Source organism: Tursiops truncatus (genome assembly GCF_011762595.2).
Source record: "Tursiops truncatus isolate mTurTru1 chromosome Y unlocalized genomic scaffold, mTurTru1.mat.Y SUPER_Y_unloc_1, whole genome shotgun sequence".
NCBI lineage: Eukaryota > Metazoa > Chordata > Mammalia > Artiodactyla > Delphinidae > Tursiops > Tursiops truncatus.
In genome coordinates this window covers 1,651,237-1,723,325 of record NW_022983136.1, presented here as the reverse complement: position 1 = coordinate 1,723,325, position 72,089 = coordinate 1,651,237, and the positions used below count along the sequence as shown (strand labels likewise).

The 72,089-nt window shown below is 43.7% G+C and overlaps 1 protein-coding gene across 1 annotated transcript; it reads right to left on the bottom strand.

Annotated features, from left to right (window-relative positions):
* Positions 1–34,699: 34,699 nt before the first annotated feature.
* LOC117310638 (testis-specific Y-encoded protein 3-like) lies at positions 34,700–69,785 on the bottom strand. Its single transcript, XM_033850343.1, has 8 exons — positions 69,635–69,785; positions 69,020–69,513; positions 68,335–68,412; positions 68,120–68,231; positions 67,877–68,022; positions 67,674–67,762; positions 35,243–35,480; positions 34,700–34,723 (listed from the first exon to the last, which is right to left on the bottom strand). Exons 1-8 carry the CDS (start codon positions 69,783–69,785, stop codon positions 34,700–34,702), a joined length of 1,332 nt encoding a protein of 443 aa, XP_033706234.1.
* Positions 69,786–72,089: the final 2,304 nt, after the last annotated feature.

Genomic DNA, 72,089 nt, shown 5'->3' with positions numbered 1-72,089 from the left:
CCGGGTAAAAGGACCCAAAGCAAGTCTGAACACATAGCAAAAAATCAGTATCAGACAGACCATGCTTATGGAGGGAAAGGCAAACCCCATTCCAAGAGAAGTTTGCAGAGCACAAAACCATTCTCAATGCCGGACGCCTAACATCCCCGCTGCTTTCCCGGTGGGGGCTTCAGGGGGAGGGGAGAAGGCAGGCGGTGTGGACTGACCCCCTGGCTCCCGCCCTGCGGAGGGAGCTGGCCCCGTCCCTCCACCAGGGCTCAGCTCCTAGGCTTACAGCTCCGTTCCTGGGCTCTGCTCGTCCCCGACAAGTCAGAAAGTGCGAAGGCGCTGTGATGTTACCCTCCTGCAAGCTCACGAGTCAGCCTGCCTGGCTTTCAGCCCTGGTCAGAGACACGGACTTCATTACAGCAAAAGGCAGCAGCCCCAGCAGTGTCTTGACGTGACACCCAGCTCCCCGGTTCCCACGGGGCGACGGAACAAGAGCGCCATCACCTGCCCGTGGTGGGGACGCGGCAGAGCACAGGAGCCCTGAGTTAGGAGCCGAGCTGTCAGCAGGGCTGCTGCTGGCCCGCCCTCCTCTCCTCCGGAGAGATGACTCTCCCTGGGATGCAAGCGAAACTCCCAGGCCCTGAGCCGGAGGCTCTGCAGCTTTGTTGCCCTGGAAGGCGAGCAGAGTTCTCCCGGCTGAGAAGGAGAAGGCCGAGGGACCCGGATGGCTCCGGGAGTGCCACGTCCTTAGTCTGTCATATCTACTCTCTCCAGCTCTCTGGGCTGGCTGCTGTCCTCCCATCCACACGGAAATGCCCAGAAAGCTAGGGAGAGTGGTCGCCCACACGGGCCCTGGCACTTGAGGTGGGAAGTGGTGAGCACCACCCACTGTTGCCCGGCTCGGGTGCTGCACTGTCCCTCGGTGCCTGTCCCCAACCCGTCCGTGCGTTTGTCAACAGTCCCTGTATTAAGCCCTCCTTACTTAATTTTATTTTTGGCTGCGTTCGGTCTTCGTTGCGGCGAGCGGCGGCTACTCTTCGTTGTGATGCGCAGGCTTCTCATTGTGGTGGCTTCTCTTCTTGTGGAGCACGGGCTCTAGGCGCGTGGGTTTCAGTAGTTGTGGCACGCGGGCTCAGTAGTTGTGGCTCACGGGCTCTAGAGCGCAGCCTCAGTAGTTGTGGCGCACGGGCTTAGTTGCTCCATGCATGTGGGATCTTCCAGAACCAGGGCTCGAACCCGTGTCCCCTGCACTGCCAGGCGGATTCTTAACCACTGCACCACCAGGGAAGCCCAAGCTCTCCTTAAATTACCCGGTTTGTGCATGCCACGTGCTTTCTCTATACACACAGTCTGAATCAGACATAGATACACAATTTGTACAAATGGATAAGAAAAAGGTGAAGAACCCAAGCAGGTAATAAGCAAAGGCAATGGATTCACAAAAGACAAAACCTTGTTGCCAGTGACCACGAAGAGATGCTTAACCTCCGAGACGCTTAAAGCCCTGCCTCCTACCACAAAGAGGAAGTGAGGAAATGGGACTAATTCACGACCCGCTGAATTGAAAATTGGTAATTCAGGAGTGTGATTCAGCAGTAGCCAGTAGAGCTGAAGGGGATGACCCTTTCGAACCCGCCATTCCACTGCTGGAATCCCAAACTTAATTCTTCTCCAGGTATAACAGCTAGAGAAGCTGTGTGCACCTGCCCCATCAAAAGGGCAGTGATACTCAATGATTAGAAACCACCTAAATGCTTATCAATAGGGAATGTGTTACTAAATTCTATTTATAAATTATAATACCTTAAAGCAGTTAAAGTTAACTAGGTCTAAATCAACAGGGGGTAAATCATAATGTTAAGCAAATATAGGACATGCCTTGGTGATTACATTTATGTGTAGAATTTAAAAGCTCTGGACAATACTATATTGTTTACAGAACATAGTTTTGTAATTGAAGCCTGAGATGAAGGATAGGAAAAATAAGCACCAGCTTCAGATCAGAGGTGACTTTGGGGGTGGAAGTAGAGAAATGAATTGGACATGGAGACCTCCAACCCTACCTGTAAACCTTTCTTTCTTCAAAATATCTGAAGTAAAAATGGCAACAATTCACATCTATCAAATTCGAGTAGTGATTAATTGGGTGGTATAGTTTTCTATGTATATTTTATACATGGGAAATCTTTTATACTTTAAAGACGGTTAAAACACCTAAATGACCAATTTAAACCAGGAAGCAAGGTACAGCGAGTCCACAGGCTGGAACACCAGGCGGCCTTTAGAAACCACCATGTCAGAGAACTTAGGGAAGCAGGGAAATGCTCAAGAGACATTTGATGCGAACCGTAGATTAGAAAATTATTGTATGGGGGACTTTTTGTCAGCAGACTTAAAAAAAAATATGACCCTTCCTCTTTTCATCACACATAGAAATGTGAAGATAAATGCCAGATGTTCCCTTATTATAGGTGACTTGTCTTTTCTCCAATATATCAGTTTTTACAGTGAATATATAGTCGGTTATCAGAAAAATAAACAATCTAATGATTAATTTGTACCAGCAGCCTGTCAAAATAAACAACTGAAGAGCAGCATTCAATTTCAGACCAAACACCTTGAAATTATTTTTGCTATTTACTGTCTTATGCTGCCCTCCGATGGAGAAATAGAAGAATGCTTATGAACGTAGAGCAATTTATAAAATGCAGATGTGTTCTTCACATGTTGATAAAGACACTATATAACTTTATTAAAAATTAATACATGTGCAATATAAAAAACTTTCTATAGTTGTGGCAACCAGGGGTGGGGGGGATACTCTTCGTTGAGGTGCGCAGGCTTCTCATTGCAGTGGCTTCTCTTGTTGCAGAGCACGGGCTATAGGCACGCGGGCTTCAGTAGTTTTGGCTCTCGGGCTCAGTGGTTGTGGCTCACGGGCTCTAGAGCGCAGGGTCAGTAGGTGTGGCGCACAGGCTTAGTTGCTCTGTGGCATGTAGAATCTTCCTGGACCAGGGCTCTAACGCGTGTCCCCTGCATTGGCAGGTGGATTCTTAACTACTTTGCCACCAGCGAAGTCCCTAGAATTTGGTTTTGATACTCGATTTTTGCTTTGTTTACCTATCTTCAAGCCTCTACGTTTACAAATACCTAGCAATTTGACCCTTGTTCAGAGACTGCTTCAAGTTCATTCTTTCTTTTTCTGTCTGTCCTTTCTTTCTTTCTCTCTCTCTTTCTTTCTTTCTTTCTTTCTTTCTTTCTTTCTTTCTTTCTTTCATACTTTTATTAAAAAAAGGTTGCAATGAACACCATATATATAATCTTGGTGAAATTATAAATATTTCTACAATATAAATTCCAAACAGGGTCTTGCTCAGTGGCTCCATGCATTTATAAATTTACTAGATATGGTCAAATTGTCCTTCAGAAAGTTGCATCCCTTTATGCTTTCACAACAATGCATGAGCATTCATTTTCCAATCGCCCATCCTCAAACTGGAGGATATACAACTTTTTCATTGACCTTGCGGCAATTTGCAAGGTTAAGAAATTATATTCCATTATTGTTTGGGCTTTCATTTCTTTCATTACCAGTGAGGTTCAACACTTCCTCCTGTTTTTTGGTGATTGGTGTTTCTTCGTACCCTTTGCTGACTTCATCTTTGTCTTCTGTTGGGTTTATCATCTTCTTTTTTTAACTTTTGATTTTGAGCTCTGCATAAATTAGGTGAATCGGCCCTTTGTCCTGTATCTTCCAAGTATTTCTCAATTGTCATTTTATAATTCCTTGTTTGTTTATTATTTATTTTTGCCATGCAGGGCTTTTACATCATTACATAGAAAAGTTTATAAAGTTTCCCTTTTTAGCTTCTGGACAAAGATGACTTAAAATGAGAAATTCAGATAACCGACAAGACGCTAGGAAGCTAGAGGGTGTGGCTGGAAGATGTTGGTAGGGATTTAGCGCCTGTGATAGGCAAAGGTGAAGACAGGGTGGGTGGGGCTGCACCTGGGAACCAAAGCAGATAAGTCAGGCATAGGCTTGGTCATCCAGGTGAAGCCAACGAGGACACATCTCTATAGCTGTGATTAGAGCACTCTGGGGGCCCCATCAGGTGCTCAAAGCCGCCGTCACAGGAGGGGAGCACAAGTGGGGAGCTGTTGCTGCCCAGTGGGCCTTTCTCCCTTGGGCAAGAGGGCAGGTGATACTGCTTTTATTATGGAGAACATAGCATGTGGATATTGGAAAAAGAGAACTTGGTTAATTAGTGCATGGAATATGAAACAGTGAATAAAAACCATGTTTAATTCCACCACAGTTAATATTTTAGCCCACTTTCTCTCCATCTTTTTTCAGCTCATTTTTTTAAACATCTTTATTGGAGTATAATTGCTTTACAATGGTGTGTTAGTTTCTTTTTTATAACAAAGTGAATCAGTCATACGTATACATACATCCCCATATCACCTCCGTCTTGCATCTCCCTCCCACCCACCCTCCCTATCCCATGCCTCTAGGTGGTTACAAAGCTGACCTCCCTGTGCCATGTGGCTGCTTCCCACTAGCTGTCTATATTTTATATCTGGTAGTGTAAATATGTCCATGCCACTCTCTCACTTCGTCCCAGCTTACCCTTCCCCCTACCTGTGTCCTCAAGTCCATTCTCTCCATCTGTGTCTTTATTCCTGTCCTGCCCCTAGGTTCATCAGAACCATTATTTTTAGATCCCATATATATGTGTTAGCCTACGGTATTTGTTTTTCTCTTTCTGAACTTACTTCACTCTGTATGACAGTCTCTAGGTCCATCCACCTCACTACAAATAACTCAATTTCGTTTTTTTTTATGGCTGAGTAATATTCCATTGTATATATGTGCCACACCTTCTTTATCCATTCATCTGTCGATGGACACTTAGGTTGCTTCAATGTCCTGGCTATTGTAAATACTTCAGCTCATATTTTTAAAGTTGGAATTATGCTTCATATGCATTTTGGTTTTCATTATTCTTTTTTTAAATTTTATTTATTTTATTTTTGGCTGTGTTGGGCCTTTGTTGCTGAGCGCGGCCTTCTCTAGTTGCGGTGAGCGGGGGCTACTCTTTGCTGTGGTGTGTGGCTTCTTATTGCAGTGGCTTCTCTTGTTACGGAGCACGGGCTCTAGGCACGCGGGCTTCAGTAGTTGTGGTGCGTTGGCTCAGTAGTTGTGCTGCATGGGCTTTGTTGCTCCACAGCATGTGGGATCTTCCCAGACCAGGCCTCGAACCCATGTCCTCTGCATTGGCAGGTGGATTCTTAACGGCTGCGCCACCAGGAAAGCCCCAATCCATCTTATCCCTTGATGCATTTTGTGGTAAACTGCAGACATGAGTACATGTCTCCTTAAGTATTTCAGCAAGCATGACATTAACTAGTGAGCCGTATTTGTTTACAGTGCTTGTCTTTGAATGTAAACTTTACACAGAGTAAAATACATCAATCATTTTGTTTTCTCTCGGTCATTTTATTATTTTTTATTGAAGTGTAGTTGATTTACAATGTTGTGTTAATTTCTGCTGTACAGCAAAATCAGTTATACATATATATATATTCTCTTTTTATATTCTTTTTCCTTATGGTTTATCATAGGATACTGAATATAGTTCCCTGTGCTATACAGTAGGGCCTTGTTTATCTATTCCATGTATAATAGTTTACATCTGTTAACCCCAACTTCCCATTCCATCCCTCCCCCAACCTCCTCCCCCTTGGCAACCACAAGTCTGTTCTCTATGTCCATGAGTCTGTTGCTGTTTCATAGATATGTTCATTTGTGTCATATTTTAGATTCCACATATAAGTGATATCATATGGTATTTGTCTTTCTCTTTCTGACTTATTTCACTTAGTATGATAATCTCTAGTTGCATCCATGTTGCTGCAAATGGCATTATTTTGTTCTTTTTTATGGCTGAGTACTAGTCCATTGTATACGTGTACCACATCTTCTTTATCCATTCATCTGTCAGTGGACACTTAGGTTGTTTCCATGTCTTGGCTATTGTGAATAGTGCTGCTATGAACATAGGGGTGCATGTATCTCTTTGGATTAGAGTTTGTCTGGGTATATGCCCAGGAGTGGGGTTGCTGGATCATATGGTAATTCAATTTTTAGTCTTTTTGTTTGTTTGTTTGCTTTTTCTGTACGCTGGTTTCTCACTGTTGTGGCCTCTCCTGTTGCGGAGCACAGGCTCCGGACGCGCAGGCCCAGCAGCCATGGCTCACGGGCCCAGCCGCTCCGTGGCATGTGGGATCTTCCCGGACCGGGGCACAAACCCGTGTCCCCTGCATTGGCAGGCGGACTCTCAACCACTGCACCACCAGGGAAGCCCAATTTTTAGTTTTTTAAGGAACCTCCACATCTGTTCTCCAAAGTGGCTGTACCAATTTATATTCCCACCAACAGTGTAAGAGGGCTCCCTTTTCTCCACATCCTCTCCAGCATTTGTTATTTGTAGAGTTTTTCATGATGGCCATTCTGACCAGTGTGAGATGGTACCTTATTAAAGTTTTGATTTTCATTTCTCTGATAATTAGTGGTTTTGAACATCTTTTCATGTGCCTATTAGCTATTTGTATTTCTTCTTTGAATAAATGTCTTTTTAGATCTTCTGCCCCTGTTTTGATTGGTTCATTTATTTTTTTGTTGTTGAGTTGTATGAGCTGTTTATATATTTTGGAAATTAAGCCCTTCTCAGTTGCATTGTTTGCAAATATTTTCTCCCGTTTTGTAGGTCGTCTTTTCGTTTTGTTAATGGTTTCCTTTGCTGCGCAAAAGCTTGTATGTTTGATTAGGTCCCATTTGTTTATTTTTGCTTTTATTCCTATTGCCTTGGGAGACTGACCTAAGAAAACATTGGTACAATTTATGTCAGAGAATGTTTTGCCTGTGTTCCTTTCTAGGAGTTCTATGGTGTCATGTCTTATGTTTAAGTCTTTAGGGCATTTTGAGTTTATTTTTGTGTACGGTGAGAGGGTGTGTTTTAAATTCATTGATTTACATGCAGCTGTGCAACTTTCCCAGCACCACTTGCTGAAGAGACTTTTTCCCGTTGTATATTCTTGCCTTTTTTGTCAAAAATTAATTGACTATAGGTGTGTGGGTTAATTTCTGTGTGCTCTGTTCTGTTCCATTGATCCATATGTCTGTTTTTGTGCCAATACCATGCTGTTTTGATTACTGTACCTTTGTAGTATTGTCTTAGGTCTGGGAGGGTTATGCCTGTTGCTTTATTCTTTTTCTTCAGGATTGCTTTGGCAATTCTGAGTGTTTTATGGATCCATATAAATTTTATGATTATTTGTTCTAGTTCTGTGAAAAATGTTATGGGTCATTTGATAGGGATTGCATGAAATCTGTAGATTGCTTTGGGTAGTATAGTCATTTTAACAATAGACATTCTTCCAATCCAAGAGAATGGGATATCTTTCCGTTTCTTTGAATCAACTTCAATTTCCTTTAACGTTTTATAGTTCTCAGCATACAAGTCTTTCAGCTCCTTGGTCAGATTTATTCCTAAGTATTTTATTTTTGGGGGTGCATTTCTTTTCAACATTTATTTATTTGACTGCGCCAGGTCTTAGTTGCCACGTGCGGGATCTTCATTGCTGCGTGCAGGATCTTTAGCTGCGGCATGCGGGATCTTTAGCTGTGGCACTTGAACTCTTAGTTGTGGCATGTGGGATCTAGTCTCCTGACCAGGGATGGAACCTGGGCCCCCTGCATTGGGATTGTGGAGTCTTAGCCAGTGGAACACCAGGGAAGTCCTGAGGTTGTGATTTTGAAAGGTATTGTTTTTTTACATTCCCTTTCTGGTATTTCATTGTTGGTGTAAAGAAATGCAACCGATTTCTGTATGTAAATCTTGTATGCTGCTACATTTCTGAATTCACTGATCAGTTCTAGTATTTGTGTGGAGTCTTTAGGGTTTTCTATATAGAGAGTCATGTCATCTGCATATAATGACGATTTTACCTCTTCCAATTTGGATACCTTTTATTTCTTTTTCTTGTCTGATTGCTGTGGCTAGGACTTCCAATACTATGTTGAATAGAAGAGGTGGAAGTGGGTATCCTTGTCGTATTCCAGATGTTAGAGGGAAGGCTTTCAACTTTTCACCATTGAGTATTATATTGGCTCTGGGTTTGTCATAAATAGCTTTTATTATGTTGAGATATATTCCCTCTATACCCACTTTGGTAAGAGTGTTTATCATGAATGGATGTTGAATTTTGTCAAATGTTTTTTCTGCATCTATTAAGATGATCAAGTGGTTTTTGACTTTTGTTTATGTGGTGTATCACATTGATTAATTTGCATATGTTGAACCATCCTTATGAACTTGGGATGAATCCCACTTGGTTGTGGTGTATGATCTTTTTTATGTGTTGTTGGATCCAGTTTGCTATATTTTGTTGAGAATTTTTGCATCTATATTCATCAAAGATATTGGCCTGTAATTTTCTTTTTTGGTGGTGTCTTTGTCTGGTTTTGGTATCAGGGTGACGGTGGCTTCCTAGAATGGCTTTGGGAGTGTTCCCTTCTCTTCAGGTTTTTGGAAGAGTTTGAGAAGGATCAGTATAAGTTCTTCTTTGTATGTTGGGTAGAATTTGCCTATGAAGCCATCTGGTTCTGGACTTTTGCTTGTGGAGGAGTTTTTCTTTAATAAATTTATTTATTTTATTTATTTTATTTTTGTCTGCACTGGGTCTTTGTTGCCGTGCACGGGCTTTCTCTAGTTGTGGTGAGCAGGGGCTACTCTTCATTGCGGAGCTCGGGTTCTAGACACACAGGCTTCAGTAGTTGTGGCACATGGCCCCAGTAGTTGTGGCTCACAGGCTCTAGAGCGCAGGCTCAGTAGTTGTGGCACATGGTCTTAGTTGCTCTGCAGCATGTGGGATCTTCCCGGATCAGGGATCGAACCCACGTCCCCTGCATTGGCAGGTGGATCCTTAACCACTGCACCACCAGGGAAGCCCTGTGGGGGAGATTTTAAACTACAGATTCTATATCATCTCTAGTGATTGGTCTGTTCAAATTATCTATTTCTTTTTGAGTCAGTTTTGGTGGCCTGTATATTTCTAGAAAGTTGTCCATTTCTTCTAGGTTGTCGAATTTATTGGCATATAATTGTTCATAGTATTCTCTTATGGTTTTTGTATTTGTACGGTGTCAGTTATTATGTCTCCTTTTTCATTTCTTATTTTGTTTATTTGGGTCTTCTCTCTCTTCTTCTTGGTGAGCCTGGCCAGAGGTTTGTCGATTTTGTTTACCCTTTCAAAGAACCAGCTCTTGGTTTTATTGATTTTTTTCTATTGTTTTTAGATCTCTATTTATTTCCTCTCTGATGTTTATTATTTCCTTCCTTCCGCTGACTTTAGGTTTTGTTTGTTCTTTTTCTAATTCTTTTTTTTTTTTTTGGTGGTATGCGGGCCTCTCACTGTTGTGGCCTCTTCCGTTGCGGAGTGCAGGCTCCGGACGCGCAGGCTCAGCAGCCATGGCTCATGGGCCCAGCCGCTCCAGAGCATGTGGGATCTTCTCAGACCGGGGCACGAACCCATGTCCCCTGCATCGGCATGCGGACTCTCAACCACTGCACCATCAGGGAAGCCCCGCTGGTAGCATTTTACACAAAGAAAATAAGAAGCCATGTTTTACATGATTTCTTGGACCCTGTTTTTCAAGTATGTTAATCTCATCCTATATCTGCTTGCCTTAGACTGGTAGTCATATAGGCTCAAACACATTGGAGGAACTGAAAAAAAAATCTATTTTTCTTACTCTCCTACCCCACATTTTATGATTTTGATGTCCTCTTTTACATCTCCACGTTCATCCTTTTGCTGTTCATGGTGGTTATCATCACTTTCACAGAAATTTTTAACTTTTTAAAAAATCTGGGTACTGGCTTATTTAGGTGATTTGCTCTCCAATTGTGATTTTCTCTTTCTTATATACTTTCACTTCTTTTGTATTTAGAGAAGACCTTTCAGTACTTCCCTTAGCATTTAGCATTGCTGTATTTTTTTAGTTTTTGCTCGTCTGAGAAATTCTTTATCTCTCCTGCTATTCCAAATGATAATCTTGCTGGATAGAGCATCCTAGGTTGCAGATTTTTCCCTTTCAGGACTTCGAATATATCTTGCCACTCCCTTCTGGCCTGCAATGTTTCTGTAGAGAAATCAGCTGATAGCCTTATGGGAGTTCCTTTGTGATTAACTCTTTGTTTTTCTCCTATTGCCTTTAGAATCCTCTCTTTAACTTCTGCCATTTTTATTATAATAGGTCGTGGTGTAGCTCTGTGTGGGTTTACCCTGTTTGGGACCCATTGTGCTTCCTGTACCTGGATATCTGTTTCCTTCTTTAAGTTTGGGATGTTTTCAGCCATCATTTCTTCAAACACATTTTTGATCCCATTTTCTCTTTCTTCCCCTTCTGGAATCCCTATTAGGTGTAGATTGGCATGCTTTATGTTATCCCACAGGTCTCTTATATTGCTTTCATTTTTTTTCATTTGGCTTTCTGTCTGCTCTCCTGATTGGGTGATTTCCATTATTCTATCTTCCAGGTCACTTATTCATTCTTCTGCAGTATTTACTCTGCTACTCATTGCCTTTAGTTCAGTTTTTGTCTTGGCAAATGAGTTTTCTAATTTTTCTTGGTTGCTCTTTATAGTTTCTAGTCCCTTTTTACAATAGTCTGCATTTCTGTCAATAGTCTTTCTTAATTCCTTCAGTATTTTCATTATCTCCTTTGAGATATTGGTGTCTATTAGACCAAAGAGGTGTGTTTCATAGTTTGTTTCTTTCAGGGGAATTCTCTTGGGCTTTTAATTGGGAGTGGTTCCTCTGCTTCTTCATTTTACTTATATTTCTCTTATTCTGTGAGTTTAGGAGAAACACTTTTATCTCCTGTGGTGTGGAGGGATATTTGTATGTGGCAGTGTCCCTATGTAGCTTGTGTGGGTTTAGTATTTTTGGTGCAAGGGCCATTTTTAGTATGGATGCCTGTTGCCTCTTTCCTCAGTGTGTGCTGGCTTGATAGGGCGTATGCATATGCGGTGGCTGGTGCGCGGTTGTGGGGTTCTTGCTGGCGGTGGTGGCTCATGCACGCCCCCAGAGCACACGATGGGAGCAGAGGTGGCTCATGACGGCTCCTGGAGCTCGTCTAGGTGATGTCCTGACTCCTGAGAGCTTATGCAGGGAAAAAGGCTGTAATGGCAGGTCCCACCCGTCCCATTGTGCGTCACCTACACAGTGGCACCTGGCCTCTAAGGTGGCCCAGGCTTCCTCCGTGTACACCCTCAGATGCCATTGCATCAGGCTTCAGCCCCTTCAGGCTATTTCTGCACAGCCCACCCCAGTCTTCTCCATGGGTCTGATCTCCACAGCCCAAGCTTCCACACCTAGATTGTACCGGCACTGGCGGACGCATATCTCAGGCTGGGGAGTGCAGAGCAGTGACACTGACCGTCTGTGCAGGTTTCTCTCCATTCTGGCTGCTGCAAACCAGTTGCTGCGTTCTCCTCCAAGGCTCCTTAGCTCTCCCCTGTCCTGGCTGATCTCTCCAGGTGAGGTGAGGGGACTTCCCACGGTGCAGGAACCTTTCCTCTTTCACAGCTCGCTCCCAGGGGTGCAGGGGTGCAGGTCCTGTCCTGATTCCATTCTCACTTTCTTTTTTTTTTTCTTTTGTCCTACCCAGTTATGTGGAGATTTTTTGCCTTTTTAGAGGTCTGAGATCTTCTGCCAGCGTTCAGTAGATATTCTGTGAGAACTGATCCACGTGTAGATGTATTTTTGATGTATTCGTGGGAGGAGGTGAGCTTCATGTCCTACTACTCTGTCATCTTGATCACTCCCTCTGCACCAATCTTGATATGTGTGGCTTTCTTACCCATTCTTTTCTTTACCATTTTACCATAAGCATTTTGCTTAGAATCATATTGGGCCGACACACACACATCAGTGTGACTCAATGCACAGCCTAGAATAGCATACACAGCCACACACACACAAACACCTCTCTGTGACTCAATGCACAGTTTATACCAGCACACAAACACACACACACTCCTCACTGTGACTCAATGCAAAGCCCATACCAGCAAAGACACACACACAAAAACACCTTACTGTGACTCAATGCACAGCCTACACCAGCACTAACACAAGGCTCACTGTGACTCAATGCACAGCCTATACCAGCACACACACACACACAAACACAGCTGAGTGTGACTCAATGCACAGCCTATAGCATCACATATACACACACATACACACACGTGGCTCACTGTGACTCAGTGCACAGTGTGTAGTACCATACACACACACAGACCCAGACACACACACACCTTAGTGACTTAATGCAACATCCATACCAGCAAAAATACACACACACACACACACAACACACAGCTCACTGTGACTCAATGCACAGCCTATACCAGCCCACACTCACAAACACAGACACACACACACACACCCACAGCTCACTGTGACTCAGTGCACAGCCTATGCCTTCACACACACACACATACACACGGCTCACTGTAACTCAATGCACAGCCTATACCAGCCCACACTCACAAACACAGACACACACACACACCCACAGCTCACTGTAACTCAATGCACAGCCTATACCAACACAGTCACACACACACCCCTCACAGTGACTCAATGATCAGCCTTCACCAGCACACACACACACACACACACACACACACACACACACACACATCTAAATGTGACTCAATACTCAGCCTATACCAACACACACACACACACACACACATACACGGCTCTCTGTGGCTCATTGCACAGCCTGTACCAGCACACACACATGGCTCAATGTGACTAATGTACAGCCTATACCAGCACACAGACACATGCACACACATACCTCAATGTGACTCAATGAACAGTCCATACAGGCAGATAAACACACACACACCACACACCTCACTGTGATTCAAGCTCAGACTATACCAGTCCCCCGCCACACATGGCTCACTGTGACTCAGTGCTTAGCCTATACCAGCACACACACACACACACACATGCACGGTTCAGTGTGAGTCAATGCACAGCATATACCAGCACACACACACACACACACACACACACACATGCACGCACACACACACAGCTCACTGTAACTCAATGAACTGCCTATACCAGTGCGTGCACCCACACCCACAAACACACACACATACGGCTAACTGTCACTCAATGCACAGCCTACACCAGCACACGCACACAAACACATACACACACACAGGCACACACAGCTCATTGTGACTCAATGGTCAGCCTATACCAGTGCACACAAGTCACACTTGCATGGCTCTCTTTGGCTAAAAGCACAGTCCTTACCAGCACACACACACACACACACCACACAACTCACTGTGACTCAATGCTCAGAGTGTACCAGCAGACACACACACACACACACACATGGCTCAATGTGACTTAGTGCACAGATCATACCAGCACACACACACACAAACACACACGGCTCACTGTGACTCAGTGCACACTCTATACCAGCACACACGGCCACAAACACACAAGGCTCACTGTGACTCAGTGCACAGTCTGTAGCACCACACACACACACGCACCTCAGTGACTCAATGCAAAGCCCATAGCAGCACACACACACACATACACACACCTAACTGATTTAATGCTCCGCATATACCAGTGCATATACACACAGGCATGCACAGCTCATTGTGACTCAATGTGCAGTCCATAGCAGCACATACACAGACAGACAACACACCTCACCTTAAATCAATGCTCAGACTATAGCAGCCCCTAAACACACACACATACACACGGTGCACTGTGTCTCAATGCTCAGCCTATACCAGCACACACACAAACACACACACACACCCCAATGACTCAATGCAAAGCACACAGATACACGCAGCTAAGTGTGACTCTATGCTCAGCCTATACCAACACACACACAGACACACACACACACACACACACACACACACACACACACGGCTGTGACTCACTGCACAGCCTGTACCAGCACAAACACATGGCTCACTATGATTCAGTGCTTAGTCTGTAGCAGCACACACACACACACACACACACACACACACACACACACACCTCTCACTGTGACTCAATGCAAAGTCCATACAAGCAAACACTCACAGAACCTAACTGTGACTCACTGCACAGTCTATACCAGCACACACACACACACACACACACACGGCTCACTGTGCCTCAGTGCACAGCATATAGCAACCCCCCACTCCCACACACACTTGTCAGTGTGACTCAAAGCACTGCCTATACCAGTACACACACACACAGACACACACACACGGCTCACTGTTAGTCAATGCACAGCCTATATCACCACACTCAGACACACACAGACACACACAGAAGGCTCACAGTGAGTCAATGCCAAGTCTGTAGTATCACACACACACCCCTCAGTTACTCAATGCAAAGCCCATACCAGCACACACAGACACACACACGGCTCACTGTGACTCAGTGTATAGCCTATACAGCACACACACACACACACCACAGACACACACACACACATGCCTGGCTCAATCTGACTTAATGCACAGAGCATACCAGCACACACACACACACACACGGCTCACTGTGACTCAAGGCACAGCACATACCATTACAGACACACACACACACAACTCATTGTGACTCAATGCACAGCCTATAGCAGCACACACACAGAAACACAAACACACACAGCTCACTGTGACTCAATGCACAGTCTATATCAGCACTCACACACACACAACTCATTGTGAGTCAATGCACAGCATGTAGCAGCACACACACAGAATCTCACACATACACCTCAGTGACTCAATGCAAAGCCCATACCAGCACTCACAGACACATACACACACCTAATTGTGATTCAGTGCTCAGCCTATACCAGCACACACACACACACACACACACACCATACTGTGACTCAATGCACACTCTACACCACCACCTAGACACACACACACACACACACACACACGCAGCTCATTGTGACTCAGTGTACACTCCATACCAGCACAGACACAGATACACAACACACTTCACTCTAACTCAATGCTCAGACTATACCAGCCCACATGCCCATACACACAGAGGCAGACACATGGCTCAGTGTGACTCAGTGCACAGCCTACACCATACACACACAAACAGCACACACCCACACAGCTCACTTGACTCAATGCTCAGTCTATACCAGCAGACACAAGCAGACACATGCATGGCTCACTCTGACACAATGCACAGCCTATACCAGCAGACACAATCATACACATCTCACTCTGACACAATGCACAGCCTATACCAGCACACACACACATGCACGGCTCAATGTGACTTAATGCACAGACCATACCAGCATGCACACACACACACACACACATACACACACACACACACACAGCTCACTGTGATTCAAGGCACAGTCTATACCATCACACACACAGACACACAACTCATTGTGACTTAATGCACAGCCTATAGCAGCACACACACACACACACACACGGCTCACTGTGACTCAATGCACAGTCTATACCAGCACACGCACACACACACAACTCATAGTGATTCATTTCACAGTCTGTAGAACCACACACACAGACATACACACATACACCTCAGTGACTCAATTCAAAGAGGAAATAAAAATATACCTAGAAACAAATGACAATGGGGACACGACGACCCAAAATCTATGGGATGCAGCATAAGCAGTTCTAAGAGGGAAGTTTATAGCAATACAATCCTACCTTAAGAAACAGGAAACATCTCATATAAACAACCTAACCTTGCACCTAAAGCAATTAGAGAAAGAAGAACAAAAAGACCCCAAAGTTAGCAGAAGGAAAGAAATCATAAAAATCAGATCAGAAATACATGAAAAAGAAATGAATGAAACGATAGCAAAGATCAATAAAACTAAAAGCTTGTTCTTTGAGAAGATACACAAAATTGATAAACCATTAGCCAGACTCATCAAGAAAAAAAGGGAGAAGACTCAAATCAATAGAATTAGAAATGAAAAAGGAGAAGTAACAACTGACACTGCAGAAATACAAAGGATCATGAGAAATTACTATAAGCAACTATATGCCAATAAAATGGACAAACTGGAAGAAATGGACAAATTCTTAGAAAAGCACTAATTTCTGAGACTGAACCAGGAAGAAATAGAAAATATAAACAGACCAATCACAAGCACTGAAATAGACCACTCACAAGCACTGAAATTGAGAGTGTGATTAAAAATCTTCCAACAAACAAAAGCCCAGACCAGATGGCTTCAGATGGCTTCACAGGACCAGATGGCTTCACAGGAGAATTCTACCAAACATTTAGAGAAGAACTAACAGCTATCCTTCTCAAACTCTTCCAAAATACAGCAGGGGGAGGAACACTCCCAAACTCATTCTACGAGGCTACCATCATCCTGATACCAGAACCAAACAAAGATGTCACAAAGAAAGAAAACTACAGACCAATATCACTGATGAACATAGATGAAAAAATCCACACAAAATACTATCAAACAGCATCCAACAGCACATTAAAGGGGGCATACACCATGATCAAGTGGGGTTTATCCCAATATACGCAAATCAATCAATGTGATACACCATATTAACAAACTGAAGGAGAAAACCCATATGATCATCTCAATAGATGCAGAAAAAGCTTTTCACAAAATTCAACACTGATTTATGATAAAAACACTCCAGAAGTAGGCATAGAGGGAACTTACCTCAACATGATAAAGGCCATGTACCGCAAACCCACAGCCAACATCGTTCTCAATGGTGAAAAAATGAAACCATTTCCTCTAAGATCAGGAACAAGACAAGGTTGTCCGATCTCACGACTATTATTTATCATACTTTTGGAGGTTTTAGCCACAGCAATCACAGAAGGAAAAGAAATTAACGGAATCCAAATCAGAAAAGAAGACATTAAGCTGTCACTGTTTGTAGATGACATGATACTATACATAGAGAATCCTACAGATGCTACAAGAAAACTACTGGAGCTAATCAATGAATTTGGTAAAGTAGTACGATACAAAATTAATGCACAGAAATCTCTTGCAGTCCTGTACACTAATTATGAAAAATCTGAAACAGAATTTAAAACACTACCATGGACCACTGCAACAGAAAGAATAAAATACCTTGGAATAAACCTACCTAAGGACATGAAACACCTATATGCAGAAAACTGTAAGACACTGATGGAAGAAATTAAAGATGATACAAATAGATGGAGAGATATACCATGTTCTTGGATTGGAAGAATCAACACTGCGAAAATGACTATACTACCCAGAGCAAGTTACAGATTCAATGCAATCCCTATCACACTAGCAAGGGCATTTTTCACAGAACAAGCATAAAAAATTGCATGGTTTATATGGAAACACCAAAGACTCCAAATAGCCAAAGCAATCTTGAGAAAGAAAAATTGAGCTGGAGGAATCATCAGGCTCCCTGACTTCAGACTGTACTACAAAGCTACAGTAATCAAGACAGTATGGTTCTGGCACAAAAACACAAATACAGATAATGGAACAAGATAGCCCAGAGATAAACCCATGCACATATGGTCACCTTATTTTTGATAAAGGAGGCAAGAATATACCCTGATCCATAAGGGTCAAGCCCTGTGTCTGGGATGTAATAGTTGCTCAACACAGTTCTATTCTAATTCTAATAACTGCTCAAAGGAATTGAGGGCATGTTATGTATGAGGCGCTGAGCTGGGTACACTGCATGTTTTTCATGCAAATCTTCACCCCACCTCTGCAACGTGAGGATGATCTGTGGCCCCATTCTACATTTGGAGAATCTGAAGCTCAAGAGCGGTTAAATAACTTTCACAAAAACACACTGCAGAGATCTGTCCAGCTCTGGGGGCCACTAAAGGAGGCATTTGCTAAAAGCCTCTCTTTTCCCAGATAGAAATACAAAGCTCTCTTCTTTCTTTCTCACAGTCCTGTAGCTGTGTTGTACAGGACATAGTTCCACTTATGTCCTGGTAGCCTTAACATTGTAAATGTCATATTTCAGCAGACCTTCCAAATGTCTCTAAATCATGTATCTATATCTCCTTCTGTTCTGTGCAATTCCATCATTTGAGTTGCTTTCTGTCTATGCTTGTCAACGTCCTGCACTCCATCAGCAAAGCCCCTTGTAATGTCAGAAGGCTCTGAACTGAATTTTACAAATCTTCAAGGGATCAATATAGATGTTATACTGAAATGTTTTTCTTCACTTTTTGGCCTAAAGTTAAGAAAATGCTATTTGTCATGAATGTGTTATTCATGAATGGGGTTATTAATGTCAATATAGGCTCAAGGATAACTTGAGTGGATAAAATAAATATGTTTCAGTTCTTTCTATTTGGCTTGACAATCTTTGCCCCAGGGTTAAGCAAATACATAAAAAAATCTCTGGAAAGTAGAAATGGAAGCCTGCATTTTACCTTTTTGGGGGTTGTGATCAATGTGGATTTTGCTCCTTTTTAAGAAGTTTTCCCTTCCTGAGTGTCTACGTATGGCCAATGAGTAAATCCACACAGTAGTGTTAGGAAGAAGATGCTCCTGGGAGATTGTGGCAGGTACGCCGGTAAAGAGTAAAGATGCAATGGGCTCTGAAAACTACATCCTACATCCTCTTTGGAATGGATAACAAACAGTGGAAGAGGGAAAAGCAGAAACTTTGTGACGTCCGGCAGGACGGAGAAGGCCGGTTTAACTGTATTTGTTCAATAACTCTCATTATATTTTTAATGACCTATGTGTCAACATCAGCCAAACAGAGATCTCTTTGGCAACCGTTGGACTAATTATTATAGCCAGCTATTAGAATATTTTATTTACATACTTTGGTTAAAGTGCAACTTAAATATATAAACATTATACTGTCACGTGTATCATACATGATATTATCATATATATCATATATCATACATCATATATTATCAGATGTATCATATAGCATCTGTAATATATGTATTATATATTATCATACATCATAGGTATCATATGCCATGTATAATATATTAATTATCACATATATCATGAATATATTGTATCATATATATAAATTGTGGAAACCCCTCCAGGTCCTCTATTTTTGCTCTGGTTAGAGACTCACAGCAATAGTTGTGTACTGTGTTGAGACGAACACTCTCTAATCACTTTATTAAAAACCAATTTGGATATTTCAAGGAGTAGGTGACATTCTGATAATTCTTTACCGCTGCCTTAGATCCCATAGAGAACACAGATTGTTTATTTTAAGCAAATAAGGGATGAATAAATAAAACTGTGGGCACGAGAACAGTCCTTCCATCAGATGTCATTTACTCTGTCATCGAACAGAATGTACTGAGTGTCTAATAAATACAAGCACTGGTCTAGGGCGTATATTTTTCTCCTATAAAATGATGGAGAAAGGGCTTCTGTGGTGGCACAGAGGTTAAGAATCCATCTGCCAATGCAGGGGACACGGGTTTGAGCCCTGGTCCGGGAAGATTCCACATGCTGTGGAGCATCTAAGCTCATGTGCCACAACTACTGAGCCTGAGCTCTAGAGCCCACGAACAACAACTACTGAAGCCCGTGTGCCACAACTACTGAACCTGCGCTCTAGAGCCTGCGAGCCACAACTACTGAGCCCACGAGCCACAACTACTGAAGCCTGAGCGCCTAGAGCCTGTGCTCCACAACAAGAGAAGCTACCACAGTGAGAAGCCCGCGCACTGCAACGAAGAGTAGCCCCTGCTCGCCACAACTAGAGAAAGCCCACATGCAGCAGTGAAGACCCAATGCAGCCAAACATAAAAAATAAAATAACTAAAATTGTATTTTAAAAAATGATGGAGAAAAAACTACATGCCTGTTGCCTGGTCAGCCTTTTTGATCACTTTTTGTTATAGTGTCTGTTGGTTTAGTGTACCGTTTGGTTAAATACCACTCCCAAGATTTTCTGCTCTGTGTTGCAAATTGAGACCTCTGATGGCCAGTTTTTATTCATTTCTCCAAATGCACTGCATCAAAGCTTTTAGTTGCATTTACTCAGTTGTCAGTTCAGGATGTTTGGTGATAACTCATGGCATGCTTTTTGCTTACAAGTTGTCACGTTTACCAATGAGATGACTTCATTATGCGGTGTGCTCCGCCCTGGTTCCTGTCGGCTCTGCTTACGGACGCCTACCAGAATGCCTGCGCCGAAGCCGCCAGGGCCCTGGGGTCACTCGGAAGGACTGCCCCATGGCTCCTTCTGGTCAAGCCCAAGAGCCAGGTCCACTCCCTGCTTCCCTCACCGTATGGGGCCTTGTACTTGCTGGATGCTGTATCATTGCTGTGTCCTTCCTTGTTTTCTGATGATTTTTTTTTTTCACAGGCTCCACTGGAGAACTTTTAAAGCATGAGAGCTCTAGCACCCATTTAGAAGGCTCTGCTGGCCCCCAAAGAACCAGACCAAAGAGGCAGCCCTGTCCCCCTATCATGAGGGACAGAAGTTCTTCTGCATTTACTCACTCATCCGCAGATTCTCTTACCCTAGGATGCCCTGGGGAATACAAGATGATGACAGATGTACAGTCTTTTTTTTTTCCATAGAAGTATAATTGATTTACAATGTTATATTAGTGTTACTTGTACAGCATAGTGATTCAGTATTTTTGAAGATTATACTCCATTATAAGTTATTACAAGATAATGGCTGTAATTCCCTGTGCTATAGAAAATATCCTTGTTGTTATTTATTTTATACATAGTAGTTTGTATCTGTTAATCCCATACCCCTAATTTGTCCCTCCCACTTCCTTTTCCCCTTTGGTAACTATAAGTCTGTTTTCTGTAAGTTTGTCTGTGAGTCTGGTTTTGTTTTGCATGTACATTCATTTGCATTATTTTTAGAGTCCACATACAAGTGATATTACACAATATCTGTCTTTCACTGTCTGACTTATTTCACTAAGCATAACTTTTCTGGGTCCGTTCATGTTTCTGCAAATAGCAGAATTTAATTCTTTTTTATGGTTGAGTAGTAGTCCATTGCTGGCTCATATGGCAACTCTAGTTTTAGCTTTTTGAGGACCCTCCATACTGTTCTCCATAGTGGCTGCACCAATTTACATTCCCATCAACAGTGTAGGAGGGTTCCCTTTTCTCTACACCCTCGCTAACATTTGTTATTTGTAGACATTTTCATGATGGCCTTGCTGACTCGAGTGACGTCATACCTCATTGTTGTTTGGATTTGCATTTCTCTAACAACTGACAATGCTGAAAATCTTCTCAGGTGCCTGTTAGACATCTGTATGTCTTTCTTTTTGGAAAAATGTCTCTTTAGGTCTTCTGTCCATTTTTTTATTGCATTGTTTGCTTTCTTGGTATTGAGCTGTATGAGCTGTTTATATATTTTAGATATTAACCCCATGTTAGTCTCATCATTTGCAAATAATCTCTCCCATTCCTTACAGTCTTATATTTAGATGAAACGTGTGAATTTTTACTCATTATAGAATGGGCGTTGTCATGGTGACATGTACTTCAATGAGTTCTTATTAATACAGAAACTATCTAATGATATGGCAAATACTTAAAAGTACTGCTGTTAATTATTCGTGAACATTAATGGATCCCATCCGAAAAGCACAGCAACTCCTTCAACTGCTGAATTGTTTAAATTTTTTTTCAATTGTATATTGTAAATTTGTAGATTTCGGTGTTTTGAGGAAGTAGATTAATTTCCTACTTAAAAACCATATCAAGGGATTCCCTGGTGGCGCAGTGGTTGAGAGTCCGCCTGCCGATGCAGGGGACACGTGTTCGTGCCCGGTCCTGGAAGATCCCACATGCTGCGGAGCGGCTGGGCCCGTGAGCCATGGCCGCTGAGCCTGCAGGTCCGGAGCCTGTACTCTGCAATGGGAGAGGCCACAACAGTGAGAGACCCACATACCGTGAAAAAAAATAAACATATCAAGAAATACAAGTCCATTAAAGGGTTAATATAGATGAAACGTACCCTATATTTTATTTTATAATTCTAGTAACTAATAACTAACTCAAAAGTTTAAATAAATGTATATATTTTCATTATTTTTTATAAAGCACTCACTACTGCCAATTAATATTTTGATAAATCCTTTGCTCTGATTCTTTGTAATATACCCTGTGTTTTCCTTTTTCACATGAGAAACAGATTTGAAAATATATATATATATATTTATTTTCATGAACCCAACAGCAAAATGCTTAGGTTGGGGTGATCTTTGTTTGTGAATCTGTCTGTTTGTTTTCTCTGAATGCTAGTGACAGGGGGTGGTGGATCCCAGAGAAGTGGGAGTCACTCATGAGGTGACCAAAGAAGAAAGTGCCGACCAGGATCGGTGCTCGCTCCCCATCAAACCAACCACCATGGGTGGTCAGGACAGGGAAATGGCAATCGATATTTTACATCTTGAAAAATATCGAGATAAAACTAAGCTATTTATTGGGAATTCCTTGGCAGTCCAGTGATTAGGACTCCATGCTTTCACTGTTGAGGGCTCGGATTCATTCCTTGGTTGGGGAACTAAGATCCTACAAGTCAAAAAAAAAAAAAACCCCAACAACAACAACAAAAAAACCCAAAAAACAAAAACCAGACTAAGCTATTTATGTACTTAAACTGAGTCATCCTGGATAAACAAATTAAGATAGCAAGAAATTTGGGGAACTTTTGTTTTCAGAGTTCTGCCAAGTCTTGACTATCTTAATGATAATAACAATGCTACCTTTGGGAATGTCAGACAGAATGTACTATGGAAATGAATCAGCACACACACTTTAACAGAAATATTAGACATCAATGAGAAATTATACTAGGTATATCTATATCACTTTATTTTCACTTTTCTTTGAAAATTCTGTAAATTGAGCCCTCTCGTGTGGAACACACTGTGTGCAAGATAGTATTTAAAAGCAATTCTTGCCACATCATATGTATCCTAATGCAAGTAGAATGCTGAAAAGCAAAATAATCTATTTCCATTTTGTCATGCAGCCTGATGTAGAACCTGTTAGACACAAGACCTCAAGCTTTGCTAGATGTAAAACTGAAGACCCCTGAAGGGATAAACGAAGTAATCTTTAGGTATGACATTTAAAGTCTTATTAGGTGAGCCATGGCTACTGGGCCTGCGCGTCCAGAGCCTGTGCTCCATGGCGGGAGAGGCCATGACAGTGAGAGGCCCGCGTACCATCAAAAAAAAAAAAAAAAAAAAAAAAAGCCCAAGACCAGATGGCTTCACAGGCGAGTTCTATCAAATAGAAAAGAGCTAACACCTATTCTTCTCAAACTCTTCCTCATTATACGAGGCCACCATCACCCTGAAACCAAAACCAGGCAAAGATGTCACAAAGAAAGAAAACTACAGGCCAATATCACTGATAAACATAGATGCAAAAATCCTCAACAAAATACTAGCAAACAGAATCCAACAGCACATTAAAAGGATCATACACAATGATCAAGTGGGGTTTATCCCAGGAATGCAAGGATTCTTCAATATATACAAATCAATCAATGTGATACACCATATTAACAAATTGAAGCAGAAAAAACACATGATCATCTCAACAGATGCATAGAAAGCTTTCAACAAAATTCAACACCCATTTATGATAAAAACCCTCCAGAAAGTAGGCATAGAGGGAACTTATCTCAACATAATAAAGGCCATATATGACAAACCCACAGACAACATCCTCTTCAATGGTGAAAAACTGAAACCATTCCCACTAGAATCAGGAACAAGACAAGATTGCCCACTCTCATCACTATTATTTGACATAGTTATGGAAATTTTAGCCACAGCAATCAGAGAAGAAAAAGAAATAAAAGGAATCCAAATCAGAAAAGAAGAAGTAAAGCTGTCACTGTTTGCAGATGACATGATACTATACACAGAGAATCCTAAAGATGCTACCAGAAAACTACTAGAGCTAATCAATGAACTTGGTAAAGTAGCAGCATACAAAATTAAAATACAGAAATCTCTTGCATTCTTATACAGTATCTGGAAGTGAAATTAAGAAAACACTCCCATTTACCATTGAAACAAAAAGAATAAAATATCTCAGAATAAACCTACTTAAGGAGACAAAAGACCTGTATGCAGAAAATTATAAGACATTGATGAAAGAAATTAAAGATGATACAAACAGAAGGAGAGATATACCATGTTCTTAGATTGGAAGAATCAACATTGTGAAAATGACTCTACTACCCAAAGCAATCTACAGATTCAGTGCAATCCCTATCAAACAATCACTGGCATTTTTCACAGAACTAGAACAAAAAATTTCATAATTTGTATGGAAACACAAAAGACCCAGAATAGCCAAAGCAATCTTGAGAAAGAAAAACGGAGCTGGAGCAATCAGGCTCCCTGACCTCAGACTATACTACAAAGCTACAGTCATCAAGGCAGTATGGTACGGGCACAAAAACAGAAATGTAGATCAATGGAACAGGGTAGAAAGCACAGAGATAAACCGAGTTACACATGGTCACCTTATCTTTGATAAAGGAGGCATAGATATACATTGGAGAAAAGACAGCCTCTTCAATTAGTGGTGCTGGGAAAACTGGACAGCTACATGTAAAAGAATGGAATTAGAGCACTCCCTAAGACCATATACAAAAATAAACTCAAAATGGATTAAAGACCTAAATGTAAGGCGAGACACTATCAAACTCTTAGAGGAAAACATAAGCAGAACTCTCTATGACATAAATCACAGCAAGATCCTTTTTGACTCACCTCCTACAGAAATGGAAATAAAACCAAAAATAAACAAATGGGACCTAATGAAACTTCAAAGCTGTTGCACAGCAAAGGAAACCATAAACAAGATGAAAAGACAACCCTCAGAATGGGAGAAAATATTTGCAAATGAAGCAACTGACAAAGGATTAATCTCCAAAATTTACAAGCAGCTCATGCAACTCAATAACAAAAAAACAAACAACCCAATCCAACAATGGGCAGAAGACCTAAATAGACATTTCTCCAAAGAAGATATACAGATCGCCACCAAACACATGAAAGAGGGCTCAACGTTCACTGCAGCTCTTTTTACAATAGCCAGGAAATGGAAACAACCTCAGTGTCCATCAACAGATGAATGGATAAAGAAGATGGGGCACATATATAGAATGGAATATTACTAAGCCATAAAAAGAAACGAAATTGAGTTATTTGTAGTGAGGTGGATGTACCCCGAGTCTGTCATGCAGAGTGAAGTATGTCAGAAAGAGAAAAACAAATACCGTATACTAACACATATATATGGAATCTAAAAAACAAACGAAAAGTCACAAAGAACCTACGGGCAGGACGGGAATAAAGATGCAGACCTACTAGAGAATGGACTTGAGGACACGGGGAGGGCGAAGGGTAAGCTGGGACAAAGGGAGAGAGTGGTATGGACTATATACACTACCAAATGTAAAACCGATAGCTAGTGGGAAGCAGCCACGTAGCATGTGGAGATCAGCTCGGTGCTTTGTAACGGCCTAGAGGGGTGGGATAGGAAGGGTGGGAGGGAGGGAGACGCAAGAGGGAGGGGATATGGGGATATATGTATATGCATAGCTGATTCACTTTGTTATAAAACGGAAACTAACACACAATTGTAAAGCAATTATACTCCAATAAAGATGTTAAAAAAAAGAGAGAGAAAAATAGGAGTCAGCATTTGTCTCTCAAGTTATAATGTTTGAGGACAATGGTTACATACAATTTCACCTCTTTACTAAAGGAAGGATTGCGTACAAATTCTCTGTGCTCTTGATGAAGCAATGCCCAAAACACAAAACAACACAGAAGATTGGGGGGCTGGCTACCGTGGGGCCCCTGCAAAGCCAACCTGCATACTCGGACCCAGCACCTCTATCCTCCTCTGGTCGGATGCTGTTTCCACCTTGTCGTCCTGGGATAACGTTGGGGGAATTCATGCCTGACATCCCTCATCCTGGGACCCATCTGAGATGAGCTGGTGAGCAAATTAAATGTGGGGGGAGCCTGCAGGAGGCGTCGGAAGGACATGGAATGGGAGGAAGACCAAAGACGGAAGGGGAGGGGCGCCCACGTTCTCTCACTTCCGACAGCTCTCCATCCTTTCTCTGAGCTTAAACGTGTCTGTGTTACGACCTAATGACAAAAGAAAACACCACGAAGGGAAGCACCCACTGACTTAGTTCACAGGTGTACTTACGGACACAGACTGGGGTGTGTCCGGACCACTTGGGGTCTTGCAAGCATATCCGGACGGAAGGCCCCACGAGCCGGAAACCGGGGTTTGCACTGATAAACCACGGTGTCCCTGTAACTGAAGCCGTCGCCGCTGATGTGGCCGTTCACGATGGGATCCGGGCAGCCTCAGAGGCCCGCTGAAAAACAAGCAAAACCAACAAAAACGCTGGAGAGCTTGTCTTCTATAAAAGTACCACATTTGTGGGTAAACAAGAGAGTCCCACGGTATAGCACGGGGAACTCTATTCAACGTCCTGGGATAAACCAGACGGGAAAAGAATATACAAAAGAATACATATGTATATGTATAACCGGGTCACAATGCTGTACAGAAAAAATTAACACACCATTGTAAATCAAGTATACTCCAGTAAAAAAAAATCTAAAATAATAAAAGTACTCCATTCAAACTTAGTTTATTGTCAAGTGATTGAGAGCACTGAATGCAAACATTATTGGAATTTTTTCCACTTATATATTTTCTATTTGATAAGAGTTTTCTTCAACTGATTAATTTTTCTTAACAATTGTGGGTAACATAAGTAATAGTTCAAATATAGAATTGTTAAAAGGTATTTCCCCAGGTATGGTTTCTCCATTTCTTTCTTTTACTTATTTTTCTTATTGATATTTTATGTTATTTATCTATTTATTCTATTTCCAAATAAAAAGCCAAAAGAAAGGAAGAGACACTTGGAATTAATATAAGTTCTGTAACCGTATAGAAAATGGGTAGCAAAGAAAAGGATGGAAGGATCTCCAGTGAGAGCCCAGATCCTGAACTATCTGTGCAATTCCAAAGGAAGGACTGCTATCAGAAAATCAGTTCAATTTCAGAAAACGTCCATTTGAATTATGTCTGAACTGATGTCTAGGGGAAACTGTCGCATACTCAGTTAAACACAGAAGTCCAGAGCTCAGGGGAGGGACATCCTGCAGACGGAGCAGATTTAGGAAAAACTAGATTACAGATGGAGGCTGAAACCCAACAGGTGGCTGAGCTTGCCCGTGAAGAGTTCGTACAGCAAGGAAAGAAAGGGCCCAAAGACAAAACTGGGGTGAACATCAACACTTAAGGGGAGGAAAACAGTACTGATGTGAGGACTCTGATATGTAAGGTCACTGGCAAACAGGGTGTCAGATAAACTTCAGAACCAGAGGGCTTCCAAGTGGGGAAGGAAGTTAGAGGAATTTTCAGTCCTTCGTGAGTTGAAGGCTGAGGAGTGACAAAGCTTCTTTGCCTGACCAAACTTCAATGCGGGTCCTGACACTTCTCTCAGGCCCACCTGTGCACCTCCTGGTAAAAGCCAACTTTAGCAAGCACCCTGCTAAGTCACCCTACAAGGACCCTCCAGCCTCAACATCTGATCCAGTTTCTCATCCCCACCCGCCACTGGTAGGTGGGTTGAGCCAGAGCCCCTCCAAGCCCTGAGGTTCCCTCTCAGGAATGTCCCACCTGTGCCCCCTCCTTGCCCCTTGGCTGTGACCCCCACTGGCCCACATGGCATCCGGAGTTGAGTCGTATCCTTTGTAAAATCCCATCACCCTGGTCCCTGCACGAATCGCTAGGGACCTAAATGAAGTCTGCCTCATTATCTTTAAGAAGCGTCATGAATATTCTTTCTCTGTAACAGTAGGAAGGTGCTGTGTGGCCCGGGGAAAACTAGGAAAGGCGGGATTCCCTTCTTCTCTTTCATTCTCCTTCCACTTTCTCTCCTTCCCCTCCATCCGTCCTCCTCTCTGCCCCTCCCGCCCACCTCTCCCCTCCTCACGTACATGGAAAGAGTATCTTGTTAACAAACTATGGAGCATTAGGAGTAACTGACATGCAAAGGATGTGAGTCACACAGGGGTTTCGGTAGACAAGGAGAGTTCCTGAATTGTCCGCCAAAACTCGCTCCTTAGGCTGGAGCGGCTGCAGAGCGTTTTGGGGTGGATTTCCCCTGGCCGCTACCGCCCCGAATAGAGCACCCAGCTGCCAGTGCTTTACTCAGAGCACAGGAACCCCAAAGCTGAGAGCATGGCCAAATGACACTCAGGGTTAATGCCACCATTCTGGAAGAAATCACAACAATACCCTCTATTTCTGTTTAAGGCAATGCAGCTGCATTGTGTTATCCTAGGTTTGAACTAGATCTGTTATCAGCAGGATGACTTTGCAGAGGACAGAGGGAGAAAACCGCATCAGTGATAGGTATCCCTCTTTGAGCAGAATCTCTGCCCCAACGTTTGTAAGAGGTCGAGTCAAGTTGTGCTCGATTCGCTTGATCTTTTGTCCCCTCTGCAGCTTTTACACTCAGCCAGATCCAGATCAATAAAGCGGATCTGACCAGAAGCCAGATCGCCTCCCCCCACACCAGGCATGAAACAAGCAGGGAACTGGGAGGAGGCTGAATGTTCTCCGTGGGTTGAAGGGAGAGCTTCTGAGGCTGTTATCCTGAAACACGGATGCGGGCTCCTTCCCAGAGGCTGGGCTTTGCACGGCGATCTCCGTCAGGTAGAGACATGGAGCCCCACTCACATCCCCGAGACAAGAAAGGAGCCAGAGCCACCACACATGGGCTTACTACTGCAGGGATCCAGCCACTTCCGAGGTGAGAAGGAAAAGATGTAATTTCTAGAAGCACACACCAAAATAACACACTCCAATCCTCAAAGAGAGTGTGGGCCACCTGATTCCTGGCTGTTACTCTAGAGAATGTCAAGCATTTGGGGGGTATCCTGAACCTGATCAGCACTCCAAGAGGAGGGACCCGGGCTCAGGGTAACCGAGATGCTGAAAAGGGTACATTGCGACAGAAAGTCCCCATCCCTCTCCGTGATCTGCACAGCCTCACTGTTGACTTAGACAAACACAACTGGCTAGGCTCACTTTTAAACCTCAATCGTAGTGTTTTCATCTAAGTTTTCAGTAAGAGCACATGATTCAAGGCTGCATCCTCTGTTGAAAGCCTGGCAAATAAGCACTCCTAACGGCAAGGAGATAGCTGTACACTCTAGAAACCAGATGGCAAGGTTGACAGGCTTGTGTGGAAACAAAGGCTTCCAACAGCACCTCTTCTCTGACACGTGGTCACTTCAGTTCTGGGAGGAACTGGCCGTAAAGACCTAAAGAAAATCGGGGATGTCCTTCAAAAACACTCCCTTTCAGCTCAGTGCCTGAAGGAGAGAAGAATTGACAGCATCACCTCAAACTTCACTTCCTATTTTAAGTAAATGTGGACGATGTGACTTCTGGATGAAGCTGGTAGAGAACAATCTGTTTGTCACTTGTGTAACTTTCCAGGCCTCAGGTGAGTTCCTCTGTAAAACATTCAAAGCCTTAGACCAATTACGGGGCTATTGAGAAATATAGAATATTTCACATACAGTATTTAACCAAAATTTCAAGAGTAATATGTCAAAACGTTGTAGAAGGGAGAAACTGTATGAGGAGGAATTTGAATTCAGTATACTCTGAGCTCTATTTCAAATTTAAAATTCTGTTATCCTGTGATAATACTGGGATATGTCCTTTATGAGTTTTTTAATGTAGCCCCAGTTTTGTTAAAGACACACTATGTAGAAAGCATTTCTCTATCTTTGTAACTATGTTCAGATATCTGCTGACCGTCTAACATGTATTAGTCACTCATTAAACATTTGATGAAGTGAATAGAGATAAAGTAACTTCACATTTTCAAAGCATTTCCAAATCCACTGTCTCCTAGGTGGCTTTCCTTTATTGGAAAAAAATTGAATACTGATTCAGTTTGTTATAGAGCAGAAACTAACACACCATTGTAAAGCAATTATGCCCCAATAAAGATGTTAAAAAAAAAAAAAAGGTGAGGAGCAGGGGAACTCCCTGGTGGTCCAGGGGTTAAGAATCTGCTTTGCAATTCAGGGGACACCAGTTCAATCCCGGGTCAGGACTAAGCCCTCGAGCCACAACTAGAGAGAAGCCCACGCACTGCAATGAAGGGCCCTAAGACCCAACGCAGCCAAAATAAATAAGTAAATAAAGATTTTTTAAAAATAAAACATACACTAGGAAACAAAAAGAGGTGAGGAGTGGGGAGGGACTACGTGTAGCCCAGCTGGGCTAAGCACAGTGATGAATATGCATTGTTTTTTAATGAGCACAAGATGGTCCCACAGAGGAACACTCACTGTTGTACTCCAAGTGGTGGTGTGCTTTTCAGAGAGCACTGAATACACTCCAAAGTTTGGGTTTTACTTTTCTCCTAAAATAGCTTTGGAAATACCTTTTGCTGGAAGCATCTCACATTCTCTATCTGGGAGCCTGAAAGCTGAGCCCTATGGTAGCTGCCACATTTTTACGGGCATTTTGGACTGTTCTTTGCATAATACTCAAATAGTGACAGGAGATTTGCACCTGGGCTCTACTGTTTCCCGTGGCTCCTGGGGACAGGATTTTTGCAATAACTCAATCTCAGACCAGAAGACAAGGAGGAACATCCATTTATGGCCTGCAACGATGGAAAAGCAGAGGAGAGAAATACAGAAACAGAGACACACAGAGCCTACCTATGAGAGGCGGTGGTTCCTGTGAAACAGCTATCAGGGTGGAAAAGGAAGGCTGTGCTTTGTTTTTCAGGCTGGCATCCACCAGGCGAAGAGAATTGTGTTTGGGATTAGGGTTGTCCTCAGACCTCTTATGCCCTGCAGCAGAATTAATAATTTAGCAGGCAAGTCTCCTGCAGTTTTTGGTTCCAGTGCTGTTTTTTTGGTGAGCTTTCCATGGGTTTAGTGGCCTTCCGCCCTGGTGAAGGGGAAGATCTCTGAGGGGGGGTGGGAGTGGATTTCAGGGTGGAACTGAAACTCACCCAACCGCCTCCTTCAGCACTCTGGGTTCCCTACAGCCCCTGCCTGCAAGCCGCGCTTGTCCAAATGAACTTCCGACAGCCTCACGTCAGTCTGGTCGCCATGAAGCCCTGGATAGTGTGTAGCACTGCACACTCCCTGTCACTTGCATGCAGCACAAATGAAGACAGCTTTGAGGTTCATAAAGTCTGTTCAGCTGATGCACTTCAAAGGAATCTCTTTTAAAATAAAAGCCTGCTTGGAGTTAAATACATTTTGCATAGTAGAGAAAAATGAAGAATAATTGTTCTCTCCCTAAATTTTATTGCTGTTGACTTTAAAACCCACTTTTTCTCAAAGTTTTCCCATTTGAATATGACAATATTTTGGTCTTCAAAGTTTTCCTTTTTTTGCTACCTGAGAAGTATGTAAACTGTCGCCATAAAGTTTTTAAGTACCTTTAAACTATTAAATGTAGTTAAAACATAAGGATCTTAAGACTGTGGGGCTTATAGAATAAAAAATAAAATGTAAACTCAATATTTGTTTCACAGTTAACATACAATTTGTTAGCCACAAGGAGAGCTTATTTCTTCCTTTGCAGCAGAAATTCATTTTTTGTCAGTTGTAGGTTATACCATTATGAGTACTGAACACAAATATGTAAGATAACTGTTCTCTAAATTTAGTGTGAGCATCTAAGTGCTATTTATAGGTTCCTTCTTCCATGCCAGACCTGTAAAAGATTCGTTTTACCTCGAATCTTTACTCTCACTTTAGTGACTGATTTGATAAACAATCCAAAGTTTCCATTTGGTGTTGATCAAATATTCAATACCACTATAACTATGCAGAAGCTTTACATGACATTTAGCCCAATACTAAAATGTACTGCATATAAATATTAATTATAAATGTATGAATCGATTTGACATCCACTCTCATTACAGCATGTGTGGAAAGGTGAAGGAAGGGGGCACCTCACTGTGATCTCCAGCAGCTGAGTTTACTTAGGGTATCAACGAACAATACTGACGGTACAATGCCCTTATGTCTGAATCCCTGAAAGAAATTTAGAAAAGAAGACACTTAAAAAACATTTTTTTTTATTTTTACTTTTTTCCCTTATCAGCGTCTCTTCTTTTGAATGTATCTTAAATTTTGCAAATGATGATTTCTGACAAGAAAAGAAAAAGCAACTGGAAAATTTGCTTATTTCCCCATCCACTGCTGAAAATGACACATTGTGTGACAGGAAGTCTCAATAGGACACTTGGCAACTGATTCCTAAATTCATCTGTATACGTAGCAGGACCCCATAAAACGGCAACACTTATATGAGAAAATAAAGAAAATTATCTGTTTCCAGTCACAGTGGGCTAACTTAGACAAAATCCTCCAGTGAGTAAAGTAGAAAAAACGGACAAACTATGTTTAAGAAAATCTGCTTGAAGATAACAGGGAAGGTACTGAAGTTCTATGTGGCCAACATCAAGGACAAGATCGAGCCCCAGCAAAGGAAACCTGCAGTGGAGGTCTCCCTAGTTCTGAGGACATTGAAATTGGAAACGGTGGCCGGTGCACTGAGGTGCCAAGGGCATCTTCCCTCAGACTCGTGGGTCGCGGCCTGAAACGTTGAGGTCAGGGGCCACCAAGGGTTGGACAGAGGGGATGCTGACAAAATTCAAAATGTGCTGCCAATTCAAAACCAACCCAGAGTTGCCCTTGGATTCATGAGGTGAAACGTTTCAGAAGAACATCACTCCGTACAAACCAACAGAAAATGCTGAACGATCTACAGAAGGCTTAGTTGTACTGGAGCCCACCGGAGAGCTGAGATTTCAGGAAGTTCAAATGCACGGACTCCACGCAGGAACAAGCTCTCCAAAGAGCTGGTATATGGATCCCTCCACCTTCCTAGAGCACGGCGGCAGGGGGCTGCCGTGAAGGAGGGGAAGACTTGGACAATTTTTTAGCAGTCCTAGGTGGCTTACTCGGCTGGTTTAGAATCACTGAGCGCTGAAGACACAAGGGAAGTCGGTGCACCCCTCAAGCCCTTTCCCTTGGGCCTCTTCCAGGTGTTCATGAGACTCTTGACACGCCTCGCGTTGTCACACGCTTAACTTCTCCCCAGGGTTCCCAGCCCCACTTGGGAACCCCAGAACAAAACCACAAGTATACGATTATGTTTTCTTAACAAAGTGAAAAAGAGCATCTTACACCTTTACTAATATGTACACCAGGTGGTATTGGTAACGTTTGTTTCCCCTTTCGGAATTAAACTCTACATGAAACCTAAACGGAAGAGGATTTTCCAGTGTGTGGGGAAAGGGGGCATCCGAGGTGTTAAGAAGGCTTATTGTGCAGGCTCTGTCTCTGTCTCTCTGTATCTCTGGTCTATCTCTCCCATCTCTCTCTGTCTCCTGGTCCCTCTTTCTGCCTCTGTCTCTGACTCATTCTCTTCTGTGCTTGTATATAAAAGACTAATCTTGGACACTGCTGGACACGCATCCAGTCGAGGTACAGCCTGTCCCTGAGTTGCCCCCAGCAGCAGCTCAGGTCTCCTTGCTGAAGGAGGGGGAGAATTCAGAGTAGCATGCACGTTAACTCTGATGGAATCATATGAGAAGCTTACTTTACAGGAGAACAGAACAGAACGTGCGGTCAAAGCACAGAGGAAGGGTTATCACCCTGAGAAATGTTACCCCCTTTGATGAACTCAGTGCTCCCGACAAGCACTGTTCCAAGAGAATCACCCGCGAGTCTTGGGGCTGCCCGGGAAGGCCCTCCAGACCCCCTAGGAAAGGAGGGCACACAGATGCTACTAGGACAAATGCAGCCATGTGTACACTGAGCTCTCACTTACAAGGACACAGAGGAACAAGAGAAAAAGCCTCAAATGCACGTGGGAAGGATGCACAGGGAAATCTGAACTAGCAAGTCATTTCAAGAACAAACTGGAATCCCAGCTTTCCAGGGTCCAGGCTGACGCAGCTCTCTTGTGCTGACTGTCCTGGTCACACAGGAAGTGCCACGTGCTGGTCTGAGTGTCTCTGTGTCCCGCTCCATCTGACTTCCCACTCTCCTGCTCTCTCCCATCATTTAATTCACTTTTTACATCTTAATGTTGATTCAACTAGTCTGTGTCTCTAATAGTTTATTATTCACTGAACTACACGGTCAGCAGACAGTATTCCCTCATCCTCCCTCTTCTTACCATGGGGCAGACATAAAAATGCAAACACATTTTTTTTGGTGGGGCGGCTCTTTGATGGGGACGCTAAGCAAACCATTCTTTCAGATACATTTAATGTACTGAGAACAAGGGCACTTGGAAACTAACATAATCAATTATCAGTTTCTCCACGGATTCTTCAAAAGAATGTCAAAGGAAATGTGTTAGAAATGAACAAAAATGAGACCTTGGCACTATATATCTGGACACTTGGTGGAGACAGTGTATTTGTTTTTGTTCTCTCCTTTAAATTTAGAAGTGCCTCAAATTTGGTGCCTAAAAGGTTAAAGGAAACACAGTGAAAACATAACTTTAACACTTAAAACAAAATAAGGCAATACCAGACCACTATACTTTCTGGATCCCAGCATATATAATTTTATAAGCCACATATAATGCAAAATATAACCTCATCTTTCTATAACTATACACATTTTTTCCTACAGCATTTATTTCTGCCTTATAGCAGGTGCCACGTAGTCAACAAGGTAAAACACTTTCCACAATTTTCAGCATATCAGTTTTATACCCCCTATGACATCATTCCTACGGTTGCTGTTAAGCCTTGACTTTTAGGCAGTGAAAATTCACCGGGCATATTCACCAAGTCTGGGAGTGTCCTCAGGGCACGTCACCCCTCTCCTCACCCTCCCACCTTCCTCTTGGGAATCTGTGGGCAGCGCTGTTAATGCTACCTGACACATCTTCTGGACCTCAGCAGGCTTGGGTGCCTTTGTGGGTTCATTCCCAAGACTTTCCATGGAGCTACAGGATCCTGCTCTACCCTTGCCTCACCTCTTCTAAGTGTGGAGTTTCCCAGAACGTCCCCTGGAGGAGTCTCTCCTGCTTTGGGGCTCCTTCTGACATCTCCCAGACCAACCACGAGGCCTCGGTGCCTTTAACCTTCTGGGGATCCCCCTCGTCCAGTCTATTTAATTTGAGGACAGCGTAGGCCTTCATTTCAGCTTTTCCCCTTTCCTTGTTCATGTCAAATTTCCAGGGCTGGGCCTTCTGACACTCAAAAGACAGGACACTTGAGGATTAAAAACATGATTCAAGACCACACTGTCTCACCTGAAAGTTTCAAGATCCTGTTTTTCAACTCAAAAGACAAAGCCATTTTCTGCAGTTCATTTGTAGAGTTAGAAACCAGACTCAGAGGCCTGTGCTGAGCTGTCAGTTTTGGCCACACCCATTAGGCTAAAACTTAACCCAGGTCTTACTCACATGAGGGAAGAGGGTCGGCGGCAGCTTCAAGCCCAGCCTGTGAGCCCAGCGACTCTGCATCTCCGACAGCTTCAGCGGGGTGAGTCCCAGAAGAAGCCACCATCTTATCCCCCGGAGATAGAGGTCCTGAACTGATCAGTGACAACGAGGCCTCGGGTTACCTTCCCCGTCACTGTGGCTTCATAGGGGCGGGGCTCTCCCTCACAAAGCTTATGGTGCTGTTGAAGGGCCAAGCACTTTGATTTAAAAACAGGGTGGCAAAAAATGGCAAATTTCAGAACTATAACGTAAGGTCATGGGTCATTTCAGTGACCCTCTACAACTGCACAGAACTTTTCCAAGGATCTGAATATATATTACCATGTCTGCTTCTCAGGACAGTTTTGTAAAAGAGAAAAATGATTATAATCCCTGCTTCATAATGCAGGTGAGTCTCACGTTAAGAAGCTAACACGGGGATACACATCTATATCAGGGCTTTTAATGTCTGTTTCCGTTTTATATATGCAACAACGTGCTGAACTTCAAACTTTAGCATTTTCCCAAAGCCTGCTACAACTTTTAAAAATTTAATCAAGTTAGCTGAGTAAAATTTGTATATATATTTATAAATTTAACTCAGCTAAGTTGATTACATACTCTCTCTCTGCCTCTCTCTCGCGCGCGCTCTCTCTATATATACATATGTGTGTATATATATATATGTGTGTATATATATTATACATATATAGACATACATATTATACACACACACACACATATATATATAATTTTAAGGAACTATGCAAATCAGGCTCAATTTGATAATCATATAAATTTTTCTTGACATTCAGCCTCAAATTAAAATCTAATTTAACATGCTATTGCTTACATTGTTCTCTACTGTCATTTCTCAGAGGATTTATACAATATGTTCCTTTGGGTTCTACTTACATATCTGACATGTAGTAATGTGTTCATGTATTCAGCATCCTATTGACAATTTCACTTTATTCCTACTTGGCTGATCTTAGGGATTGAGAGTCTCCTCTGGCACAGAGTTTAATGTGAAGCACACACTGAAGCCCGGAACCCTTGCAGCGCTGAGTGCCTTCTGCTAAATCCCCACAGCAGCCTTCATCTGTTTTCACTATACAGCTGGCAGGTGGCTGGTATCTTATTCACGCTGCCCTCTGTTACTGCTCAGACCTCCTGCCCATGGTCAGCACAGCTCAGCACTCGCTGTGGGGTGTTAGGCTGCTTTCAAATAATTGCAGACGCCTTTCAGATACTCTGTTTCCAGAAAGTTTTACGTTTAATCCCACACATTTCTATCTTCAATTATTAATAATTTGCTCAAGACCAAGTCTGGATGATGCCAGAAGCTTGATCTTACATTTGGCAAGCTATTCTTAAAGAGGTCCTGGAAACTTGATTAGAATATCCAAAGCTTCCCCAGAAATCACATAACATACTGTGACATTTCTCATGTATATATGTATATATATGAATTCCATCATATATTTAAAGAAGAATTAACTCCACAACTATTCCAAAAAATTGAAGAAGGGAACACTTCCAAACTCATCTTATGAGGCCAGCCTTACCCTGATACCAAAGTCAGACGCCATGAGAAAAGAAAACTAAAGGCAATATCCTTGATGAACACAGATGCGCACGTTCTCAACACAACACTAGCAAACTGAATTCAACAGCACAGTAAAAGGATCCTACACCATGATATAGTGCATTTTACCCCGAGATGCAAGGATATTTCAACATATGAAAATTGATTAATATGACAAACCACATGGACAGAATGGAAGGTGAAAGTCATATGCTTATCTCAAGAGATGCAGAAAAAGCATTTGGGAGAATTCAATTCCATTTCATGATAGAAGCTCTCAAGAAAGTAGGAATAGACAGTAATTATCTCAACATAATAAAGGTCATTACAAAAAGCCTACAGCGGATATCATATTCCACAACAAAACACTGAAAGGTTTTCCAGTAAGATCTGGAAAAAGGCATCCCAGAAAACATTTCCATGCCTATCCAAAATGGAGCAGAGCAAGGAAAAGAGTTTTTAAAGTGCCACTCTTCAGAAATATCCCCGCTTTGTTTTGGCTATCACTACAAATTCATGGCAAGACCCCAAAAGCCCCACCAAGACTCTAGGATATTTTTTAATCCCCCAGAGCAATAAAGTCTTATGGCTCCTGTGTTAAGACGGCTGGTTTGAACAGTGGCATTTTAGAGGTGGCTGGACTTGACACCTGGCATCAGTGTCACTGTACAAATTTTATAAGAGAAATGACAGATTGAAAGTCTAAGCCATAAACACACAGCCAGTTTTCAAAATAGGATAAAAGCAAAACGAAAGAAAAATTGTTTAAATTCACTTCCCTGGCTACCAAAAAAGAAGTCCCAAAGCTGTGAAAAGTAAGTATAGAATGGAAGCAATGCTGTGAACAATAACCGTGTATTCTTATTTGAAAGGTTAATGCCAAGGTCCCAAGGAGATAATTCCATTTTAGAACTGACACAAAACTTCACTCACCTACTGGCATTATTTTACTATTTTCTGAGAGAGAACCTTATTCAGAGACCTTGATCTCTTGTGTTTATTAGCATCTGATTCCGAGTCTCCTATTCTTCTCAAACTTCAACTCCAAGGGCGTGTTTTTCAAACCGCCCGCCCGCCTCACCCCCTCCCCCACCCACGCCCCGCACACACACATTTTGTAGTAGAATCTTCTTAGCACGTCCCCCTCAAGATTCTGGTATCTAGATCCTCTTTACCTCATGCTTGCCAGCATTGCTCATCTTCCTTATTCTTGAGGAAACATCACTCATAAACACTCCATCCACCTGACGCTTCCATAAACTTCCTTAGTCCCAAATCACTCCTGCTCTCAGCAACTGCCGAGGTCTCTGAGGGGTCCCTAGGAGTTGGACTGTTCTTCATGAACCCGTTACAGAACAAGCTGTAAAATAAAACATGCAGATACAGAAGTGCACAAATCAACATCATCATAAATGTGGCTTAGTTACTTCTGTTAGAAAGACGTCCGTGCTCATACTGAATTCAAAGCTTGCAGGCTTATCACTACTTCCAGTGCGCTGGACCAGGGCGAGCTTCCTCCAAAAGCTGTGGACTTCTCTACAATGTGCAGCTTGGGGCTGCAGACGAGAGCACGCGCTTTCTGCGGACAGGACGGTTCCCGAGGGAGGAAGGATGAAGCCAAGCTGTACCTGCTCAGTGATTCCTACCAAACGCATCCATCAGCTAACCCACTCCACCTTCCAGAGGATGGAGTTACTGAAGCGCAGAGAGAGGCCAGCGTATGCTTTAAGGACACGTACACACATACACACACATTTCTTTTACGCTGATGTGCAAATGGCTAACCCCAGATTACATCCAACACACTATCTGTTTCTACACTCATGCTGTGGTTGCTGTTAAGCGTTAGTGGAAAGAGGGGAGAAACTTCTAAACTAATTCAGAACTAGGGACCTATGGAAAGCTAATATTCAACCACTATTGCCCCTTGATCCATATTTCAAATCCACATCTATGTTTATAAAGATAATTTCATTTCTTGAAATGTCTCTTTTCACATTTCAATACAGATTAGGCAAAGGTCTTAAACTGAGTTTAGAAGTGTTCCCCCCGTCCTTTCTAAGTTGTGGAAGAATTTGTTAGGATTGGTGGCATTATTATTTTTCCATTCCTAAATGTTAGGTAGAATACAATAGTGTAGCTCTCTGTGCCTGGTATCATTTTTGTGGAAATTTTTTTAAACTTCGAAATCTATGTTTCCAATAGGCAGAGTCAGTCAGGTCATCTCCTTTTCCCTTGACTGACTGGTAATTTTTCAGGATTATTTTTACCTTACCTATGTTATCTAATTCACTGGCATAACACTTTTATTGTGTCCTCCTAGCATCTGTAGAATCGTTAGTGGTATAGTATCTTTCTTGCTTGCTATTGGTAATTCATGTCTTCTCTCTTTTATTCTTGACCATTCTGATTAGAACGTTTATCATTTTTATTGATCTTTCCAGGAAACCAGATTTTGGCATACTGATTTCCTCTGGTGGTTTTCTGTTTTCATTTTCATTGATTTCTTATAATATCTTTTTCACTTACTTTCTTCTGCCAGGTTTTGATTTCATCTGTTATTCCTTCCCTAGTTTCTCCTGGAGGAAGCTTTAGCTCACTAATGTGAGACCTTCTTTTCTCATTAAAAAAAGCAAAATGAAAGCTGTACACTTCCTTCTGTTCTGCTTTTATTGCATCCCACAAATTTTCATACGTTGTTGCTCATTTCTGTTAAATTCAAAACATATTCTAATTTGTCTTGTGATTTCTTTTGACCCAGGTACTGCTGAGGAGTTTATTGTCTAACTTCAAATTCTGGCATACTTTACAAATTACTGCATACCTGATTTAATTCTGCTGTAACCAGAAAACATAATTTGAATGACTTAAATCCTTTAAAGTTATTGAAATTTATTGTGTGGCCCCAAATATGACCTACCTCAGTGAATTTTCCAGATGCCCTTGAAAATTAAGTGTCTCTGTTGCTTGGAGTGTTTCATTTCCCACATTTCTCTTCACAAAACAAAATCTACATGGCAAAGCGACATGTCAGAGACTTGGCAATAATAATAATGATAACAATAACAATAATAATCTGTAGAGAAAGAGAGTGTATTTGGGATAGCACATCAGGAATACAAGCTTTCAGGAACAAAAAGAAGGGCCAGATGTAAGGTGGATATGATCTTTGCAAGCAGTGTTGTTTGTGGCAGCCGTAGGGTAGCCCAGGGACGCTGTAGGGTTACTTGCCAAGAGCAGAAGTAGACAGTGGTTATTCCCAAAGCTTTGTAAAGAGTCAAAGTAAAAACTGAAGTTCTGTTCTCATATTTTATTAAATTACAAAATGAGAAATAGTAGCTTCTTTCTGTATCTCTCCTCCCTCCACTGACTTTTCGATTTGGAACCTCTAAGATAAATCCGTTACATGGAATACCAAGTGTGAACCAAGCATGGTGGTATGAAAAATAAAAAAAAGAGAAACTCTTTAGTTTTCCAGTTTGTGGAAGCATAGAAACTCAACAGTATTTTGACCTGTCAGCAAAGCAGATATGGATCTGAGCACACACTGGCCTGTGAAATCCGTCTGCTTGTTGTAATTGCTGTTGTTTAGTCTGTAAGAGTCCTAGGAATTTACGTCAGTGATGTGACAGTGGTAATGTATTCCAGTGGACGAATGTCGATGAGTGTTATGTCACCCTTGGTCCTTCAGTCAATACCATGTGTTAAGGAGAGCCTGGCACCTACAGAAATAAGGATGGGAGCGTGTGCAAATCCGATTTTTTAAACACAGAGTAGGTCAGAGCAGCCTGACTAAACACCAAGATTCATGGACAGAAAAGTGAGAGATAAGATCAGAAGGAGGAGAATCACCAGACCAGCCAGATGGCTGTGGACACCGTCCCAGAGGTAACTTGGATAGAAATAAAAATATACTAATTTATTCTTCCTTTAATTCCTATTGTTTTCTAACATTGTTACATTTCTCCTGATTAGAGTGTATAAAAACCATCCAAATTCAAGCATTACAAAATCCACTCACGTATTAAAAGAGTGGAAGTCTCCCAAATTGGTGCGGTACCTAATAAATTACTACTGCCTGACATTCTGAATATTTCTTTGATTTTTCCTTCTGAATATACAAGTGTTATAAAATTTTTATAAAAAGTAAATTATGCCTTGTACAAAAATTGACGTTTTATTTTAGCTATTCTAAAATTTCTGTCTCACGTATGGCAACATGTCGCTTTCTTTTGGCTATTCTGCTTGCACAATATTCCATGTTAAGAAATACAACTATCCCATCATTCTTTTTAAGCACGGTATAGTAGTTTCTTATAAAAATATGCAGCAATTTATTATATTTGATGAGTTATTCCTAACATGTCGCTAATATACACAGTGTTAACTTCTTGTATATGTTTTTTTAGACTTGAGGAAATATTTCTAGAGTATAAATTTAATTCCCACAACATATTATTTGCAGAGTTTAAAAAACTTTATTTTGGCCTTCTAAACCCTGAAAGCAATGTTAAATCTTTCTAGAAATCAGTATGTCTATTGCTTACAAGCATCTTTAGGAGCTGTATTTCCTCCATTTCTAGGGCTTCACTTTTGTGTAGAAATTATGGTGGGGGTCATGGACCACTATATGTGTACCAGTTGGTCCCTTCCTGTTGTCCGAGTTCTGTGGTGAACATCACACATTCTGAGGAGATCAGCAACAGCAAAGCCCATACACTTAGAGAACAGTAGAGCTGAACTGAGCCTTGCAAGAATTTGTATTGTTAAAACATAATGCACAAAAGTGAAGAAAATTAACTCCAAAAAGTAAGATAGCAGTTTTCAAATATTTGAAGGATAGATATATCGAGTAGGGATTTCATGTATTCCTAACCATTCAGTCAGAACCAGAACAAGTGTGAGTTACTGAGGGACGATCCATTAGGAAGAATTTGACAGCAGGGATCCCAAAGGTGGACCCGCTTGCTTTAAGAGGTTCTGTATCTCCTGTCTGCAGATTTCAAGCTGAATGGCCAGTCGGAAGCTTTGTGGTTGGGGAAGTCTGAGTGTCAGATAAGGTGGGTTCAAGAATGGCTTTAGATACAAGTTAGGCTTTGTAAGGGAAAGGCAGGCAGTGAACATGGATGGAGGAACACATCTGTGATCTGATTAGTTTGCACGTCAACTTGACTGGTCAAGGGTGCCCTTATCAAACATGACCTGTAGGTACGTCCAAGAGTCTTTCTGGATGAGCTTGGTCCCATTTTGGTAGAAGGCTGAAGTGCTGCAGCACAATTGCCAGGCCCCTGTCCAACAACGCCCTAACCACCACCACGGCTTCTTCCCGAGAGGACACATCTTTGGTTCTCCGTCAAATCAAAACATACTGAATGGGCTACCTTCAGTCTCTGTTTTCCTAACTCCATATTCTCCCACACAATTCTGGCTTTACTTCTCACCATCCCAGCTACACTAAACCTCTCAAGCTCCCGGGCAGCACCCCTGCTAGTCCTCAAATCCAACGATTACTGCTTTGCTCTTGCAGACGTGACATGTCAGGACCGATGGCTGAGCAGCATTCCACAGGGGTAAACACTCTCCGCTTTTCGAATCTTTTTTTTTGGTTGGCTTTCCTTTCTCCTTCTCCGTCTCCTTTAAGAGCCCCTGCCTGGTGGCTCAATAATTAAATGTTATAGAACTCCTAGGGATCTCTTTGGGGTCCTTTTCCCTTCTACCTTACAAATGTCTGCCGTGGAACTGCACAGTTTAATACTGTTAAATACCACGTATATGGGAACAAATCCCTTAAGTTCAGATGCGACATCTCCTCCTACTTGTGTAATGGGAATCTCAACATCAGGATCTCAAAACAAACTCTGAATTCCAACCCATCCTCAATCCTATACCATTTCCTTTCTTCTCCAGATCTATAAAGGTCACCATTTAGCAATTCATTTGCTGAAGTGCCAAATTCTTTCTACCATTAGCTCTGATTTTTGTTTCCTCATTTTCAATCCACCATTTTCAATCCATCATTTTCAATTCCCGTCATTCGATGTACAAAATGCATCCAGATGTGTCTTACTTTCTTGAACCCCACGCTGCTCCAAATCCTTATAATCCTTGAGTGTAACAGTCACCTAAATCCTCTTTTTACATCCTCTTTAAAATGCTTTCTCCACACAAGGAGCCAGAGTGATCTTCTAAAAAGCATTTAAAGGTGAAGGTGACAGTGTCACTACTCTGTTTAAAATACACCAAACGCTTAAGATAAAAAGCAAACTTCCTCGCCTGGATTAAAAGTGAAAACAATAAAAGTTAAGTAAATAAAATCTACCTTATCTTTAAATCCTCTCCTCTTTTACTGACTACACTCCCAGACAAGTAAGCTAGTTTTTACTCTGAACAGAAGTCTGTTTTCACATCACACATTTACTTGTGCTCCTTCCTCTGCCTGGAACGCTTGTCTCCCTGGGGTCTAGCTCATTCTTCCCATCACCCAGGCACTTCTGGACAATGTCCTCTGACTATTCAACATGCAGAAACTCTCAGTCATTCTTTATTATGTCACCTCTCCCATCTAGTTTAATCCTGCTATCACCCCAGTTAGGTGATAATTGAAACACTCTCTTCAGATGGGTCTCTCCTCTAAACTACACACCGCAGTGGATAACTCAAGAAGGTAGCAGCTTTGTATTCACAGAAATAATTTAGCCTACCTGAGAAAGAAAGGATTAATACAGTTTCTCTCCTCTGCATGCCTCAGGGATATCTCTATCAAAGATCAAATATTCCATTCATTTTTCAGGTGAAAGACTTCATTCATTCAAATGTTTTAAAAATAAACTTTGATTGAATTTACTGTGTACCATGCACTGTTTAAGTAAACAAAACAGACATGGGTTGTGGCCTCACGGATCTTAATTCTATTCAGAGAACAGACAATAAGCAGGTTAAAAAAAAAGTTCCATTTTCATATGATAAAGAATACCCAGAAAGGGACTTCCTTGGTGGCGCAGTGGTTAAGAATCCGCGTGCCAATGCAGGGCACACAGGTTCGAGCCCTGGTCCGGGAAGATCCCGCATGCCACAGAGCAACTAAGCCCGTGCGCTACAACTACTGAGCCTGTGCTCTAGAGCCCACGATCCACAACTACTGAAGCCTGCCTGCGCTCCCCAACAAAAGAAGCCACCTGAATAAGCCCGCGAACCACAACAAAAAGTTGCCCCCGCCCGCCCCAACTAGAGTAAAGCCCACGCGGCAATGAAGATCCAACGCAGCCAAAAATAAATACATCAATTAATTAAGTTTAAAAAATACCCAGAAAGATCTCTCATTCTCTGATACACACTATCTTTGTAATTGACACGCTGGCTGCACGATGTTTAATGTAGTTGGATAAGATAAAACCATTATTCTCAGTATGAAACTAAGACGATTCACTTTTTTTATTATCATGGTATGAATCAGTGGCCTAATTAAATATCTAACTCCTGGAAGCCGACCTCTCACCACCGGTGAATTCAACAACGAGGACAAGGATCTGTTTTGTGTCCAATTCCTTCCACCTCTGGAACACTATTTTTGGAATGCTTTAACAAGGCCGTCTGTTCCTGTTTTGAAACAACTGCATTCTCTCAGGCACTGGATTGATAAACTGCTTTTAGTCTAACAATCCAAAGTTGAATTTGGTCATGGTTTTCTTGAAGAAATTAAAAGGCTTAGGTACTTTAAGGAATTTCACTTAAAGCAAAACATGGGTTGGATCCCACCGACATTGGTTGTCAGACCTGACACGGCAGGATGTGAGGAAACTTGTGTATCTTGTCTCTCGATCACTTCAATCGTGCCAGCACCGTGATTTTATAAGCAGGACTGCGTGCAACTTTTTCAACAACACTGTACGGCGGGTGGTAATGTCTCAATTTATCAGATGAATTTTAAAAAAACAGAGATTCCATGAGTTTCTCAAGATTGCATAGCTAGGAAGTGGCGAGGCTTGGGTTCACCCGAGACTAAAATGCGTGATCCTAAACATCCATTCCTCTACTCATCAAGTGTTTGTCAGGTACGAACCTAATACTAGACTCTCCTTGGCACCACTAACACGGAGATGGGCGCACCACAACAGTTTTACACACACACACACAGAGTCACAGATATCTAAAGCAAGAAAACTCGGATTTTAAATATCTGCCACAACAATAAATGTAAGTTTATAGAAGAAAAAAGGCTTTTCGTTTGTGTCATCAACAAAATTCCACTCAATGTTCCCTGCACTCAAGCAAAGTGATTTAAAAAAGGATATAGGTGAAAAGATAGACAAAGGCAAACAAAAACCAACGCAAGGAATATGCTTTTGATTCAAGCCAAGGCAGATCCAGACCAGAGAGAGACATTTAAAAATCTAAAGTATGCAAAGCACATACAAAAGGTTAATGCTCCCTGTGCCACAAATGAAAGACACAACTTCCTTGAAGCAAAAACTAGAGAAAACACAAAGTTTTGAGGTGGTCAAAACAACAGAAGGAGACACAATATCTACCAGTCCCAGACGAATCAAGTGAATTAAGAAAGTCGCACATAAAAGAGCTACACAACATAATCAAAGAGGCTGAATGATTGTTAGATCCCTTTCTTATGCTGAAGGGGCTCTGAAAAGTGACAAACAAGATCATCAGATAGTGGGGAAACTAAAGGTCCCATTAGGTCAAAGGAAGAAAAGAAGAAAAAAGTAAACTTTGATTCTCATGATTTTTCAGGCATTATGGAGTATGCACTATTTTCTTAATTAAATAGATGGTAAACATTGTGTTTATTATGTAATGACACTATACTTGGGCTAAAATAATACAATATACACCAACATTACCAGATTATACATTCAACCCACTCTTTCCACCTCACAGAAAAGCAGCATTCAGAAAAATTACTAAATGTATAAAGCAGTCTAACATCAGGACAGAATTCCTTCACAAATACAAAATAATAATAAATTAAGGCTGCAATAAAGTAATTTTCTGAGTGATTCTCTTTCCAGTCAAGCAGGGAAAGCAGGGTCCCCATGATGAATTATCAATAATTACGTCTGACTGCAGCTGTTGAAGCAATGTGTGTAAAGTGGCCTGTTTAAAGACTATTAGTCTTTTGGTGAGAACAGTTGTTTGATGAATTAATGACATTGGAAGTATTATCATTAGTCAATAAATACCAAGACAAATAATTTCAAGTGAACTTTCTTGGCCCTTTATGAGTCAATGGATGTTACCAATACTACCTTGTTGTTTATTCCAGGAGTCAATGCCAAGGTTGAAATGACTGAAAAAGTAGCGTCTATGGAGAGTCTATTATATAACTACAGTCGACATTATTTTCAAAGAAGTTGAGGAGACACTGATTCAGTACAATGCAAAGTTGAATCTGTGTATTACAAAGGATGGTGGTGAAAATTTATGTAGAACATAAAAAGTCTTACAAAAATGTATAAAATGTCTTTGAAAACGTAAGGTGTTGGAACACCTGTGACTACTGATTCATCACCAGTTATTCTGCAAAAAAAAAAAAAAATGGAATATATTATGTGTTACTGAATCAGTGGTGTCAAGGATACCTGTGAATTTCTGTCAGAAGTTGAACGCTGACTTGTCCTACACACAGCAAGAAATGGGATGATTAGGTGCAAACTGGACCAGTTAAGGAATTAGTCAAGGACTAAACATATTTAAATTGAAAATATAACTAAAGAAAAGTGCAATGAGGATAGGAAAAAAGTATAATAATCTTAAGTGTTCTTACAATTTAGAAATAACACAACTGTAAATGAAAAGAATCCTCAAGAGAAAGACAGGAAACAGAGTGTCTTTGGGGTGGGGGGAATATAATAGGTGGGAGTCAGAAAATTAAAGGTAATAAATAAATGAGTAGAAAACTGAGAAAGGAAAAATGAGAATAAGGACATTATAAACATATAAAGGTCCACATGAAAACACAATACAAATATTCCTGAAATTTGGGGTTATATATTGCTGCGTAAGAATCCACCCCCAGTCACTGTGGTTTAAAACTCAGCCACGTTGCTAGTGGAAGGAACACAAGCTCTACTGGTGGGAGGAGTGGTCTTTGTACAAGGAGAGGGGCAGAACTGTGTGGAGGCTGTGTTTGGAGACCTCCTAACACTCAAGACAGTGAAATAAATTCAAATAAGGGAGCAAAGAAATGGACCACATAGACATACAAACAAACAAAACCCCATATAAAACATAATAGACACAGTAAATAAACACAAGACATGGTTGGCCTGTATCTAATGATGTAGAAACATTCAATTAGACAAACCACCTCTGACACAGTCCAAAAGGTAATTGGCATGCTTATCGCTTCCTAAGTATTATTACCTACAAATGAAACGAAAAGCTACCAAAAGAACCAGGGAATCTTAGTTCAAATTCTAGCTATGAGTCTCTGCTATCAGCCCTAGTGGAGTAACTGGAATGAAACTTACCCTCCTGCTGTAAACAGCTGGAAAACCCATTAACATACACGAAAATCAGTTTCATACAGTGGAAAACATCTCTATCAGGACTCTGATTCTTGAGAGAGGTGACACAGATAAGATGGTTTCTATAATTACCCTGTTTTTCTTGGAGGAACTTTTCATACCCACTACAATGACTAAACAGGTTTGAAAACACCAAGGGGTGGTGAGAATGTAGGAAACCTTGTATGTTGCTGGTGGGAATGTAAAATGATGCAGCCAATCTGAGAAATACTTTGTCAGTTAAAAATAAAAAAATTTAAAGTGTACTTCTCATGTGATCCAGCTATTACACTGTTAGGTAACATATGGAATTTCTTAAAATTATGTAGACTGCCTAAATTTCACTCAGTCTTTTACAAAATGACAGTTGAACATCTTTAACTTGGTATTTTATAAATGAGCCCACTGCTGGTTGGGGTGTTATAATAAATTTAGTTGGTTCCCCTTTGTAGAAAACAGGTAGATTCCTAGACAAAATGTGAAAAACAACTATTTCAGTTTCCTTAACATTCGACCAATGCAGACGACAACAAATTGGGAAGCGTTAATTCTTAAAAAACAAAAAACTGTTACAATTTTGGGCGAGATTTGTCCGTGAGTCTGTAGCTTTCCTGCTCAACCGTCATAGCATTCTCTGCTTAGTCTGGATGGCCTAGAATTCCTAGCTAGTCCATCAGAATATTAAAGGACGATATACTAACTAACAATGATTCAACAAAGAAGGATGGACTAGCTACTGGACTAGCTTTACGGCCAGAAGTGGCTCACTGAGTCAGGGCAAAGGTCACTCATAAACCATGGCTTTGTTGGCTAAAAGTGGCAGATTTAGTTCAGAGCAGATGGGGAGTATCACATAGATTTCGTAGCTCAAGGTGGCAGGCTGTTATGTATTCAGGGTGAGTGGCCGTCCAGTCAGAGATTTAATAGGAAGACCCTAGAAGGAGGAAAACCATAGAAGCACTGAGATATGCTGTCCACACCTCTTCCTGACTACTGTCCTATGCAAGCCTGAGGGAGACCCAAGACACTGTGATAAGTGAAAGCCAAGAGAGACTTGAGCATCGGCCACACATCTGAATATATTTCTCAACCCACAGACAAGTCAGTTGGCGGAAGTTAGAAGCCTTATGAAATAAAGCTGCCTGATCACAACTCCTGTCCCAGCCACTGGAACTGATCACTGAACTACGCAGAGATAGAAACCACCTCTAAGGACGTCGGCAAAACTCAATAAGTAAACAGATGGGCAAATAAATAAAATCAACGGACACGGCAAGAGCTGCACATCAGGAGAGACGCTAATTTTGTAGCTGAAGTTCAGGGAAGTTACAAAAAAGTAATTCAGCAGCCCTTATGGGAGAAAATCTAGAGTCCTTGCTGTACTTCATCTTGAATGTCAGTTTTCAACCAAAATTTACAAGCTACAGCATCAGGAAAGTGTGAGCTATACTGGAAAAAACGAAGCAGTCAATAGGAACTGACTGCGTGGGACTAGGTGTTGGATTTAGTATAAAGAGATGTCAAAACAGCAGTTATAAATATGTTCCGAATATTAACGGACTATAAACTAACAATGATTCTACAAATAAGAAATATCAAGGGAGAAATGGAAAGCAGGAGAAAGAGCCAAAGGGAAATTCTGGTGTTGAAAGTACAACAACCGAAATGAAAAAATTATTGGATGGGCTTAACGTCAGATGTTTAGATGGTGTAAGAAATAAGCAGTGAACTTGAAAGTAGATAACAGAAGTTATCCAGTCAAAATTTTAAAAAAGGAAAACAAATATTGAAGGAAAAAGAAACACAACCAGAGCCTCAGTGCCAAGCCCTCCAATACAAGTGAAATAGGAGTTTCAGAAGAAGAGGGCAGGAAGGAGCAGAAAAATATTTTGTAGTAATGCCCCAAGTCTTCTCAAATTAATTTAAAAATTAACGTAAAGATCAAAGAAGCTCAACAAACTACGAGTAGGATGAAAACGCAGCAGCACATGTCAAGTACTGTGACGTTTCAAAGATTTTATCCTAGCTGCAAGCTACAGTTAGCTGGTGCAGTAGCATGCATGGCATGTTCCTGGGGGCGGAGGCGGCTCAGGCAGTTGCGGCATGCTCAGTGGGCATGTATTACAGTTAGGAAACCCCAACCTGCAAGCAGACCTGCTCAGCATCTCAAGGGACACTTTCTCTTTACTGCACTCCACAGCAGGAAAACCTGCCTTCTACTCTGGAAGGAGACACCGCATCTATTTTCCAAGGATGTTCTCTACAGAAATTTCCTTAAAAATAGAGCAGAAAAAAGGCGCTTGGTGTTTCTGCTCACAAGAAGTGCAGAGAGGCAAGACACCCATGGAACACTGTTTGCTGACAGACGTTATCCCAGGCAAATCTTATATAATTGTGCCTTCATCTATATTTTCACTGGATCAGCCCTCTGCTCCATAACATGTAAAATTATGTGACCAGGATTATACAAATTTTAGCTCCTTTCCACTAACATATATCTTTCAAAGAGTACAAAGCCATTTCTGGGTCTTACCCCAGATCGACTTCATTAGACCCTTTAAAGGGAAACCCTGGAGGCACCATTTAATTAACAAGCTGATTCCGAAACACAGCACAATTTCTGAATCGCTGTTCACAGACTCTAATAGAAACTCTTGAAACCTATGAAACCCTCTGTGATTTACTCCTGCTTACCTTCTTCTCAGCCTTTCTCTTTCCCACTGCCCGCAATCCCACCTTATCAGAATGCATGCAGCTACCAATACTCCCCAAGTTTTTACACACCAATGCCCTTGACAGTATATGGAAATTAGTCCCATATACTAATTAGTCCCACATATGGAAAAAAAAAAAGTCCCAGCTCTGAAATGATGTTTGATTCTAAGTGTTCACGAGCTGAAGTATGATCCCACCTATGTGGTTGCCTACTGATCGGTGAGAAATTAAGTCCCAATTCTGGAGCCTGACTTAATTCTTTTTCCTATAGAAACGCAGGACTTTACATTTTAAGCATAGTGGTTGAACAAATAACTTCTCCCTACCTATCTGAGATGTCACTTATTCTAGGCCAATGGAACTAACTTGTGTTTGATGATGAAAATAAAATTTAACAACCTTGCCTTTTTTTCTAAGAAAGAAAAGAGAGGTGAATTACACAGTAGAAAGGACACAGTGGGAAATGTAATGGGTTTGTCTGCTCTGGTAGCGTGGTCTCGTTCACTTCAAATACCCCTGTGCTCAAAATTTCCCAGAGCCCCATGTGGATAGCATTACTCACACCAGAACCATGTTCAATCTGTACTGAATATCCTGTGTATACACTAATATGCCTCATCTCAAATTTAAAATATATATCTCTACTTTAGGTCTTTAGATTCTACAGCTGTAGATGGGTGTGGGTGGGTATGGGGTCCTTCCTCCTGTAATTCCATCAACTCCTTAGAAGTTATGTGCAATGAACACTTCAGTTACGTGAAATAAATGGATCTGCTGAGAAGAAGTGGCTTGATTCACATCCCTTGGCCCCTATGCTCCAGCTAGAATACCAACCCTAAACCCTTCTACACAGAAAATCTTGCTGCCACCACTGGACAATGGTGGTGTCTCCGTCAGTCTGTTAAAAGTCTTCTGCATCTTGTCTGCTGGCAGCTGAAGTGGTCCTCAGAGGTCTCTCTCTGCTATGTGGAGAAAGTATTGGGTGGTGAGACCATTCACTGGGCCTCTTTGACTCTTCAGAGGGTAAAGGACCTTGATCAGGACTTGAGAATCGTCACTTCAGGTGCTGCTAAGTACATTTTACAGGAAATCACCACATACTTACAGCAGGTATAAGACAGAGAGTCAAGTGGAACTCAGGTCCCTTTCTTCCAGGGCTGCTCTCCCTCCTTTCTCTACCCTGGACCCCTGGCTGACTCTGGGGATGACTGTCATTACAAAGGGAACTAAACGCGAGCCTGGTACAAACTACTGACGACGGGACTCCTCTGTTTGTAGTGTCACATGGTTCTTCCACTTGGCTGTGTTACAGACGTTTACAACATTTACATTTTATGATAAGCGTGGGTTACTTTTACACACATGCAAAACTTTATAAAGACAAAAAATATGAGACGCTGCTGTGGTAAGAGAAGTTGTCATGATAGAAACCAAATAATAATTCTCTACTGTTTTATCAAACTGGTTTTCATTAATGTTTTATTACAGCTTATTCCTGGGTTTAAAACTGAAGGATCCCACATAACCGACATCTACCGAGGGGAGGGGCCTCGATGGTGACGGAAAAGCTTGTGCATGTGTTTCCTATTCACAGATTCTCCTGGCTGGCTGCTGAGCACACTCTTCTGCAGGGAAACTTGATTTTACTGCCTTAGTTCTCTGTCATTTAACTTAACCTCTTGTTTTTTCGTTTACTTAATATATTATTTGTGTCTCCATACCTGAAAACCACCTAAAAGATCTGAGAATCCCCACAGTTAATTCACTGTCACTACAACACATAACTTTCTTACACTGACAACTTTAAATTCAACAGAATATATGGGATCTAACTACTAAAGACTCCAGATATTGACTTGTTAGCACTACTATAAAGGTAGTTTATAAAAATTGTATGACACCAAATATTTTTTAAGTTAGTACACAGAAAAATCCATTCCATTTATAAGCTTAGTTTTTTTTTAAGCCCTTAATAGCCTCAGTCAGTAGTAGGAGTTTAAAAAAAGAAGAATGAAAAAACGCTGTTCCAAATGTTTCTACCTTCTGACTTTCATCTTTCTATCAATAAATAAAATATTGAAATTCAACTAACTTTACCAATTACAATGGTGAAAAACAATTAACATGCATGAATTAAAATTCTTTCTTCTCTAATTGATACTGAGGCTAACTTTTATTTGTTCTTTCTGGACTTTTCTAAGGAAATGATACTATTATTTGCACATCACAAGCTACATTTGCTTTCTTTTTATAGTTTCTATTTTCACCCTAGGTGATTAGATTAAGAAAATAAATATTAATGAGCAAACAAGCCTGATTTAAGAAGATATTTTTAAAATACATTAAAATAAATGTATTGCCCACTAATTGGTTTGGGGTGTAGAAGTCAACAGAAGTACAGCATGTTCACTACAGGTACTCTGAAGGGTAGAAAGGATAACTTCACGGGGTGCACTTTTTGCCTTTTCTGCAACTGAGAGAGAGAGAGAGAGAGAGAGAGAGAGAGAGAGAGAGAAAGAGCGCGCTACATTCCTCTCTGCGCTGAGCTGCTTGACCAACTGAAGGGACATTCTGGGTCTCCAAGTCTACATCACAGAAATCTGACAGCATCTGGAATCCTGGAATCCTTGGGGCCTCTGGAATCCTCTCGGGTGGGCATTACCAGCTGAATCCAGACTTCCATCCACTTACCAGGGCAACCGACTTGTGAGTGGAAGCCCCTTGGACCCTCCAGACCCCATCTGCCATCTGCACACCGCTGCGAGACCTCCCTCAGTGCCAAGTGGAGCACAAGGGCCCAGCTGAGTTCTCTCCAAACACCTAACCCGCGAAGTCATGAGCTACAACCAAAACATGGTTGTTGTTTAATCTCCAAAGTTTGCTTATCTGAGATGCACTAGTTACCCAGGTCGCTCATCGTCTCTTTAACCCAGGTTACTCGTGACACTGTCACATCACACTCGTAGTGTCTGATAAATGACCAGTAGATATTATTTTGCAGAAAGTGCAATTTTTCATTTTATTTCTCACCATTCTGCTGAGAGCCCACTCACTCTTTCTAATAGTTGGGTCTGAATGACTTCTTGTGTCATGTGGATGCCTTCCAAGTTCCACATCCATGTTTTTCAGCACCATTATCATTCCCTAATAGTCAATGATAAACCCTCATATAAATGAGCGTATAAGCACACACAAGAGCAAAGAGAAAACGTGGTCATAGAGATTCACCAATCACAGCTGATGCTCACTACCTGCAGAATCCCTGTATAGGAATTTGCCTAATCCAAAACTGATTTGTAACCCTACAATCAATCCTATGGTGCTTAACGAGCATCAACTGTACATCACAATTTACCAGAATTACGTATTTTGTTGCAAATGAGAACATATGTTGTCATTTTGAGAACAAATGACAAAGACCAAGAAGACATGAGATGTACGGAGATTACTCAACATTTAAAGCATCCTCAAAATTTCTGCCATGCATCCCACCCTGCTGACTTCAGAGTAGGATCGAGAAACGAACGTGGATATCTCTACATTCCTGCTTCTGTCGATGGGCTGCACGTGTTTAAGAGACGAGGGGCCCAGAACTGACTTTGCGATTCTATATGCACTTCCTGCTGACACCACCCCAAGTGCTTTTTGTTTCGTTTCAAATAGACGTTTAGATAAATCATTATTATAAACTTCTGTTAATGGAATTGTATTTATCTTCAAGCTTCATTCATCTAACTGACCTCACTCTCAACGTTCGACCATGGGACCTGAATTATTTACTGTACTTCATCAGAATGAGATTCAGGATGTTAAAAAAAAATTATGTATGTATCAGATAGCCATGACTATCTGTTGGAGTTAATCATTTATGACACCTAGTTATGAATGGCGCTTTCTGGAAATGAGATATTAATGGAGCTTGAAACATGAAGGACCAGATAACTGGTCACCAAGAGCACGTGTCCAAGGACCATAGACTTGGGACCAAAAGCAAAACAAAACCATCTGTAGGATGTCTGGGGGTGAGCTAGACAGAGGAGGCTTGGTTTAAACATTTGGGGTTTAGAACTAACCCAGAGTTTTCCTTAAAATCAAGACAGGGGCTAAGTGCTGGATATCAGGAAGGCACTGAGAAGACTCTGGAGCAGTGGTGAGGGGTGCTGGGGGCATGGGGAGGAGGCAAGTGATTTGGCTCCTAAATCCAATATATTTTGAAAACCTACTGAGAACGACCGTGGATGCCTCACCGACAAGTAGACTTCACTCTGTGGGCAGGGAGTGCAGATTTCAAGGAAAACAAACAAACAGACGAATCTCAGCTATGAGATTCTCTGACATGACTCACACTATGGTTATAGGTACCTAGTAGTTTTCTTGTGAAGGCCTTAAGGCAGGCTTACGATGAACTCTTTTCTTTCCTCCAGTTGGGCAATGGCCAATCTTCATGTAATATCTTTCATCCACTTACATAATATCCTAGCCAATGAAATTCCCCGAAGGGTACTCCCCAAATTAAGTAAGAATCCTTCCTTTTGTTACTCTTAAGGAGGAGGATGAAGGCTGATGAAGTTGCTGGACTTACCTGGCAATTTTCAAGTACACTGAAGAAGATAAAACTGACACAGAATTCAAAGGAAAGTGTTTTGTTAGAAATAGGTGCAGAATACTTAGAATAAATAAGCAACACTTTCAACATTAACCCTAAGAGATGCTTCCCAAGTATATCCCATATCAGAGGAGAAATGCTGCAGAAAATAACTGACCATCTATCTGTATCCTCGGGAAAGCATGAGAAAAATTTTAGAAGGGATCTTAACAAATTGTTTACTCAGACTCAGGATCTTTAAGCACATGTTAGTTCACCACATACTTTTAAATTATTGAGAAAGTAAATGATTCTGGTGATAGCCCATTTCAACAACTGGCAAGTCCTGATTTGATTTCCAAGGAAAATAGGCTAATTATATGAGAAACTGAAATATCTCCTTGTAAGTGTGTCTTCCAAGGTGTGCCTACCATTTGCCACTTTAGTAAGCTGAAACATATGTGACTCTAACTTTAGAATATTAAGTTAGTAATTTATTGATTAGCATAGCATAATGATATTAGAAAGCAGTTTGCTTCAATGTAGTACTCACCACGTGGCAGGCGAAGTAATGGCCCCCCAAAGACACGGACATCCAAATCCCTGGAACCGGTGAATACATTATGTTACGTGGTAAAAGTGAAGATGTGACTAAGTTAAGGATATTGAGATGGCAGAGCCCTGGATTAGCCAGGCAGACCCAGCAGAATGGCAACTGTCCTTCAGGGCAAAGGGAGATCTGACTACAGAAGAGGACTGTCAGAGAGACGCAGTGTGGGGAAGACACTGCGTGGGGCAAGGGGCCACAGGATAAGGAATGCAGGGCGGCTCCAGAAGCCGGAAAAGGCAAGGAAGCGCACGCTCTCTGAAGCTTCCTGAGGGAACAAAGTCCTGCCAACACCTTGACTCCAGACCTCTGATCCCTAAAGCTGCAGGATAATAAATTTACGTTGTTTTAAGCCACCGAATTTGTGGTAGTTTGTTACAGAAGCAATGGGAAATTAATATGCAACATGGAAAGGAAGACAGTGCAGCCCCTCAGAAACATAAAGCATAGAATTGCAAAGGGTTCCAAATATCTAGTAATCATTTATTTTTGTGCTTGCTAATATGCCCTGGACAGAACTGTGTCCCCCGAAAACTCTTATGTTGCAGCCCTAACACCCAAGGCAACAGTGTCTGAAGACAGGGCTCTTAGAAGGTGATTATGATTAAAGGCACTCGTAAGGGTGGGGCCCTAAGACGGTAAGAGGCGGAGGAGAGACACCCCTCTCTCCGTTCCTCTGCGCTTGGAAAAGGCCGCGTGAGCAGTAGGCAGGCAGCCACCCACCTACAAGCCAGGAAGGGGCCCCTCATCACGAGCCACAATAGCCAACACCTCCATCGTAGCTTTCCAGCTCCCAGAACTACGAGGAAACACGCCTCTGGCCTGGAAACCACCCACCCAGTCTGTGGTTTTTGCGCCAGCCCCTGTGCAGACCGGTGCATGAGCAGGAATGCAGTCGCACTGCATCGAAGCAGTGAGTGTCTGCGCAGCTTCCTGGGAGGCAGGATGGCATGGGGTCCTGGGCTGCCTGACTCTTGAGTCCACGAGTCCCTGTTCACCGTGAGTGACTACGAGCGAAAATCGGAATTTCTCTGGGCTTCGGTTTCCTGATCTGTAATGTCGGGTAAATGAGAACCACAGGGTTCACGTTCAGGATGGGGACCGAGGAGGATGCTGAACTCGCTCCCCTGCACCCCGCAAATACAGGATCTACAGCTACACTTGGAACCACTTCCTCTGAAAACCCCCGAAACCCGGCTGAGCGATGCCTACTCTGGGACGCGGGCTCACCATAACCCGGGGCTGCTCCCTGAAGAGCTGGGTTTGAAGCCCACACGCGGCACCCCGACTTCTAAGACCTCCTCCCGCGTGCAGCCCCGGAACCCCTGGCTCTAAGAACCGCCAGAGCCGGGCGCACAAGGCCCCCGGAAGCCACTCTCAGAGGCCCGGGAACTCACCGCCTGGCTGCTGCGGGGCGATGGGGACCCGGAGACGTCCGAGGGGCAGGGCTGTGGCCTGAGGCGCACAGGGCGGCCTGGTGTCCTCGGGGTCAGAGCCGGGCCTCCTGCGGCTCCCGCGCCGCCCAGCACACCAGGGACTCCGCCTGGGCTTGACAGGCGCCTGCAGCCCTGGCTTCACGCCCGAGGCCCCGGTTTTACTAAGTCTGAGGCCCCGGTTTTACGTCAGTGACCCCAGTTTTACGTCCGTGGCGCCGGCTTTACGGCTGAGGCCCCGGCTTTACCTCTGGGGGCCCGGTTTTACGTCAGTGACCTCAGTTTTATGTCAGTGACCCCCGGATTTACGTCACTAATCCCGGTTTTATGTCTGAGGCCCCGGATTTGTGTCGCTGACCGGGGATTTACGTCGCTGAACCCAGATTTACGTTGCTGACCCCCGGATTTACGTCAGTGACCCCGGATTTACGTCAGTGGCTGTGGCCCCAGTTTTAACTGCCACCGGGGGACACGGCCGGGCCCTGGTGGCCAAAGGGGCTGAGGCTTGAGGTCCCACAAGACTGCCTACATTTGCCTCCGTGCAGAGCTTCTGCCTGAGGGTCAGCCGGAGTCTGGTGCTCACGAGACCGTGCCCCTGGGGCCACTGACGGGGCTGGGCAAACCCTCAGGGTCAGCACCGACTCAGCCAGGTGTCTGCAGCGGCGCATTCACCCCAGCGCTCTTCGCAGTAGGCGCGGCGGGGGCCCCTGCGGGTCCGTGAGCGGAGAGCGGATACAGAAGAGGGGCGCTCACGCGCGCACGATGGGTGCCACTCAGCCGTGAAAAAGGAGGGCGTGCCGCCATGTGTGACGGCGGATGGACCTGGAGGGCCGTAGGGTGAGTGAAAGTAGCCAGACGAAGACAAAGAGCACACGGCCTCTCTTCTCCGTGGGATCCAGGCCACAGACAGACAGAAAACCGGCTCCTAGATGCAGAGAACGGAGTGGTGGTCGCCAGAGGTGGGGGCGGGGCGTGGAGGAGATAGGGGAAAAGGGGTCGGAAGGTGCAAACTTCTAGTTGTGACAGAAAGAAGCCCTGGGATGTGATGTCCCGCACAGTGACCACGGCTAGCAATACTGTGCTGCGTAGTATTGGAACTCTACGGGGCGGTTCTCACCATTAAATCAAACCATGTGCTGCGCACACCGTAGACTTAACGCAGTGGCGGACGTCAGTTACTTCTCAGTAACACTGAATGAAACACGGTCTCACTGCAGGAAGAAAAGTGCACCTGTGTGTCGTGACAGACTTTAACTAGGTTTATTCTGGTGGTGATTTCACAGTGTATACCGACGTCGAGGCATTACCGTGTACCCCTGACGCTAATGTAAGCTGTGTGTAAGTTACACCTCCAGAACGAAGCCCGCAGTGTACGGAACTTGTAATGGTCAGACCAAACCATAACGTAGCTTAAGTGTTTAGAGCACTGTGTAACCTGGCCTACAAAGGTTCCTAGTCTTGTAACATTTCATTTTACTGAAGCAGTTACTTAAATGAACGTAATTTTAAGTAAAACAGCGAGGCATGGTTGCAATAGAAAAGGACTAAGATACAGGAACCTTAAATTCAGATTTCTTTTTGGTGATCTCGAGTAAGTCACAGTCTCTCTGTAAGTTTTTTGACATTATCCTCACTCGCATGAGGACGTTGAGATGGAAATCTGACAAGTTCCTTGTGAGGACAAAGATGAAATGACACATGTGAATGAGCTTAGAACTAAGAGAGACTATAGGAGTGTCATTTGTCAGTGTCGTTCACTAGCTGTGATGATTATTACCATTTTTACATGTCAGGAAACGGAAACCACCAACCTATGAGGTTTTTCACACTTATGTTATCATTTAGGAAACTTAATGGCCTTTTAGAAAGTTCCCCTCTGGGAGTTTTAGACTCGGTTTTGTGCTAAGTTTTCCTGGGTTTCTTTCACTGGCAATTGTCTCCGTGAAGCAGAAAAAGAAAAGGAGGAATCCCATGTCTCTCTGGCAGTAAAGCACTGAGCCATGGAGACAAGAAACAAAAAGCAAGCAGGTGGTCTCATGCGGGGATCCTTGGGTGACCAGGCTGAGTGGGCTTGGAGTAATTCAGAGAGTAGAGTCCACACGCCACACTCCTGACGGGGGCACAGCCGCCGCCTCCAGGTTTTACCTCTGGTGTGAAAACTGAAAAACTAATGACTAATACCTATAGAACTTTGTACATCACAGATTGTAACGTACTCATATTCTCTTCTTAAATATAACCTAGTCCACACTTCCTACCTCATTACGCTTGCTTCTATTTTATCGTGGATGAAAACCTTCTTCACAAAATTGATATGTATTGTCCCCACAAGGGGATGGCATGGCTGAGGTTTAAAGGTGTTGGGATCATGTGGATAGAGTGCGATAAAGCTGGAATATGCCCTTAATGCATTGACTCACTTCATTTGTATTTTATCACAACTTGCCACTTTTTATCAGTATTTTTAACGTGGTTAAACTTAAACGTACACCAAAAAACTGAGATGGACCAGAATATACCCATCCAGCGTTTGGATATTTTGCACATAAAAGCAAGGACACATTTTATGTCTCTATCGATATTTCTCTGTTAGTGGCGATTTATCGTGTTCATACCCCTAACACTACTTACTATGTAAAAAAACAAAGCAAAAGAAAAGCAAGAGTGAAGTCCTCAATCACTTCAGAACTTAAACTAACGTCAGGTTGTCCTGCCGGACTGGGACAGGGTGGCAAGTGAGGCTGTTACATTGGATACAGAATTTAGGGGTGCACCAAAAAAATTCAGTAATCGAGGTGAATAATATTTAATGCACTATTTTAAAAACTCAGAAGTGCTGCAGAATACATGATGAACAAGATATTAAGACTTTAAATAAAGACAGGATCAGTTTTCTACCAGATAAATGGACTTGGACTCACAAATCCACACCCACCAATTGATACAATTTTGCCCTTCATTTCCAGGACTGCAAGCAAGTACTTAGTACAATGAATTCAGCAGACTCTTCAGGGACATAAAAGAGTTTTTATGTTTAATAACTCTGAGAGTGGAGCACCTGCGACTTCAATTTATTGGCTTTGAACATTCCTGTAATATAAAATGAAGGACAACATACAGGGTTTGAATTAGCAGTTGTGTTGATGATTAAATTTCTCAAGAAAAAACACAGGAGTCAGGTTTTAGTAGCTCCTGGGACATCTCATCACTGCTAAGCAGCAAGTGTACTGCTTTCCCAGAAGGGTGTCAGGTTCTCAAAGGAGAGATCGCACACTGTCTTTTAAAGATTGACATCTCTACGGACTTAGGGATTGTAAAGAATAGCAATCTCATCAGCATCTTCCCCAGATATACATGAGGAGTGTGTGTGTGTGTGTGTGTGTGAGAGAGAGAGAGAGAGAGATAGAGACAAAGACAGAGACAGAGAAAGAGACAAGAAGGAGGAAGAGGAGAAGAAGGAGGAAAAGGAAAAAATAGGTAGGTATTTAGAAAGGCAGATAGATACAGAGATGGAAATTTTAGGACAAGTTATAGAGCACTGAATAGGACTAGAATGTCTCCTTTTCCTAAATCAGGAGCGAGTTTCCTACCTTCCAGCTAACAGTATAGGAGGAAGAAAATGTTTAAATACATAAAATTAATAGGGTGTAGTACTTATCAGAAGTAGAGGTGGGCAATTCCAGTTGTCCAAAGAAACAGGTACACTTTAGTAGAAATCTTGGAGGACTGTCTCTCCGAAATATCCAGTATACAATCGTACATCTACCCACAAGCTCAAACTCTGAGTCTCCGAGTTGAGAGGCATGGAAAAGACCTCAGACACTTTATTTAGAAAATGCCTCTTATAGTGCCAGTGCAGAGTGGTAAACTACGTCATAAAATTGGAATTTTAAAACCATTGTCGTTTAAGAGGAGGGCTGGCTGAGAGAAAGGAGATGTCCAATTCTGACTAAATAATATTCCTACAGAGAGAGACGAAGTAATTCGTTAAGTGCTGCACCATGGTTAGTCCCACTAGTATTTAAGTGATTTGCTAGAAATGATTAAATTCTTAACTGGACTTTCAGAATAATAATTAAGTAAAACTGCTTTGCGTTATTAGAATGGACCAGATTAAGAAGTTAATGAGCACAAAGTCTCTGAACAATGTGGGATTCTGGGGTGAAGGCCAGGCTTTCCCAAGGAAGATGGAAGAGCCGGGTGGTCCCGCATCTGGGGGCATCCCCCGGGCACGGTGAGCACGCCCCCTCCCCAGAGAGCCTTGAAGACAGGGGTTGAAGCGCAAGTCAATGTGGAACCCTCAGAATAAGACTGTCCGTCAGAGCAGTACTAGAAATAACCTAGTTTACATTTCTGTTGGTATTGTAAAAATAGAATGTTAATAGAGAGGGTCGTCCCTCTCTTTTATTCAAGTAAAACCACTTCATACTGTTAGGGTCACTTCAAAATTATTCCATCTGAAATTGCACAGGCTTCCCTCACTGAACCAGGCTGGTTTCTTCCTCTACTTCCCATAGATCACATCAATTTTAGTTGACACTTTAGAGGTTGCCTTTGCCCCCAAGGAACTGTGCTCACTCTGAGGACAGGAGACATTTCCTCTTGTTATACCTAATGCCTAGTAACCTTTATACATATTTTAAAATAAGGGAACAAATGGATGAATTAACTCCATCATTTTGAAGGTATTTCTCCTTTGCTCGTAGCATTTTTGTTTGTTTGTTTGCGGTACGCGGGCCTCTCACTGTTGTGGCCTCTCCCGTTGCGGGGCACGGGCTCCGGACGCGCAGGCTCAGCGGCCATGGCTCGCGGGCCCAGGTGCTCCGCGGCATGCGCCATCTTCCCGGACCGGGGCACGAACCCGCGTCCCCTGCATCGGCAGGAGGGCTCTCAACCACTGCGCCACCAGCGAAGCCCTGGGGACTTGGATACCTGGCTCCTTCTGTCACCAAATACTCCACCCTAAATGCAGCCAAATTACAAACCTGGGCTCCTTTGTTCATAAAACTGTGTCCCATAAAGGTGCCAGCAGGGAAGTCATAGACAATCCATTGGGTATCACAACTCCAACTTCTTTTCATTGTTCAGGATCTTATTCCCAAGCTATGGAGGTTATGAATTAGAACAGCCATCTTAACTCTCCATGGTAGTGGAACAAGAGTTCAGTTCCCCTATGCAAAGTGTGAAAATACTTCAGTCAGAAGTTAACAGCCTAGCATCAGTGGTGCTCCAAAATGGACTTGCTCTGGACATCCTGACTGCTCAGCGAGGATGAACTTATGCAATCATCAGTGGAAAATACTGCTTCTACGTAAATCAAATGGGAAAAATAGTCTCCAACTTATTAAAAGTGAAGGAAATTCTTTCGTCACATAAATGAAGCAAAGCCGTTTTATTGGACTGATGTCTTCCCAGGACTGGGGAACTGTTTCGGTAGGGTTTGGGGAAATGTACTTTGATTTGATTTGTTCTTTTCTGTTTTTCTTCATCCTCATTCTAACCTATGTTCTTTACTCCCTTTGCAGATCTCTTAGCACTGAGCTACTCACCCAGTTTTGCTCTCCACAGCCATCACCTTAGCCTTTTCTTTGTGAAACATCAAGGGAAGTTGCAGAGGAGGGAATCCTTGGGGCTCAGAGCGGGCCGCCCAAGATATGCCTCACCGGCACGTTGATTATTTTGAACGGAGGCTACCAGGGAAACGGTCAGTAAGGGGAAATGATTGAAAACCACAACAAAAATACTCTGGCCCCCTGCCTTCCCCCAAAGTGCAAACTAAATCCATGTGACGGTATCCTCCCTATGGCAGGAGGCTAGAAAGCATCCTTGTCACCACAGTTAGGAAATTCAAGGCTAAGAAAGCTGGATAAACGAACGCTGACACTTCTTCATTAGGCTGCTTGCCCAAGCACAAGCCTCTTTGTTTTGTCGAATGTACAAAAATGTTTCTTTGTCCAAAACTAAATACATTCAGCGGGCTTTGGTCACTTCAGGCGGTCCCATTTCTGAGACCTCTGTGTACATGAATTAAATTGGTTTGTTTTTCCTGTTAATCTGTCTTGTGTCCACATAATTATTAGGAGAGCCAAAAGGACCTCAACAGGGGTAAAGGAGAAATTTGCCCGTCCCCGTGTTGCTAGACAAGGTCACACACGTTCACTGGCTCAGAAAAGATTTGAGGAGACCCTAAGTTTTCACCTCTGGCTGATCTTTAGTCTCCAGGTGTACTGGGTGGGAAGACTTGGGAAAATGAAAATGGTGTATACGGTGATGAAGCTGTGCACCCAGCCCCAAGGTAATCTGCAGAGACCAGGAGAGTGGTTTTTGAAATTTGTGTTTCCTTGCTACCTCCCCAAACCCCCTGACCCAGCACCCCGGCGGTTTAAAAAAATAATAATCGGTTGTGTCCACCCACGTCGTGGAACAGAAACACCAGTGGCTACACAGCACACGGCAAAGAATGCCGTCTAACCAAAAATAGTTCGGCATAGTAACGGAAAGGATCAACTACAACCAGCAGCCACACATGAATACGAGGGAGAAGAAGCTTCTCCCCATTTACTGCATTCCAAACTTCAAAATCTCCAGTTTTCAACACCACTTACAAGGCATGCAATGAAACAAGTGTGTATTTGCCCCATCGCAGGTCAGATAGCAAATTAATAGAAACTGTGCATGAGGAAACCAAGTACTTTAACTCTGTAGGCAGACATTCAATCAAGAGTCATACCTACGCTCACCTGACAAAGGAAACGATGGAGCAAGAACTAAAAGAAACCAGGAGACCAAGGTCTAGCGAAATAGAGACTCTCAACAAAGAGACATTTAAAGCAGAAACAAATAGGAATTATGGGCTGAAAAACCACAGCATGTGAATCAACACCTTCAGTAGAGACTTCAAAGGAAGGTTTGAGCAGGCAGAAGAATCACAAAACCTAAAGTCAGGTTAATTGAAATCATCCTGGCTGAGGAGCAGAAAGAGAACAAAAATGATGCAGAAAATGTAACAGCCTAGATTATTTGCCAGACTCCACTGAGCAATCCGAGGCTTACGTATTTGCAGTCCCAGGTGGAGACAGGAGAGAAAGGGGCAGGACAAGTATTTCAAGAAATCATGCCCCTCACACTCTTCAGGTATGGCAAAACTCATGAATCTACACGTCAAACTTTCCTTTACTCATACCTCTCTCTTCCTGAAGCCCTCACCTTCCTTCAGCACCACCTGATCCTCTGGGTGAGGTGCTTGGTCCACGAGTTTCTATTCGGTATGCCCGTATTTTGTTCATGCACCCCCTCTCACTGGGTCATAGGAGGTCACCGAGGGCAAGGATTCTCTAACAACTTTTCTCTTCACAGGAAGACTAGCCCCAATTCCTATCGTTCGGGTGATGCTTTATTAAAAATCATGAAGAAATTGTGCCCACATAATGTCGGTTTAATGACCAACGCAAGAATAAAATGGGGAGGAATAAGAGTCATCTTCCTTCACTCCTGCACTAGTGTTTACAAAACACTAACAAGTCAACCCCAAACGTTCTCCTCCTGGAAGCTTCCCTGGCAAATGCATTCCCTCAATGTCCTCATCACCCTCTGGGGGCAGTAATTGATATTCTCACCTCCACCAAGATATTCTTGTCTGTCGGTGATTTGCCACAAGGGCATGCCTATTCCTCTGTTTCCAAATGTGTGTCACTGCTAACTCCACCTGCAATAAAGCATTTCTTGTTGCTCACAAAGATAACGGAACTCACAAAAAAGTCCCAGTTCAAGGTGTGGAAGCATTTGATGCAGGAATGGAGGAAAGGGTGGAGCGCAGGCACAGACCAACTCAGAGACACAAACCTTAACAAATAAGTGAGTAACAGCAACCCAGAGCATGCGTATCGAAACAGCCTGTCCCAACCTTTGCTTTGGTGATTAAGTCCTTTGCAAGACCTTACTAAATGTTCTGGATGTGGATAAACATCCTGGAGTCCTTAGAACAAGCCCCATCTGAGGTTCCCTAAGACCACGCACCAGTATGCTGTCCCACTCCCACTGCAGGGTTATCAGAGCATAGTTTATTTTTACCAGCACCAGGAAAGACAGGGACCAGCATGTGGAAGCCCCAAGGGTTCCTTGAGGTGTACAGTGCGAGAAGCTGAGAAGACCTGTTTCCACAGTGTCTGTGGGGTGGTTGTGGGGACAGCAGCGGACAAAGGCCAAGCCTTGCCTTCTAGACCTTCGGATGTCTCCACTGTAGAAGGGGCATAGCTGGGTTGTAGATGTTCAAATACAAAACCTGGCACTGAGCAGGCGATCTAACTCAGTGCACTTTGAAGGCGACATCCGTGACTCCATGAACTTTGATTGTCAAACCCTCGTCCTGGAAAGAGCTGGGGCTTTTGGGAGAAGGCTCTTCTACCAAAAGTCGTTGAGCGAGAGCTCAACATGTGGGACGGAAATGGTACTGTCAATATGCCACCCTCAGGGACGCCTGTGTTGGAGCCGCTGTATCTGGGAAGAGAGAAGAACACTGGGGGGACAAACATTGAACATTCCCTGCTCCGTTTGTGGCAGAGTCTGTCCTTTGCCTGGTCCAGAGACAGACGTGCTTCTGGGAAGCAGCCAGCCACTTGGCAAGGAGCACCCGAAGTGCTCACCACTTCCTGGGTGAGCTCGGTATGCTCTAGGTCTTCCCATTGGCCTCAGGGGCACAGAGTGCTGGCAAGGCCCCAGAAGAAGGACAGTGCCTTTGTGGTTGAAACACGGTGTGCCCAGCCATTCAGCGAGGATGGGACACCTCTACCAGACTGTTCATGAGAAAAATGTTTACTTTCTGGGGACCTGGCCTGAAGCGGGCCTTGGGCAGAGGGCTTAAGCCTGTCTGAAAATAGGGATATTAACCACTGTGCCGTCACGGGACAGAGAGCACACAGCTGGGTGGCCTGGCACTTGCCTGTTTAACATCCCCAACTCCCCACTCCCCCCACCTCTCCCTCTCCCCATGTGCCCTTTTGTACCCAAACTGAGTCCCCCGGAAAAAAGAACAGAGTTCACGTGAGCTCACTCAGATGTGAGGGACTCTGTTTCTGTTTGCTTAGCCGTTTCCCAGCAAACTTACCTTTTCCCCTGGTCACCTTTGCCAGAGCAAACTAACATCCTCACTGCCTTCCCACTCGTGTCTCCCTCACCTCCCCAGATGTCCTCCATACACCTTATACCCCCATGTCCTGAGATGTTGTCTGGAACCCTAGCCCTGAGAGGCTAATTGTCTCAGCAAAAGACCCTGTGTTCATATGCACTAGAAGGGCATCCGGTCCAACAGTGAGTTAAATGCTAAGGCTTCCCCCCGTTGTATCCCATTGAAGTGTCTGATGATATGCAACAGGGAGGATACATGGAGGACCACTATCCAACAAAATTAACTTCCAGCATTTCAATCTCAGGCCCTTGCTCACCAGGCCCTTTCCTTGAACTTCCGCATTTCCCTTGGAAAAATGACAGGCCCCAGTTAACCAGTCCTTCTCTTATTTCTCCTTCCTCCCCAACCCCCATCCCACAGGCAGAACTGCATCCTCTGATGCAATCCCAAAGTATGATTTCCCCCCACCTCTACAACTCTCCATGGCCTGGTAATTCCCAGGCAGCAAACTGAGAAGCCTGCCTGGGGCTGATGTGTCTACCCTGAGCCCCTGCACAAACACCACACAAACACATACAACTGATGCTGCTTATTTATCTTCCGGTTTTATTCCAGGTTTACTGGTGTCTCCCTCTCTGTACGTCTCACCACCAGACCTCTCTTCGTTTCTTCGTGTGCACGACAACCACGTTGACCGTTCGCCTTCACCCAAAGCAGCTTCTTAGGTCAAGGGTGATGCTCCATCACACGCATCTCAAGATCGGGAGTGCCTTTGAAAACACACACAGGCACACACATAATAACCCAACCTCTCTGAACGATGCTAAAGACCGCTTTAACTTTTTAAGGCCCTGCCCAGGAGACAGAGTCACATCCCCTGTGATCTCTTACATTTCCTCCAACCGCATATTAGAAACTTTCTTCATAATCGATGCAAAATGGCCACTGTTCTCACAATAGCCATGGCAGGTGAAGAAGATGCATAAGAAAAGTAAAAGATGACGGTGATGATCAAAACAGAAAAAAATGATGGGACAGCGGGGTAAGGCTTTGCACAAAGGGGACTCACACAGCTTTGTGGAAACGGGGTGGTGGGGGGAACCTGAGGCAAGCCCAAATTTAAGGGGGCGGTACAGGAGGCCTGAGCGTGGGGTTGATGGCCATGGAATGACAGTTCAGAGACGTGCACCTTTGAATCTCAGTGACTTTGACTCTCATGCTGCTTCACTCGCCTAAAGCTTCCCTAGTCAGAACCAGTCCTGCACTGCAGTTTTCTAGACGTGCTGTCGCACCCTGACGCCCTCACGCCCTGGTGACACTGTATGCCTCTGAGCCTCAACTCCTCCATGAGTGAAATAAACGACCCAGCTTACTCGTTTCAGCGCCCAGCCCCTGGGCTCCTTACCCACCTGTCCTCCTCTCGGTGACCTGTCCCGGTGGGGCCTTTCTCCCTCGGGTAGTAGCGCAGGGGATTGGGCCACAGGTCCTCGCCGAAGATCTGGTAGGGGAAAGGGGCCAGGTCGGGACAGGCCAGGCCAGGCCAGGCCCACACCCCTCCCCCCGACCAGCCGAACAACATCGCCATTGCTGAGGAGGCCCAGAGGCACCCCACCTCAGCAATCCTGCTAGATCCTACACAGCTGTGGTCAGAGAACCAGTTGAAGAAGTTAAGGCCGCTGTTGTTGTGCCTGCGGCTATACACCTCCTCTTCAAAACGACGGTGCCACTGAATTGGAGCGAGATGAGATGCCCTATATCCTGTGGGAAAAGGAGCGTGGGACAAGGGCCTAAATCACGTTTCAAGTTCACCTCACCCCATCTGCCCTCCCCCACGATCCAGGGAGCTGTCTCTTACTAGTGGCCTCAATGAGATACTCCTTAACAACCACCTCATTCTGGAAATAGGGGTTCTTCCGGAAAAACAACATGATCTTGCGGTAATCACTGGGATCTGCGAGCTCCTCCACCTGCCGGGACAAAGTGGAGGCGGAGGGTGAAATCTCTCTCCAGCAGACCTGCTCTTTCCTGCTTTCCGGGATAAATCATTTCCCCTCTCCTTCCCAACCTGACCTTCAAGTTGGTCATGTAGCTAAGCATGTCTTTATCTTGGGTGCTAATCATGGCCGACATCCGGGGGTGGTTCACAAACTGCTTTACGTCAAGGAGCCTCTAGATGCCGGAGGTGAAAGGGCTGGGAGAACAGAGCGAGCCTGGACAGCGGCCTGGGAGTGTCTGATCTCAAGGCCCCACTAGCATCTAGTCCTATTCCTTCAATACAGACTGCATGAAGGAACAACGAGCCCCTCGGGGTGTGCATATCTGTGCACTAAAACAGGGAGCCTCCGATTCTGAGAGGGAGGCCCTGATCTCCATCTGGACAGAACAAGCTTACTTCCGCACAGCAAACACTCCTGGCTCTAACTAGGATGTGCATTCATAACTCCCCACTCTCACCTCCGTTTTCCCTGATGGTTATTCCAAGAAGAACCTGTGCACAAGACAACTCTTTTGTCTCAAGAGGCCCTGGCACTAATGACAATACCTTTTTGGACCTCTGCAACTAAAGCCCTAGTCTTACTTCCTGCTATGCAGAAAATCAGCATGCCCCCACAATTTCAGGATCACATTTCCCTGAGTGTGCCCACAATGCACAATCCAACGGATACATTTTGGTACCCAAACGGCCCGCTATGTTAGGTACCCCTTGCACTAGCCCGGCCACAACGTGGTCTCTCAAATACAAAATTAAGGATACAACTTTGACCCAGAAGCCAGGGATGCTCTGGATGATGGTGCTTCTGTGTTCCAGATAAGGTTTCCGCCTCCGAAGTGTTGTGACCTTGAGACGGAAGTGTTGTCGGCTGCACTCCCGATTCACAGGCTCCAGTTGTAACTGCAAGACCTTCAGCGCCTCCAGCGCCTCCAGCGAGGCGCTCTTCGGGGAAGGTCCTGGCGCTTCCTGCCCCTGCTCCTGGGGCTTCTCCTCCTGCTCTTCCGCCACCACCTGCTGCTGCTGCTTTTCCGCCACCACCTCCACCTCTTCCATCATGTCCTCCACAGGCTGCCAAAACACCTCCATGATCCGCGCCACCTCTCCCTCCAACAGGGCCGCGCATTGCCGCACCACCTCCCCGCTAAAGATGGCGGCCTCCTCGCCCCACCCATCAGCTAGGGCCAGGACCCTACCCACATCCCGCACCACACCTGGGGACCCGCGGGCCCCTGCTTCCTGAGGACCCCCTCCCACACCTAGGACGACCCCGGGTCCCGCCTCATTCCCATGCGGACCTGGCTCTGAGCTGGTGCAGCAGCGAAGGTGCGGCAGTTGGAAGCTCAGCACGTGGGCCGAGCACCACGCGAGACAACCTACTACAATCGCGCTTCGCTGCGGACTGAATCGTTCCTAGGAGCCTGTGCGGTGAAGAGAGTTGAAACGCCTGCGCAGGAGCTTTGGCCACCAGGCATGAGTGTCCAGGTGGCAGGAAGCAGCTCCAAGCCCCGCCCAGGCCGCTCGGCCCCATCACGACCAATCAGGGCGAGGACAGTGGGCGTCACCCTCGGCTGCCTCGCCCCTCGCCCTGTGGAGACAGGTCGGTTTCAGGGATTGCCGGGTCCCCCAAAACACCCGTTCCCCCCGCCCGGCTTAGCAGCCCAGGTTCCACAAGGAGCTGGCCTCCAGGGAGGCCTCCGGCCTTGCGTCTGGGGTGCCTGGGTGCCCTGAGATACCTATGTGGCCTGTGCCAGTTGGAGCCAGGAGTTCCCGCTCCAAACTCAGAAAATCAGAATCCGGTTTGCCTCGGGACCTTTAGGCACTGGGAGCTCTCAGAAAATGTACAAGGAAATGCACGGTGGCCGAAATTGCTGGATACTTTTCTTCCAGGGGACAGAGAGCCCGAAGCTCTGTGGCATGAGAGGGGAGTGTCCGGCAAACCCAGCTCTTTGCTCGACTTGAATTCCTTTGCTCAAGAGCAGAAAAGCCACGCAGCGAAGAGCTCCGTCTGAGTGTCTGTCTGTCTCCCCTCTGTCTTTCTCTCTCTCTCTGTGTCTGTGTGTGTGTGTGTGTGTGTGTGTGTGTGTGTGTGTGGTGTGTGCGTGCGCGTTCTTGTTTCTGTATGTATCTGCTCCCTCCCTCTGTGGCCCACTCTCCTGGGATCCCCTCTGGATACTTAAACTCTCCGAGAAATTCTACCTTGCCTGGCACCAAAAGACCTCTCCTCGTGTGTGATTGGCACCCACGGGTTCTCGGACTTTGTGTGACCACACGTTTGCATAGTGCCTTTCAAACGCTTGAGTGGCAGGCAGAAATTGCCTTTCTGCTAGCCAACATAAGGTGACAAGCGTCCCTCCGGGAACGGACATGGACACATGGCACGAGACGAACTTGACTCGGCCATCCTGTCTTTTGAGAGACCGAGAGAGGGACGACACGCTTTGATGGCACTGGGGAACGCCAGCAACCTTATTTGGACACGTGCGCACACACTGAGGTGCTGAGGACTGCACCCAGTCAAGGGCCACCACGCACGCATGCATGCCTTCACCACTGCCAACCCGAGGATGTGAATTTTGCCGACCCTAAGGATGCCCTGTGAAAGTGGTTCTGCTCTCGTCCACCTTCCAAATGAGATCACATCCCAGCCCAGCCCTTCGCCCCAGTCTTGTGGGACAGGGGAGCAGGGGTAGAATCCAGCTAAGCCATCACGGCCATACTCCTGAGCCACAAGGGTTGTCAGAACATTAGAGTGATGTCTTAAACCAGCAAAATCAGTGTGAGGCAGCCGGTTATGCCTCGGTGTGGGTCGGTGTGCCAAACCTTATGGAAAAAAGGCCAGGTGTTTCTCAAGGGCCTACACAGGGGTGGGGGAAAGGTTGCTCGTGCACTGGAGAAGGAGATAAAGGTGGCTGTAGCTGAGATGGGAGTGGGGCTGGAGGGGTGGGGGGTGGGTCTTTCCTCTTTGGGCCTGGGCATCGGGCCCTTTATGATTCTCATGTACTTTGCATCCTCCCTGTCCTTCCACAGGTGCTTTCTTCCTCCCTCTAGTCTCAGCCCCTGGTTGAGGGTGCTGGCGTGTGATGCCACTTACACTTTGCTCCACGGGTGGTATCTCTGGGCTGGATTCCCTGGCCTGGGGGCTTCAACTGGCCCACAGTTTACGTACGTTCTCTGAGCTCTTTAAGCTTTTCCACGTCCCCGCGTCCATCCCAACGTCCACGCATGCATGACAGTAGTCGTGCCTATTCCTGACCACGCACGTGCATCACGTGCCCCCCCACTACCCCCCACCCCCCCACACCACACACGGGCAGGTACCTGAGCAGAACTCTACACGTACCTGTTTCCACGAGAAAGGATTTTGGTCAGCGCCCCCTTGTTTACTGTCCCAGTTGTTTTCTGTCCCCCGCCTCCCCTCTGTGGATCTAGCCCACGTGCACATTTAGCTCCACGGGTTGTTCTTGGAACGATTGCCCTGCCTACGGGATGGTGTGGTTGAAACTGGGCATAGTGGGAGCTGAGTCACGTGCACCTGTGTGCTGTTTCCTCCCGGTTGCCTTGGACAGGGTGACCGTGGGGAGCACGCAGGCTCGATTCCATTCCCCGTGCCCCTGTCTGTGGCACCATACAGGAAGACAAGGTGCTAGGGGCCCAGCCGACTTGGGACACGCTTTCCTCTTCCTGGAGCTCTCAGGTTGGTTCGCGTGTCCCCGGGCCGTCTGCTTAGAGAGGTGCTCCAGGGCTCCCTTTGCTCTGTAGGTGTTTGCCCTCAGCTGGTTTCTCTTTCCCCCTCAGGCAGCTGTGGGAGGCCACTGGGAACCAGGTCGTGGCT

Coding starts and splice junctions, on each gene's coding strand:
- LOC117310638 (XM_033850343.1), bottom strand. CDS start 69,785: ATGGGGCCGAGCGGCCTGGGCGGGGCTTGGAGCTGCTTCCTGCCACCT. Junction 69,514..69,634: donor CGCAGCGAAGCGCGATTGTA/GTAGGTTGTCTC, acceptor GGGTCGTCCTAG/GTGTGGGAGGGGGTCCTCAG. Junction 35,481..67,673: donor GGTCACCGAGAGGAGGACAG/GTGGGTAAGGAG, acceptor TTAATCCTCAAG/TGTCCTGTCTTTTGAGTGTC.